General features: G+C 31.6%; 1 protein-coding gene across 2 annotated transcripts; it reads right to left on the bottom strand.

Moving 5' to 3' along the window:
- Positions 1-10,162: 10,162 nt before the first annotated feature.
- Positions 10,163-45,146, bottom strand: LOC132757879 (uncharacterized). 2 transcript variants are annotated; one of them, XM_060749371.1, is made up of 19 exons: positions 44,675-45,146; positions 34,821-34,900; positions 34,035-34,323; positions 32,750-32,790; positions 32,077-32,262; positions 30,750-30,926; positions 30,250-30,411; positions 26,105-26,275; positions 25,463-25,551; positions 23,893-23,960; positions 22,900-22,950; positions 21,890-22,053; positions 19,404-19,418; positions 15,244-15,376; positions 14,300-14,328; positions 13,571-13,736; positions 11,773-11,969; positions 11,010-11,074; positions 10,163-10,197 (listed from the first exon to the last, which is right to left on the bottom strand). In XM_060749371.1, exons 2-19 carry the CDS (start codon positions 34,873-34,875, stop codon positions 10,171-10,173), a joined length of 2,085 nt encoding a protein of 694 aa, XP_060605354.1. In that variant the 5' UTR covers positions 34,876-34,900; positions 44,675-45,146; the 3' UTR covers positions 10,163-10,170. The 2 variants fall into 2 exon arrangements, with proteins under 2 accessions (XP_060605354.1, XP_060605355.1); XM_060749372.1 differs by lacking the exon at positions 19,404-19,418 and having other exon boundaries at positions 10,164-10,197; positions 44,675-45,140.
- Positions 45,147-70,318: the final 25,172 nt, after the last annotated feature.

The following is a 70,318-nucleotide window of genomic DNA, read 5'->3' as shown; positions in this document are numbered from 1 at the left end:
TTCTTTATTCAGCCAATGAACAAAATCAATGAACAAGTTATCTTTCAAATTTTAATATAAAAAATTTTTATATAATAAACAGAAAATTCAAGTATTTTTCTATAATACAGGATTTATTTTCATACTGTGGTATGAAAATTATCATATTTCACTATTTCACTATGTGTCAAAAAGGTCAATCGCTACACTTCTCACAATGCTGCCTAGTTGTAAAACAGCACACTTCCAGATTCATACTGTTTTAAATTAAAATAATTATATGTTCCATCATTAAGTTAAATATTTAGATTTGAAGTTCAGAAAACTACAAAAAATTACTATTAAGCCATAAGAAAGAGTTATATTTATTTCCTTTTATGTATTAAAATATTTGTAACAATGGGTCAATATTACTCCTTTAATAAGTGGTTAGAATTAATATAATTTTTGAGCAATAAGCCGTAACAAGAAGGTAAATCAAGGCGAAAACATAACCAAAAAGGTTAACCAACGCCGACACGTTTAGCTTTTCATTAATGAAAAAAAGTATTTCTCGGGAGTAAATAGTAGCTGTCATTTGGTCACGGAGGCCCCTCATACCTTTTGATATAAATGCAAATATTGTGTTAAACAAGAGCTGAAAGTAATGACATATGATATACAATCATATCAAACACATATCAGTTTCCGCCGCCTAATTCCCTTAAGTATGCAAGTCATAAGTGATTGCATTTGGAAACCCGTTGAACATTTCAAAACAAGGCAATGTGAAACCCAAGTTAATTAACCATTTTTTTACGTCCCCGCGAGGAGTTTGACATTATCGGAAAATAGATAACATCCGCATGTACATTAATTATTAGAGCAACATGATTAATAAAATCAGCTCCTAACTAACGACACGCTACAAGTTAACATAAGATTTGAACTTTTATCATGTTGAAATTAACTGTACATTGTAGTCTATTTAATTTAAATGCATTGGCTGCGGTTGTATTAACAAACATATTAGCGAAACAAAGTAACCACAATTAAATGATATCATATTCGACATTCAAGTATAATCTTTCATAAGCATCAGCTTAATTGTTATGTCAGTGGTTTACTGTATGAAACTTGTTTGGTATTTGGGCCCCGGATCAGTGGGTTTGAGTGCTATATTTTCCTTGAATACTTAAGTTGTTCAGATATGTGTTGCGGAACATCAGTCATTGATAAAATAGAGAAAAAAAGAACCCCTAAAGAAAGTCCAAAACGGCAAAATTGAAAATGTTGCAGGTTCTGTTTGATAAAGCCCAAATTAGCACTGTCCCGGTAATGGCCACGGTATCGCTACTGTGTCTTAAGCTGGTGAACCGAGGTGTTCCGTGGCGTATTCTGAAAAATCAAATTGCGTTTACACATCCCCGACAGAGCCCTGTAGGAGCACATTTGTCTCGGAGCACATTTGTCTCACGAAGTGTGACCGATGTGCTCGTAAACATTCATATTTGCGACAAATTGGATATGAGACAGATGTGTCCGACACACAATAGAAAGGACACTCGAAGCACATTTGTCTCACATTTTTCCATAAAATTCTTAAAAGGTAACAATTATGCCCATCTGTTAACCGGCTACTAGCCATTGTTCTGTGTTTTCTGTATTTATTATACCGTTTTAGGTCACTTCCGGTCAGTCAAAAACTTCCTGCCTCTGCATAGGAGTCATATATTTAATTAAAGAATATCCCTGTTCTGCATGTCACAATGAAAATTTCTACCAGTGCAGCAGCAAGTCTTTCTTATCGTTATTAATTGTTATTAATTAATGCTTAAAGTTTTATAAATGTTAATGGCACTAGAAATATTCTTAGCAAAGACAAAGTAATATCTACGGTGGTATAAAGGGGACATAGAATTTTCTTATTTATTACGTGCGCACACGATAGCTTTTACGTGGCCACGCGATACTATTACGTGCGCACGCAGATAGGTATTCCGCATTTGGACCCTGACCGGGATCCTCGCATGAATAGTTCGACGCCCCGGGTATATGTCGAACCTACAGCGGTTAGGGGCAAGTGTTTTTTTTAAATCAGTCGGCCACGGAGGCTCTTAAATGATCTATGGAAGAAAATTAGAAGACCATTACAAATGTATTTATTTTCATCAGAAATATATGTATAAAACAATCGTCATTTTCCAAGAATTGCGGCTTTCAGATCAGCCATTGAAAAAGCATTTACAACATGCACGAGTTCCTAAAATAATCCGGGATAATAATTATGGAATATCGGGCCACTCAGAATCGGGCGAGACGCTTTATTCCGATGAGACATGAAGCGAGGCACGATATTGTAACACGACATCACGCAATGTCGAAGTATCCGTACCACGAGATTTCAGAAATGGATAAATTTCTACTTCTTTAGATATGGTAAGTGTGAATTTATTAATATTCAAATAATGATTTCTGAGGAAGTTAGATGCTTGTAACTTTTTGGAGCTATAAAAGTATACCAAAATAACTACAAATAAAAGCATTTCTCAGGCATAATGGACCGTTAAGTGATTTTACAGTAACAAATGTGACGCTAGAATTGTTTCTTAGAATAAACGTGACCCCTACTTTTCTCATCATTTAATATCAGTTTTATCAGTTTAATCATAAACTCTTTAAAATGAGATAGGTATTTGTTCTCTAAAACGGGTCTAGCTATGTTTTGTAGCTCTTTGAAAAATGTCAGTTTTAGGTAGACTATAAAGGGAATACATGTACTATTTAGCGGTAAATGACCTGGAATGAATTTCTTGTCTCGCGTCGACGAACGAGATGCGAATCAAGACGCGAGATTTCGGCGAGTTGCAAAACAAGTCACGATATTGTATCATTCAATATCAACCGATTACGGTGTTCCATTTGACATAAGTAACATTTTTGTCTCCCTGAACAGCTATGCACGATGGTACGATGATTCATTGAGATGGTACGATGATTAAAACACCATGACATGATGGTGAAATTACGATGATGCGATGACACGATAGAGAAAATAATATCGCGTTTTCATCATCATGCCATCGCAGTTTCATCATATCGTACCATCGTATTTTCACCATCGTAACATCGTCTTTCACCATAGTACCATCATGTTTTCATCATCGAGCCTTCGTTGTTTCGCCATCGTACAATCGTTGTTTCACAATCGTACAATCGTTGTTTCACGTCCGTGCCATTGTGTTTTCACCATTGTACCATCGCGTTTTCATCAACGTACCATCGTGTCATCGCACTATCACCATTGTACCATCGTGAATTTCATTGTACGCCTTCAGGTTAAGCCAATAAATTTCTTGAATTAGAGAAATTAGAATTAATAGTTCCACTTTAGGTTTTCATAAAGAAAGCATTGGCAAATCTATTGATGATTACACTTGACATGAGGTTAAACGGCGAACCTCGATTCTTAAAAAGAATTTCTGCCGTGGGAAAATAATTATGTGATAAATAATTCATAACAAATGACCTGAGACAAGTGTGCTTTCTTGTCCCTTAAAAACACATGAGACAAATGTGCTTTCTTGTCCCTTAAAAAACTTGATCGGAGCACATTTGTCACACAAATGTGTTTTTCTGGGTAGACATTTGAGGTCCCATTTGTCTAACGTGGGACAAATGCGACCGCATCGGTCTTACGTAAGACAAATGTGCTCCGAGACAAATGTGCTCCTACAGAGCCCAGTTGTATTCCCGGTTCAGAACCCGATTTAGCACCGGAAATATACGATAAGCGCCGATGCTAAATTGCTTATAACATTCGTCAAAAATACCTATTATGTAGAATGATTTGAACACTTGTTTGTCATGGCAAGACTCCTTTGAAAGATAAAGGGCATTATTCTGAAACCTATACTTTTAGAAGTTTAGAAGTTATGTCCTTTTTAAAGTTGTAATATTTTTAAAAGTCGATTATTCATAATGGTTAGCGTATGAGGTTGTCATGTCTTCATGAGGTTGTCTTTTTCTCTTCCTTTGTTGAACAATCTGGTTGCTATGACAACAAATAGATTTAAAATATTTCCAAAATTGCAATTTATTTAGACCAGATTATCTGGGATATTACTGACTTACTTCTTGTTTGGTTCTAAACGGTAGGTTTTGTATTGCTTGCAATACTTTGATTATTGCTAGTTTTCTCTGCAATCATGTAATTGCAACATTGAGTTAATTGATTTCTTGAAATCAAAATGAAATCAAATCTAGAAAAAAATAGCCTGTATATTTCTTTTATACATTTGGTGGCAAGGTTATCATATGAGCCGTTTACAAAAATAAATTTGCTACCTTTCTGTAAGGAATATTTGTGTCCATGATACCTTTGCCAACGGGTGTATATTGTCCTGCTCAGTGGATCTTTTATTAAACAATTAACAGCCTTCATTTTAGCCATACTAGTGAGTGGCAGGCTGGTCTGGATCCATGCTGGTCGCAAACCCATTATGTTGGTTTTGTCGTGACGCGGCTCAATTATGTTGTATTGAATTTCAGTGAAACATGTTGTGGAGGTCAGTCATGCCATATATCTTCTTCTTGTACAAACTTGGCTGCCTGACCGGCCCGAGGCTTTCTCATGTAACTAAATCCATTCATGATATAATAAAATATTATAAAATTATAAAACCGTAGTTTTTGTTTGTTTGTTTAATTTTATGTTTTCAATTAAAAAAGGTTTAAAAAATGTTTTATAATTTTACAAAAGAATCATTATTTTTCTTTAAAAAATTTTTGGAAAAAACTTAGATGATTTTTTTTTTCAACCAGCTATTTAAAGATGAATCTGTAACGACGTTGTCAACAATTTTATTAAGATATCCAAGAAGCGCGAACCTTTCAGAAATGTCTGAAATGTTTAGGATTATATTCATAATCAAATTTTTGGCTTATACAAAGTATATATATATATCGTTTAATCGGGATAAACTTGATAAATATCCAAGGTATTATTTATTAAACCATTACGGGAGTGTCAGAACTGTCGTTATAAAAAAAAGAATCGTGGTGTCAGTTTTCTGGCACACTTTGTGGTAAGATTCCTCACCGGTATTGACTTAAACTCACCGTCTGTTTACAGTATACAAGTACAAGTTAAGTCATGGTATTTGTGTATCGCAAGTCCTCCCCATTTACTTAAACTTCCACAAATGCCCAGGCAGATCAAAAGTACATTCGTCAAAATAGGTTTTTATTCTGCCCACATTCACATTTAAATCACAAATCTTTAATTCATTGCGCTTCTAGACATACCCTTTGTATAACAAACCAGGGTCTTTAAAATAAAGATTCTACTAAATCAGACTTAAGTTGAAACTATTCAGATACAAAAAATATACATGTATCATCAAAAACTCTTTGAATGAAGATTAAGGCACGATTGCAGAGCCCAAAAGTTTATATGATGAACTCTCTAAGTGGTTTGCGAGATCTCTTCGGAAGGAGTTTTTGGTTTGTGGCGGAAAGATGTCGTTTCACAATTGTATTTCAGATAAAAAGGGCAAAGAAGTCTGCTCTAATATTATTAATAATTTCATTTGTGTATAATGTTGTTGTTTTCCTTTATCCATTAATACACACAATTTATCTATTGGGGGAAGTTACGTGAGGTCACACGTGTGCTTTTTATTTGGTCAAACGAGTCTGATGTCTTTAATGACTTAACAACAAAATGTGAAAAGCTGCTGCTTAAGTTTTGGAAACAGCATCCCTGTTATCTCAAAAGAAAAATATGCATAACATAAAAACAATTAAAATTTCTTCAAAACGAACGTCTCTTGATTTTTAGGTAAGTTGATGGATATGTAGAAAATAATCATATGTTTTATGACAAAACAATTAGCTCAACCATAGCTCTTACAAGATCCAATTCAAGACAGCGCCCTTTGAGATGACGACAACGTGTTTACCCAGGATTTAATTTGAACCTGGTTCTGCGATATTAAATCTCGGAAAAACACTTTATAAATTTGAAACGTAAAATATCAGTAACGTTTTGTACTTGTATGAGAACTAAAGACCTGTATATTCATGCATTTGCTTTCGAGTGAAAAACGCACACGAAATTTCCATGCTATTTATTACCAATAAAATTGTAAAACCTGCTTAAAACATAAAAACCTCTGCCAAAATCTCTACCAGATGTGGAAAAAAACTTGGACTACTTTTCTTTTTCAATTGTTCTTTTAACTGATAGGAATTATTTTACTTAAAAATAGTCTTAATATTAAATTGGTCATTATATATTTAAATGGTATCGTTTTTAAAATATTGAATGATTGAATTTGGTGGATTTATTTTTAAAGTGTAGATGCTAAACAAATGCTTTTTGTGTAACCAAAGCCCGTTAAGTTACAAACTTGTTAATAAATATTGTGTTTGTCTTTTCTCATTTTTAAAATATTATTGCGATTTCATGGCTTTGACAGGAAAATGTTTTAGGTTCAGAGTTCAGACTTTGCAGCAGGACATTTACTTTTTGTTAGTAACTTTTTAAAGTATACAGTCAACATATACATGTATATTTAGTGTAACTTTAGTCTTAGAGTCTTTGATCCGTTTTTTTTTTCTTTCTTTTTTCTTTAACCCACTTGAATACATTTTATGCAACTGATTATATAAATTCCAATAAAAATGCATTTTGCTTTACAAATGAAATATATTTATTTCCCTTTTTTGTGCGCAATTGAATGTCTACGGAAGACAGCAATTGGACCCACATTAATTTTTTTTATATTGTATATATATTTCCTATCAGAAAGAAATATATAAAGATTTTGCCAAGACAAAAATACCCCTATATTCCAAACAAATTGCATTTTTGTTTAAAAGCTTTTAAAAGATACATAAAGGTTGTGTTATTCCGAAAAGTTAAAATATTTCCCAATAAAATGTACAAGAATTCCCAAAGAAAACATCCCTATAAGTAAAGTATAAATATATGTATGAATATCATTTCAAGCAGTCCCACTTTAATATAAAATACATTTACCAGAGTGCGAAACGCAACAGTCCTTTTCCAACACACGTAAATTATTTCTTTTGGCAAATAACGATGAATGACCGGCATTATCTTTATGTCTTTACGAGACAAAACATGTATTTATATTAATGATATCATTTACAAATAAAATATTATATATTCTTAAGAAAGAGTGGTTAAATGTCTCGAAACGTCGATCAAATAAAATGTTGGTGCAATAGACAGTTAATCATTATTTGTTTATTCCTAAGAAAGACACGATTAATGTCTCGAAACGTCGATCGTGCAATAGACAGTTAATCATTATTTGTTTATTCCTAAGAAAGACAGGATTAATGTCTCGAAACGTCGATCAAATAAAATGTTGGTGCAATAGACAGTTAATCCATATTTGTTTATTCCTAAGAAAGACTGGTTTAATGTCACGAAACGTCTGATAAATAAAATGGTGCAATAGACAGTTAATTATATTTGTTTATTCCTAAGAAAGACTGGTTTAATGTCACGAAACGTCTGATAAATAAAATGGTGCAATAGACAGTTAATTATATTTGTTTATTTTTATGAAAGAGTTGTTTAATCTCCCGAAATGTCGCTTAAATGAAGATGCAATATAAAGTAGACTACGTCACTTTCATTAAGCCGGAATTATATTTATGTTAAAATTATAAAGGGCAGTAATGTTCTAATTTGATACTGCAATCATACAAAATTACACCGTTTATCATTAAACGTTTAATAAGGGTATGCATATTTACTTAATACACGGCAAACTTTGCAGTATTGTACGACATACTGTGCAATATTTACGATGAACTGTGCAATATTGTATCACAAACTGTGAAATATTGTACGGTAAACTGTGGAATATTGTACGATAAACTGTGCAAAATTGTACGACACACTGTGCAATATCGTACGGCAAACTGTGCCATATTGTACGACAAACTGTGCCATAATGCTCGACAACGCACTCAAAGGTAATTTACTCATTTCAAAAAAAACTTTGTAATGTGAATATACATAAGCAACATATACATGATATATAAATGCATGTAATTAATGTGTAATGATAATATCTTATGTGCAGGTCTACTATATATGTGCTTATGAAGTCAAAGAGAAGTGATAAGCATATTAGATTTTTTTCTTCACTTTTTACAACGTCTTTGAAATGCCAAATACCCAAAGCATTATTGTTGATAGTTTAACATTTCTTCTTTGTGCTACAAAATTGTATGTTCTTCAACATAAATTCTGATTCTTAATAAAGAAATTATATCTGTTGATTATAAAGCAGAAAAAATATGAAGAAAATATCTTAGTAAATTAATCCAAAATGAAAAGTAATCTTCAATATCATGTATCTTTAACATTCTAAAGGACTCATTGTTCAGTTAAGTTTGAAATATTCGTCTGAAACAAATAATTCTATTTAAAGTCTAAAAAAATTGCATAGCTCTAGTTTTAAAAATTGTCATACAAATATAATATAAAATTCATACCAACTAAATTGTATTGATTTCGCAAATCCCGTGAACCATGTATTTAAAATAGGTACACAGTGTTGTGATATACTTGTTATTAATATCAAGATTGCAGTTAATAAGCTTATGCTAGAAAAAAATCAGAGATAGTTATCAAGAGTTCGCTCATAGAAAGATGGTACAAACAAATAGCTAAAATAAGCGTTACTAACGACACTGCAACTTTTACGCTTCCATGAAAGCGTCATTTAAATATCCTATTATGCATGCGTTCATTCTACTTATACACATATTTTATGTTAACTTAGATTTAGACCATACCGGAAGTTGATGACGATACCGGAAGTTGATGTAATTGGCATTATTATTCTTATTGACTGTGAGGGAGAATATAAAATGATAACAGAATCCGTGTTTAACATATTATCACAATAATAATAATAAATTAAAGCTAACATATCAGTTTGATATAATAATTTAAACGAGGTATAAAATTGTCAGTTCTCCATTTTAACAATTGCACAATAGATTTAAAAAAAAAGATTTCCTAATTGTCCACATAATATTCTCCTTGCTCTAATATCAGCAGCGGGAAAAACACAGGTACTCACACAAACAATTAAACACAAACAACTGGGAGTAGTTCTAGAAACCTATTGTTCCATCTTTGTTCTATCAGAATGTCAACAATGAAAATTTTCTCTATTCTTTCCTACGAAGATTTAATCATAGTAGAGGCTACTGAGGTCTCCGAAAGTATTTATATGGCACAGCCATAAATTTACTGTAGTCTCCTTTCAAAGTTGAAATTCAACGTTGAAATTTAATTTCCACGAAACGTTTATTCGTTTATAAATATCTTTAGCATCGGAATAGGCGTGTAGAACATTTTCCTTGCAATTATTTTATGTGTAATTTCATTTGAAGTTTTTTTCTCTCATGATAATTGCTTGGCTATTTTTTTATTATACTAACTACTTTGGGATGATATCTAAACCAACTTAATATCTAAAGTGTTTGAAGCTTTGTTATAGTTTTCTGAAGTTGCATTTGCCTTGATGTAGTTTCTAAATGTTTTCCTTCAAAAATTCCTCGAATAATCACATATTTATTCCCTACACCATAGTCCTTTCATAGTCATAGAATAAACATATGTTTACATTATTTGTTCCTGAAAAGAGATACAAGAATATATATATAAAATTTATTGGTGTTTAAAGTTTACAGTTGAATAGTCTTTTCTATACAATCATCATTTTCGTTTTTGTTTGCTGCCAAAGGCTTCACGTTGAACAGTACGAAATATCATAGTACATATTCAGGATTTTCTTGTGTCTTCAGCATTGATTCTGTGCGAAGTCCAATATATTGCATTAGAATTTATGAAAAAATACCAGCAAAGGCTTTTTGTCTTTTCGTTATGCTTTAAAAATGTGAAACCATCCATAGAATGTCAAAATTGAAAAGTTTAGGAGTTTGACGAAATAACTGACTACCAAATGAAAAGACATTTTTATCAAAGGGATTGTATAGAGTACCGGTTGGCTCAACAATTATAATGTAAATGTATAAGATTTGTATTAAGATAATTACTCAATTTTAAAGAAATAATAACAGTACAAAAATTTTTATTCTATAGAGAATTGTTAAGAAATCAATGTGACAAAGGTTTATATACTAACAATGAGGTTACAACTTTGGTCGTGGCAGCGAAAACTGAAAATAAAATTAAAAAAAGGTTCGGTGGTTGGTTCAAAATCATAGATTTGAGCAATCATGTACCTCCTTCAAAGCATTCTGATTAGCAAAGTGTTATAGTTTAACAATAAAAAATAAAACGCCAAACTTCTGGAAACTATTGTCATTATTTTAGATTTTAAAGAGAACAAACAACTTAATATTTGAGGAATTTGCAAACATGCATTTCTGGATTACAAATTATAGGTACATGATAAAATGCATTAATTTTATTTATTAAAAACAATTAGTACATGATAAAAACTGTTCATAGGAATGATGCTCCCAAAGGTACTTGGAAAAGACAACACATGTATCAATGAAGGTATATTTTAGGCTGAGTTTTATTAGACCATTGAGCTACACTGAAAGACAGGCAACTTGGCTAGGCTGACTGATTTTCTATTTTATTAAAGAGTCAAAAAGTTATTACTCAACTTGTATTTGACTGTTACAAAATGAAAGTCCGTTCATTTAATAGATTCATACTTGGAACTTAAAATTGATTAACAATGAATATAACAACAAGCATAGATATGTGCTCCTTTGTAAACAAATATGTTGTGGTGAAATTCTTTTTGTGTCCACTAATCTGATAATTAGAATTAGACAGGTCAGGGATCTATGCATAATGTTAGCGGGTGCAGTTTTTTTAAATGGTTTAAAAAGATACATTTTTTTATTACATGTACATGTATATAGATATCACTGTTTGTTGTTATTTGTTTGCTGCTGTTGTTGCTATAGTTTTTTTTTGTATATAAGTGTAACGAAATCAAAAAGATACTTACGTCGTCATCGACATGGGGATACATAAAGTCCCATGAAAAGTTTGATGTATATGGCCGTCTTTCTTCTGAAAAAAAATTTAAAGCAATTATTGTAAAGTACAAAAAAATGAAACAATGTACATTCTTCAAAATTCTTCAAAACATTTCTAGAACGTTTATTTATTGTAAATTAGTACAAAAATAATTTGAAATTTATTAGGACGTATACAATCTTAAAAAAACAAAACTAGATTAAATGTTAAGAATGGCGTATCACCTTCATGACGTACTTAAAACGTAATAGGTTTAGCTTTGTATAATGGTATATCATCAAATTGTACGTAAAGAAACATTCAGACAAATGTCTGACAAATGGTCACACGTTAAATAAAGATTATTCCATTCACATCTTTATTACAAATGAGTAGATCATGTTTAACAGCATGCCCTAAACCAAAATGCAACGGTGTAATACTAGGTTTTATATATAAAAAAACATAAATCTTAGCTTATAGTATAATTTTTAAGTAATTACACATTGTTGAGTGGTAAAACAAAATCTTATATTCTTCTTAATGAGTTTTTGCTGAAACAACATTGTTGGCGGATAAACACTGCATGGCAACTCGGTTCACAGACGATGTATTTTGACAAGGAAACACACATTCCAAATTAACAAACGCTGAACATTAGCTCGTTACCGTTATCATAATTATTAAATGGATTGTACAAAAGTTCACACATTTAAAACCAGAAATTTCCAATTTAAATGAATTGTACAAACCTTCATGTCCTATTGACACGACATAAGGGAAAGAACCGCGTCGATGAGGTTGAGGAGAATGGTCATAACTGGAATCTACCACGGACTCCGTGCCTTCCCAAAGCTCGGGAAATTGTGATCCATACACCGGGCCTCTACGACCGACAGTGTCGAATCTTATAGGTATCATGCCCGGAGCAAATCCACTCCTTGTTGCTCTAAGAAGATTAAGAATAATAAATAAGTTAAATTACTCGTTTGCATTTCCAATTGTCTGAATCTTTTCTCGTATTACAAAAAAAAGATAATCTCTGAAAAACAAATTGTTTTAATATTTTTTTACAACTATGTAACATCTAAATAAAAAACTCCGCTTATTCACTATGATTTAGGCAGTTTTAATTTCTAGAAGAATATCAACATTGAAGAAACCTTGTTGCTTCTTAGTAAATCTCCTCATAAATATTTTAATCATCGTTTTAAATCATTGCTATATATGCAGACATTATCTAAAACAATAACTAGAATGGGTTTTTTTAAACCATAATTCAATAAATATGAAATTTTCTTTTGTATTTAATTTTGTAAATTGATAATGCCTACTAAGAGCATGAATATACTATGCTTATTTGTTGTACATTAAACAAAGCGGCGTTTATAATGAATAAAACGTGTGTATTCTGTTACTTATACATGTTTCGTTTTGAAAATTATCTGCTTATGATCATTAATTGAAAAAAGAGAAATTTCATACTATATAAGTTAAGATGCAATATAACCATGCATTTAAAGATTTGAAAAATGTTTATTTTCTTTTTCAAACTTACGAGAAATGATTAATTAGGAAAAGACTTCAATTAGCATCAAGTTGCAGTCTAATCATTTTTTGTACTGATTGTAAATGCAATGTAAAATTTGCTCTTGTATATGACAAATAAAATATGTTAAAAAAGATCCAACAACTCATTTTAATGGTTTAATATCATAAACATGATGCTCAAATGAGAATATATCAATATTGTAAGTTCCAAAAAGCATTATTTGTAAAGAAATAATCGAATTTTCAATTCATGTAAATAAAGGGAGGTAATTAAAAATTTATTTTCGATAAAGTCTATGCCAATTTTTTTTCAATAAGAAATGAATGGATATATTTTAATGACTACTTATAATGCGTAGAATTATTTGCAGCACATGTTTAACATATTCTTAGATGTTTGGAAATTGTTTTACAAGAATAGTTATTACATGTGAGCCGCGTCATGACAAAACCAACATAATGTGTTTGCGACCAGCATGGATCCAGACCAGCCTGCGAATCCGCGCAGTCTAATCAGGAACCATGCTGTTCGCTTACAGACCCTATAACAAGTAAAGAAACTGAAAGTGAACAGCATGGATCCTGATCAAACTGCGTGGATGCGCAGGCTGGTCTGGATCCATGCTGGTCGCAAACCCATTATGTTGGTTTTGTCGTGACGCGGCTCATTGCCGTGTCTCTTCACGTTAGCAAATAAAAATCAAATGAGCCACGTCATGACAAAACCAACGTAATACATTTGCGACTAGCATGGATCCAGACCAGCCTGCGCATCCACGCAGTCTAATCAGGATCAATGCTGTTCTCTTACAGACCCTATAACAAGTAAAGAAACTGATAGTGAACAGCATGGATCCTGATCAGACTGCGTGGATGCGCAGGCTGGTCTGGATCCATGCTGGTTGCAAACCCATTATGTTGATTTTGTCGTGACGCGGCTCATATATAAAATTTCTCTTAAGCGTTGTACAACATACAAGTTCTTTAAACCAAACTTACGAGCTTGAACTGTCGTATTCTCGTACATAGCGACGTTTTCTCTTTCTTCTACGTTTTCTACGTCTTGCTAAAACAAGCCAGTAACAACAACATCCTAATATTGCACATAACAACACAAACATTGTTATACCGACACCAAGACCAACCTTTAGGGCAAAATCATCATCTGAAATAATAAAGGAATACACCATAAGGTAATGAATGAGAAATACGTAAAATTATTCCCGAAATGGTTTGTTATTTCTAAAATTGGACATATTCTGAAAAAGAAAATTATAAAGAACTGAACATTTCAATAGTTGAGATAATAAAGGGGAATACACCATAAGGTTATGAATGAGAAGTACGTAAAATTATTCCCAAAATGGTTATTTCTAAAATTGAACATATTCTGAAAATCTTTTTTTATAAAGAACTGAACGTTTCAATAGTTGAATTAATAAAGGGGAATACACCATAAGGTTATGAATGGGAAATACGTAAAATTATCCCCAAAATGGTTTGTAATTTCTAAAATTGAACATATTCTTCTTTTTTTTTATAAAGAACTGAACATTTTAATAGTTAATCGTTTTTGAAAATATTGATACAAAGTTCAAATTGTGCGTCCAGTATTCCATCATATGTACACAGTTTTAGCATTAACAAAATTTTTTTAATGCATTTGTCTACAACATGAAAACATTTTAAACAAGTTAACAAAACGAACGGCAAAATTTTTGAACTCACCTGTGTCACTGAGTCCGGAGGCTATAGGACTGTGTGAGAGAAAAAAAAACAACAAAGAAAATGAATAAGGTTTGACAATAACCTTACATATAATCATATAAAAACATATAATATCATATATAATATTATATATATGTGTGATGCACACATACAGTTGACACAGGTTTTAGTTATATCATTTTACTGACATTTGTGTCAGTCGTGTCGTTGTTTAACAGCATATTCAAAGAACGTTGTTAAAAAAATATATCTGTACTATGTTGTCTTACAGGAAATTGATATTGTAATAAAATTGACAATTGTCATTTCTGTTTGGTCACACGAGCACAGAAAATATGTTCTAATGTCCTATATGTATATAGCTTCTTTTAGTATAAGTGTCCCTACCCTAGAGCTTCTCTGTGCGCCGCAAATGTAGGCACAAGTCGGTGCATAGTTTAAATCACCGCTCCTTATTCAGGACTTAAGCTGGATATTATGAGATATTAAGATTTTTGTAGGTTTATAGGTGATCAGGCAAAAACGAAACAGCTTCTTTGAAGTTATGGATATATCGCAAACATCCTATTATTACAGACAGTTACATAACATGAAAACATATATTTGTGGCACCAGTGAATAATGTAGGATATACGTCATAATTGTCCAATGAGAAACGACGTTACAAATGAGCTGTATTACATCTCAAGAAATCGTATATATCCCTACACCGACTTGAACCTAAAGTGATCAGAAGGTGTCACACACAAAGAGGCTAGCTCAGCCTACATATTCAAAATTGATCTAGATATTTAAAAAATTCATAAAAGGGTTAGGCAATTGTTGAATGGAAACTGGGCAAGCCCATTAAATGGACAGGAGGTTAAAAATATTAAGACAATATAATAATTATACAATACGTATGATAAAACTTAAGGGATGGGTTAAATAAAATATATACTTACTCGCAACGAGTAGTATCGTCCTCCAAATGAACACGGCAAACAGTACCTTCCGGACAACCATTTATAGTATATTCAAATATCTGGCAGGAAGCGGCCTGTAGGCCATCAAGATGTGTTGTGTCGTTTCTAACATCTGAAATACAAAAGGTAACACTTTCTCTGAAAATATCTACAGCGATATAGGCATTTTTAGAAGCTAAGATAATTGTTTAGATTAATAAAATGACAAAACTAAATATACTTATCATAGATGATGGCACAGTAAATCTCTTTATATAATGTTATATAATATAAATATAATTGAAAAAAGAGAATGTTTCAGCATGTTGCCCCTATGTCATACGAAAAAAAATGAAAAAGTCATGCATTGACCCTTCTTTGATTTCTAAACAAATCACTAATTGATCAATACTGTAATAATTAGAAGATATATAAGAAGATGATGGTATTCTTAAAATTGCAATAAACATTACAGTGATGCTACATAAAACTGATATTTAAATTATGTTCTTATCAAAGTTGCAATACAAATTAATTAATCATTAAAATTGCAATATAAATTAGGTTATCATAAAAATGCAACACAAATTATGTTCTTATTAAAATGAAAATGCAATACAAATGATGTTCTTATCAAAAATGCAATTCAAATTATGTTCTAATTAAAAATGCAATAAAAATTATGTTATCATCAAATATGAAATAATCCTTATTACTATTACTGCAATAAATCAAATGGTATCTTTAAAATTCAAACACAGATAATGTTATCATCAAAATTGTAATACTTAAACTAGCATTACTATAAACACAAAACAAACTATGTTATCATTATGATTACAATACAGCTTATGTTATCATCAAAAGTGCAATACTTAAAATGTTAAAAAATTAATTTATTATTGCAGTACAAATAATGTTATAATTAAAACGACATCATGCTCATTGAAGTGTACAGGTCAAAGTTAAAATAACTTAAACCAACAATGACATTAGTTAAATACATTAAAGCATAATTATTGTTCAAATGTTACTGTTACAAATCCGAAATCTCTAAAATTAATTTCTATCCTATCTTGCAGGAAGCACAAAATGACATTGTGAAGTAAAATATTAAAGTGTATATCATCTCGACAAAAGCATTTTTTTTATTCCAGTTATTTGTTAATTATGTAATACAACATGACATGTAATTGTTAAATGTTACACACACGACAAAACAAAATCCTCTCCTGTTAATTATTATGCTTGATGTTAATATTGTAATTCAACATGTTATGTACGTTAAATGTTACAATAAATTATATCCACATTCACCAACAAGAAAAAACTCCTATTAACTTACTCCTTGTTAACAATATTTAAACGCATGCCATATTAGTTTTATAGCCATGACAAACAAACATTAACCTTTATGTTATTTTCTACGTTAAAAATATTATAAAACATATAATATGAATGTTAAATATTATGATCTTTAAAAACGAATAACAGTTCTGTTAGAAATATACAAACACAAAAACATATACATGTAAATATCAAATATTACGATCTATACAAACACAGATATCTGTTATTCTGTTCCATGTTATAAGTATGCAAAACAAAATATAAATGTTAAATGTTATGATATTTAGAACCAAACAACAGCTCAGTTATCCTGTTCCGTGTTAGAATATAAACAAAAACATGGCAATAATATGTTAGATGTTAACAACTTGGCAATTAAACACTGCTCCATTAAATCTATAACATGTTAATAAAAGAACAAAATATGACATCGATGTAAATATTAAACGTTATGAACAACATAAACAAAACTGGTTATACTGTTCCACGTTAGAATATAAACAAAAACATGACAATAAAATGTTAGATGTTATCATCTTTGCAAACAAACAAACATTGCCCCTTTTACTCTATAGCATGTTAATACTACAACAAAACAAAACATCGATGTAAATTGTTCAAATATCAATCTACAAACACCTATCTTGTTTTCCTGTTCCATGTTATTTATAAACTAAAACATAACAAACAAAATGTTAAACGTTATGAACAATACAAACAACTCTTGTTACACTGTTCCATGTTATTATAAATTAGACTAAACATAAAAATGTTAAATGTTATTAACAACTGTCAACACAAACAACACATGTTCTCCTGTTCCATGTTATTAACATAAAAATGTTAAATGTTATCATCAGCATATGCAAATGTTTTTATGTGGCATACCGGTAAGACAGCAATATTCTATCACGTTTCTTATTATTCCCTTATCAAACAAATAGGACAAGCAAGTGCATTATTAATAGCTACATGCACAGCATAAAACAAATTCTAACACGTCACATGACGTCATATATGGCGTCAAAAATTAAATAACGTCAGAAGAATTACTTCCTACGCTAAAAGCAGCTCAACATATTTTTATCATTTATTCTTTTTACTAGCATGTCAGAATGGAAAAAGATATAAATTTTTCATGCATTATAGTATAATAATGTACAGCTTATCGTTCAAATGCTTTGAAATTAATCACTCGGCCTTTGTGATTAAATTCCTGTTAATTTGAACTCGAACCGTGCAATATTCTACAACAATGCACTCGATTTCTAAATATCATTGTTAAGTATCTTGTTATCCTCGTTCATGTTATCATACAATAAATCTAGCACATGAATGTTGAAGTGACATTATGCCCATCCAGTGGTACAAAGTGAGTGAAAAGGTAAAGTCAAACTATGTTTACATTTTGCCATTATTCTTTTCAATTTTACAATTTACTAAGCAAGACAATTAACTAAGCATGAACGATAGATAATTGATGTGGCCCAAGGAAATTTCCATAAATACCCGAGGGAATTTACCTAAAACTTTTAATTTAAAACGAATGGGACAGCTTTTTAAACTTTTAGCCATATATATATTTTCTCCTTTCCATTTTCCATTATCAACTGTTGGTCAATCACCATTGTTGTAGTTATTCTTTCGAAATATATAGTCAATTCAAGTAAACTAGACAATTTAAAATAAGCATAATGTCACTTGATATGAAAAAAAATCATATACATTTTATCTCTTGTTATCCTTTTTTACATTAATACTAAAAAAAGCTAGACATATACATGTTAAATGGTACAAATGTTATTAGTTTCATTGTCGATTAGATAATTAGAAATGACATACAAATGTTATATATGAGCCGCGTCACGACAAAACCAACATAATGGGTTTGCGACCAGCATGGATCCAGACCAGCCTGCGCATCCGCGCAGTCTGATCAGGATCCATGCTGTTCGCTATCAGTTTCTCTACTTGTTATAGGGTTTGTAAGCGAACAGCATGGATCCTGATCAGGCTGGTCTGGATCCATGATGGTCGCAAAAGCACTATGTTGGTTTTGTCATGACGCAGCTCATATTATTTTCACTTATAAGTAGCTCTCTTGATCCTTCTCTGTGTTAATAATGCAAGGCAACTTAACAACATAAAACTTTATAAGCTTAACAAACAAACACAAAGTAGTCTCTTGTTATCCTTTTCCATGCTATTAACATTAATTTATGACATATTAATGTGTAAATGTTAAAATAAACACAACATATTAACATATAATATTAATTTGAGTCATTACAACATATTAATATTACTAAATATTAGTACATATGATTCAAGTATTCGTTTTATTGTTGGAAATATGCAGCGAGAAAATACAAAGTTAAACGCCAAATTGAAATTATTTTGAAAATACTATCGTCATCGGCGTCAAATTGGGTTCAACAGCATATTTCCCTTCAATAAAATGAGTAAATGAATGTCCTTTCCTTAACCATCAATTTGTATTAACAACATAAATTTTATTTATTATAAATAATGCGAATTCGGCAGTCTTCGTTACCTTATCGTGGATTCTTATATACATGTATATTAAACGAAAGAAGGTGATGACGTCATGCAATTCAATGACTTGATTTTAATAACATCATATGTACACGAGTGGTTACAAAAAAAAAATGAATCTGAAAAAATAACGAAACGATGCAAAATTCGCATAGTAGTTTGAATCATCAATACCATATACATAGACGTTAAGTTTGTTATTTAGGGCAACGCTACAAAACAAAACAAAACATATATTTTTTGGGATAGCTTACTGTCTGGTCTCTCAACTAGAAAAATAAAAATTCATCATTGATTATAAAAACATAAAGACATGTTTTGTATAATAAGAAATGTATTCTTAAATAACATGGCAATTCTTATTCGTGTTAACAATTTATCCACCAAATATAATGACTCATTTCTCACACGCACGCACATGCACCCACAAACATTCGTTTTTAATTTTTCTTAATCGATTTATACAAGCATAAACATTATCAATTATAATGAGGAGTTAACCCCACTATAATCAAGTAAATATAACTTGCAATGCTTGAGTTACTGATTTTCAACTCACCGAGGTCGATTAAATGAAGCCATTTAAAAGTAACAACGTGATAATATTCAATAGTGACACATATCTTAAAGTCAATTAAATGCGTACTAATTTTTAATAATATTACCAAGAGTTTTTATTTGTTTGGGTCGTCAGACCCAAACAAATAATGGTAGCGAAATTTGAGACCCTGATGCTGTTAATTGCAAATGCCGAAAGTAGTCCGCCTTTTTAAATCGGTTAGTTCCTTTTATATGTACACTAACGCCGAAAAATTCAGGGGAGATCACTGCGTAAAGATGGTCAAATGACAGGCGAATTAATTTTCAAGCTAAATAGTTTCCAAATGGTCGAAGATTTCTAATATTGTTTTATTTCTTATAGATATACATGCTTATCGTAAGCTGCATGATTATTTACATCTGTGTTAAACAACAGTTAGCGTCGAAATAATAAGGATTACAAACCATAATTTAGAATTATATGGTTTTCTTCAGGCCGTTATAAGTTCACCATGGCCGAGGGGTTTGCAGACTCGCTTAGGAAACGAGAGGTCTGGAGTTCAAATCCCAGTTAAGGCAACTAATTTTTTTTTTCAAATTGTTTAAGTCAAATAACCATTGAATTGAATATCAGTGTTGCAATTAGTCTTATAGCCAATTTACGACCATTAAAACGCTGGAAAACATTGGTGGCACTATACAAAAACAAATTGGTTTATAATCTCACAACCTTCACTTTTCTGACATTCTGAGACCCAAACAAATTCAGCGCCTTCTGTGCTTTGATTATTATATTGTAACCTTACTAAGGTGTGTCAGTTAAACCGTATACACATATATGTGTAGTGCGTTAACTGGAATACAGGTATTATTTATGCGCACTCCAGGTCTGAACTGAAATAGTGCTTGCTCATTGATTGGCTCATTATAGATCAATTCGCTTTAAGACACTTTCCATGAAGAAAGAATCACAAGTTTTTATGTCATGTAAGCAAATTTATTTCATAAAGTTGATCTGTGTTTCAAATTTAATATTTTCATATTACTCTATTTGACAAAGAAAAGACCTATAAAGAGGAAATTCATTAAATAATAAATTCATAGCCATACATTAAAACAAAAATATATAACAAGTTTAGTTTCACGGGCCATCTATCTCCTTGATAATACGTATGATTTACTTCCCTTGTTTATTATGTGAGGTTCATATCAATGTCTTACGCAGTGATCTCCCCTTAACAGTACAGACATATCTGCCACCACAAACATTTTTTACAACATTTTGTTAATAATAGTTTTAGCTTTTGAATTTATTTTTCATTATATTGTTTACTTTTGATATTTTTTTGATAAACTTTAACAAACGTAGGTACAAAAGAAAGTGAAATGTGACGAGAGTGACGATCGATTTTTAATGTAACGGTCCATTTTTTTTGAATTTCGCAAACTCCGCGCACCGGCTACGCTACGGCCAGTAACTACTGCCTTCACATAAATCTCGTGATAAAAGTCTTATCACATGATTGTGTCAAGATGGCGGATACGCGAAAAAAATGCTAAACAACTGTTTTATTTGTAATAAACGGCGACTTTATAACTTGGGCTCTGGTGTCAAGTCTGTCGATATGATTGCAAAAATTTCATTTTTCTTTTAGTGTAGAATCGAAATTATTAATTACATTAATGATTTCTCTTTCGAAAACAGTCATTGTTTTGGAAATAAACGGTTCGATATTAAAAATTATTTTCATAATATTTACGTTTCCGAAATCATTTGTTATTTTAGTTCACATCTAACACCTTATACTGTCTTGAAACATTAGCAAAACCCTGTTTTCTTTTTAAGATAAATATCAATATTGAAAAAAATCATATCGACAAAATCTTGACCTGTAAGGGGAGATCACCGTGTAGGAGTGTTACGTCATGTGACTTTCATCATTACAATCCGCTAAGGGTGGTAATCACTGTGTGGAGTTTTGGTAAGTAGAAGGTTAGATAAGATTCCATGTCTTACGGACTTCTGACTTTTATGTGGATCCAGATTGGGATGCGTCGTGTAAATATACATTTGTTTAAAACAAAACTAAAAAATCATATTTTGACTAAAATGACGGGTATACAAGATAGTTATCATCTTTGCATCGTAGAAAAGAAAACAGCTTTATTTTTCATCAATTTAATATGAAAGAATACTTACATGTGAATCCAAAAAGTTTTGTTCTGAGTACGTCCACGTTTCTGCCCAGTATTGGTAGAGTTGAAAGTCGGGTCAAATTTGTCTGTGCCGTTGAAAATTCGCCCTTAGCTTCCGTGGTATTTTCAATAAAAACTGTATAATTTACTTGGACAAATGTTGGTTCGCTGAAAACAAAATGGAATAATGACGTTATTTACTGTGACGTCACCACATTGCTTAGTTTTGTAATATATCAAGTGCTAATAATAAATCTAATGGTCCAGTTTTCAAGCATATTTAACTAATTTCATATTCAAGAATTGTACTGACAAGTTACTTTACTTTCAAGTAAACATGTGAATAGTGTGAGATTTAAAATTGTAATAGAGAGCTTGCCCTTTGCACAGAAGGTTCTTGTCATATTTTTATTTTGTACTTCCTTAAAAGTTTTAAATTGATGTTTTCCCTCTACGCCCCACCGTTTTTGAAACACATGTATTACTTCACTTGTAAGAATCCAAGAGCATATTGGAACAGGTTTATGTTCTATTCTTGTTTTAATTTGTGACCATAATTGCACAGACTTTCAAATGGAATATCAGCTGCATACATTTTCTTAATTTTCATTTGGAAGCATAAAACAATATAAACGTAAACACTCCCTCGCCTATTTCATTTTCCGCATTAAGAAAGAGTTTGAACATGAGATTAATGTATTTGTTAGGCATTTAACAACTTCTATTTGACATTAAATTATCAATTTAAGGTAGTCTTACTGTAATGTTTTCCCGCCAAAATATATCTAACATCGGCCAATATCGTAATAAATCGGTCATTTCCGGAACGTTATTTTTTCACAATAACCGGAAATTAGTATAATAGCGATAAAGGATGAGTGATTGTAAATTATTCTATGCCAATATTTTGAAAAAATATATAACCGGAAATAACTGATTCGCTACGTAATTGGTCGGTGTGAGAATGTTTTTGGCGGGTAAGCATTTCAGTATGACTATGTTTAATGTACCAACCTCAATGCCTGTCTCTTTTTACGGGCTACTTCTCCAGCACTCGTGAAAAACCTGTATCACAAGTAGATTACTTTAAATCATGATAAAACCAAAAACATAATATACACAATTGAATGGATTCAATGATTGGCACAGTTATTGGTGAGTTTAGATATATAGAAGATACATGGTATAATGTATTTTCTCTGCAGAGAAATAATATTATGTCGTCGAATAATTACAAAACGTGAATGTATGTCATATAATACATGTAATACTTTTTAAATATATCACATGCCCGATAAATATATATATTAGCCGCTTCACGACAAAACCAACATAATGGGTTTGCGACCAGCATGGATCCAGACCAGCTTGCGCATCCGCACAGTCTGATCAGGACCCATGCTGTTCGCTTACAAACCCTATTACAAGTAGAGAAACTGATAGCGATCAGCATGGATCCTGATCAGACTGCGCGGATGTCATGACGCGGCTCTTATGTTGACTAGCTCAGACATTGATACAAGATAGAAAGAAGGCCACTGACGAAGATCAGCCCCAACATCCATGCGGTCAGATCACTGGTTGCACTTCTCGCTATTCAGTTAAAAGTAAATTTGAAGTAGTATTCCCTAACAATGATAAATGGTTTCGTCCAGATTGAAAGATAGGCAAGTCCATTTAAGTTAGTTTACGCGACAAGGATTAAAATAGATGTATGTGACAAATATATGCATGCATACTCAATATATTCTTAATATTCTTAACACTTCACTTAAAACATACAGGATAGAATTGTGTGGGTTCGATCCCCGGGAGATGCTTGGGTAGTTTAGCGCGGAGGAAGGTAGTCTTGTACTGGTGTAACTCTCCAGGAACGATGGTTAGGAAACTACCAGCGTATATGACTGAAATACTGTTGGGAAAAGGCGTAAAATGAAACAAACAAATATTTGAAACATATTTCTATAATAAATATATAGTTAATATTTACAAAGACTAAAAACCTACACAATATTCAAGATGGTGACGTCAGCGAAATAGGTACCTGGCATAGACGCTGTATAGTATTCTTCAAGCTGGCAAAAGACAGAAAGATAAATATTTCTAAATTTAACACAAATTTATTGAGCATTTTAAATTCTTTTCAAAGATTTATAGTATACAACTGAAAAAAGACGCGCGGAACATGAAGTTATGCATCATAATGGGAGCAAAATATAAACAAAATAGTAATTTGACTAAATTTCATGTTTAATAACATTGAAAACAACACGTATTTTTACAGATACAGTAACAACAGGCAACAGTCGTATTCAAATTATACAACGCTGTTAATAGCCAATCTTAACTTTATAACATCCTTAACACAATAGCGAATGAGCTAATCACTATAACAATAACTCTGGTGCGGATTTATGATTCTTAGTATTTTCAATATTGTTAAAGTCATAAAATGATTTATAATTATAGGATTTACGTAAACAAAGATGGGATGGATAATTGTGAGATCTTAAAAGAATGGCAAAGAACATATCTGTGACTGAAGGACATTGGTAGGATGGCAAAGAGGAGAGTTATAATTGAAGGACATAAACAAAATGGCAAAGAGTAGATTTATTAATGTAGCATCTTTAGTTCTTTATAGATTGGCAAAGAGGAGCAGCGTTATGATTGTAGGAGCTTTATAAAAAGTCCAGCGAATATTTATATTTATAGGAATTTTACAGGACGGCAAATGACAGATCTCTTTAATTGCTGTGTCTCTTCACGTTAGCAAATAAAAATCAAATGAGCCACGTCATGACAAAACCAACGTAATACATTTGCGACCAGCATGGATCCAGACCAGCCTGCGCATCCGCGCAGTCTGATCAGGATCCATGATTTTCGCTTACAAACCCTATTACAAGTAGGGAAACTGAAAGCGAACAGCATGGATCCTGATCAGACTGCGCAGATGCGCAGGCTGGTCTGGACCCATGCTGGTCGCAAACGCATTATGTTGGTTTTGTCATGACACGGCTCAAATCAGATTCACGATAGGATTATAGGATCTTTTAAAACTGACTAAGAGCAGATGAATGATTTTAGTTTATATGCAAAATTGCGGGAGATATAGTTTCAAAACAGAAGGATAAATCAAGGGACATGAATTTGCACTTTTAAGGTGGATCAAAGGTGTATAAGTAATTGTAGTGTTTTCTGAAAACTTGTAAAGAGCGAACGCATTTAATATGTACACCACACAAATGGTTATATCAAAATTTTCTTTTCACATGGACAATTGATTGATAAATGAGCCGTGTCATGACAAAACCAACATAATGGGTTTGTGACCAGCATGGATCCAGACCAGCCTGCGCATCCGCGAAGTCTGATCAGGATCCATACTGTTCGCTATCAGTTTCTCTACTTGTAATAGGGTTTGTAAGCGAACAGCATGGATCCTGATCAGACTGCGCGGATGCGCAGGCTGGTCTTGATCCATGCTGGTCGCAAACCCATTATGTTGGTTTTGTCATGACACGGCTCAATTGTTTTAAGAACGTATATTCTAGTATAAATAAACAGTGCATACCGTTAGTTCTATATTTTGTCTAACAAAAGCTTGTTCCTCCTCTGAAAACACCTCGAATGTAACCGAGACATTGGCTCCTTCCGAAGGTGCTGAAATAGTGCCAAGAAAACCATAATTAATTTCTTTTATTTAAGAATAAAACCAATGAAGCAACGAAATCATGTTTGTATTTTTTTGTTAATGTACAGAAATTCATTAAGGTATAAAATGCAAGTTTCATTGATATCTAAAGATCCTGTATATCGTAATTAATGTTGTTACCACACTTAATTGAAATTTTATATATGTAGATTATTATGCTTCTATAACAATTTTCAAACATGGAAGAATATGTTAAATATGTACTGCAAAAATTTGTCCACATTATATGTAATAATTGAAATATATGCATTCATTTCTAATTGAAATATTTGACTTAGACTTTAAAGAAAATAAATTTCTAATTACCTCCTTTTATCAATTTAGTAATATCTTTACAAAGAATGCTATTCGGATCTTACAATATTGATAAATCTTCATTTGAGCATTATATTTATGATATAAAACAATAAAAAAGTAAGTTACATGAGTTTTAATGTTAAACGTTACTTCTAATATAGTTACTTATAAGAACATTCATTTTAAAGGTAGGAAAATCCGAACCTGATATAGGATTACAGTATGGTGGATATAACCACCCTTGCCTATCAGTGCATGTCATTTGACTGTTCGCTTCTAGCTCATAGCCAGCATCACACGTGACATCTGCTGTGCAACCCGTAACTGTACACGTGTATGAAATCTGCGCGTTTACCACAGTTGGATCACCACAATCTACAAGGTCAGAATTTGGGCAAATGAATTAAATGCATCATGGTTTATGACTTTTCAAAATTCTTAGAAAAATTTTCAATAAATTTTAAAGGATATGAATGGATGGATTGATGTCTGTCTAATATGAATATTCAACATTAAAAAAAGGAACCATGACAGTTTTCCTATTGACATCAACCCTATAAGAGAGAAATTCGTGTTTTAAGACACTATTTTTACTTGAGAAATAAGTTCATGGGCGCCGCCATTTTGGCGTTCTGTCATTCTCGCGAGACAGACGAGACCGAGATTGTGACGTGTAATACCCACTTCCGGTATAGGTGTATACGCTGGTACAACTGAAATATATCTTGATGAAGAACTTATTAATTTTATTGCGTACATTATATATTTTTTATGAAAACATCATATGGAACTGAATTGCTTTAATTAATTAATTGAAGACGCCGCGACATTAATTATTATTTCTCCGATATTCAAGCTTGCTGATGATCCCACCACATGATTTAAGCAATGACTGCTTAATTTTCAAAGATAAACCATAAATTTAATTTGGTTACTATGAGAAACTTCTTCAAATTGACGATATATCCTTTTATTTTGTACTTAATTTTCGCTAGACAAGCTGTCCAAATAGGGTACACCGTCGGTCATGTATCTTTTTTTCAGGTAAAATACCAACTAAATCCAATATATATCTACTTACCAAATTCCTTTCCCCGACAGATACGCATTTCTACTACCGTAAATTTAATCCAATAAAACAAAAAAATCATAAATCTATTTCATATTTAAAATGATTATTGGTAACTGAAAAAAATGTGTTGCTATTTTATGACGTGCTGTAATTTACTACAGTATAATTTGACAGGTGTGGAACCTAGTACCCCTTAAGGACATTCAGTTCACTGATGAAGCGTAAAAAATTGATGTCTATTTCGTCATTAGTTCTGGCTTCCAAAACTTTATAAGCCGCTTTTTAACATTTTTGTTTTTCATCAGATGCGGCATTAAAGTTTTGGATTAGACCCGTTACGAAACCTAACCAGAATAACATAAGTTGATTTATTCTTGTTTTTCACTTGCAAATACACTTGACCCGATCAATTCTTGTGCATTTTACGGTAAAACAATTATTTAAATATCGTTTTATACCAATTCAAGTAATAAAATATTAATACCGTCATTAAAATTGCCTATTTAACAGTAAAACATCGATTTTCACCGACTACAATCGGCCATGACATTCAAGTGCCACGCGAGACCTCGTATGACGTCATTCGCGGGAACAGATTTGAATAGAGTTGTGTACTATATTTAGAACATTTTGTTGACATGATTTCGATATTTTTATTCAAAATAATGTTTTTATTTATTTTCATAAATTTTTTAGTATTTAAATATGATTTTATTGAATATAACAGTCAGTAAATAACCTTTTTCAACATCTTAAAAAAAAGTAATCTATAAAAATATTGGAGGCACATGGGTTCCTAAAGGTCAATCTCGTAATCACGTGGTCAAACATTTTGGCAAGATGGCGGCCAAGTGCCGAAATTTTTACCTGTCGGAAACTATTAGGTAGTTTATGTTCCTAATAAGATTTTTATTTGTCCATCCTTGGCTTATCAACAGATTATATATCGTTTTATCAAGGTATGCTTCACTTTACTTCGTGGCATGTTCGATAAATAAATACGAGCGTGTCAGATTCCTGGCACGATTATTGGTGGACTTTCCCTACGGGGTTATCTTCAGCGTTCACGTCATGTCATATATATAAACGGGTACGCTGAAAACCTTAAGCTATTTCGTCATTAGAATATTTGACAAGGGTGATTAACCAATCAGGGCAACATTGTGCATGATCAAAAGGTCTGTCGGCACAGAGGCATACAAGGAGCAATAAAAATCGTCAGTACACAGTGTGACAGGAGCATTTGGTGCAAATTAGGAACAATTAAAATGGACAATGCGCAGTATTAGACATAAATAGTAAGAACCAGCAATTGTGTGAATAAATTATGCAAATAAGACTTTTGAGCAGCCAATAAAAATGATTTGCCTGCAGTTAATATTAGGCTACGATTACGATGCGCAGCATCATACGTTGACAGACATGTTAACAATTTACTTTTCAAAAGAGTTGCTTATATTTTTGAAATGTGTACATCAATTATAACATATGTTCACACCTTTAAATTTGAAAGTCAGAATCAAACTGCAAAAATTTAATTATATGTACTATTAAGAACACGTTTTAGTAGGGTTTTATAATGGAAGTGGCTAGCGTACGGGCCCGTACGGCTAGCCAAAAGTTTTAGCCGTACGTGACGTACGACTAGCAAGGACACGCTGTATTGGCTAGCCGTACGGCACTTTTCAAAATTTTATGGAAGTCGAAAATGCATGTTATTTTATGACTTTAAGCGAGGATTTTAACCAAGAAACATCATTAATTGTCTTTGGATGTTAACTTTTTAGAGATTAATCGCCTTGATCGCTATATATATCGATCTTTGTCAACGCAAAATGTCGAGGAAAAAAAAGCCTTTGCTTACATGTACACCAATTGAAATAGTTTACAAAATTTTGATAATAATCCTTTAAGTTTTGTTTCATTAAGTTTAATTTTCGACACCTTTTATATGAAAAAAAAAAACAACAAACACTGAAAATGATTGTTGTTAGGCTCTTGATAATTGCGACAATTACCGACGGTACTGTATAGAAGTTTGTCCATCAAGGAAAGTTTGCATGTTCCGTGAAAGGCATTCTAAAATTCTATTGTCAGTCCCTGGATAGGTTTTAATTAAGGCTGATTAATTGATTGACTGTGCTTTTATGTTCGATATTTATCTACTGTTTTGAAAATTATATAATTATTTTTGCATTTCGCCGTTTTTTTTTTTATTCAATGTTCTTTTTATTTATTTATTCCACTCCGATCATTTTTTATTCGATCCATGTGCTTAAAATTAACAAAAATGATTTAATAATTCATACAAATAAAACAACAAATGATAAGCATGAAAATCAACAATTTCATAACGTTCGACTTCCATATAATTTTGAAAAGTGCCGTACGGCAATACGTACAGTGCGTCCTGGCTAGTCGTTCGTGACTCACGTACGGCTAGAACTTTTGGCTGGCCGTACGTTTCTTTATTTTTTTTTTTTTTGATATTGTTGCGTATTTTGAACCATAAAAAATCTCCTCTACACCTCCTGTGAAAATTAAATTGTCTGGTCATTAATATTTCCTTACGATTCATCTAGATTTATCATGAATCTAAAGATGTGGGGAAATGACATCACGCGCACCTGTTTTTATACGGCCAATACACAAACATGGCCGCGCTTACTGATTTGTAGAAATCGGTGATTTGGCGATTTAAATTTTGTTATCATTCGTTTAATATTATTATTTGGCGGCAGAAAATTTGCAGACTTATTATTTATAGTATTCTTTTTCTGAAATCAAGTTTTTATTCTAACCTTGTCTTTCCCTTTAAATAATTTATTTCAATTAGTTGATTAAAATTACTAATGTTAAGCAAATTAGAGGAAAAGATAGCGAACACTTAATATAAATATTAGATTAAATATTGAAAATAAAACAAAGTGTGAAATGGAAAAACAAATCACATAAAAAATAAGCGAAATGTGACCAATGTCTTGCTAATGGCTTCCTTCTTGTAAGGTATGAAAAATATTTGAGCCGCGTCACGACAAAACCAACATAATGGGTTTGCGACAAGCATGGATCCAGACCAGCCTGCGAATCCGCGCTGTCTGATCAGGATCCATGCTGTTCGCTTACAAACCCTATTACAAATAGAGAAACTAATAGCGGACAGCATGGATCCTGATCAGACTGCGCGGATACGCAGGCTGGTCTGGATCCATGCTGGTCGCAAACGCACTATGTTGTTTTTGTCATGACACGGCTCATTTGGTTTTAAATGACCTACTGTAAATACATGTTGGAGTACTGCCCCAGGCCCCATCAGCCTCACATGTGGCCGTAGCTGACCCTTGTAAATCGTAGTTAGTGTTACATGTAAACGTTATTGTGCTGCCATATGTAGTACTTCCGGTAAATGTCGATGACGCGACACCCGGGTCACCGCAATCTGGTAAAATTAGAAACAGATCAGTTTGTTATTTTCAACATTTTTGCAATCGACACACAATGTACTATAAATATGTTACCCATAATTGAAATAATATTAATCTAAAAGCTTCTATTTCATACATGGTAGTTAAACGTCTTTATTTTTATAATATTTAATGTTTGTTTTTATCAAATAAATTTTCATCTTTGCTGTATAAATGTAAATATTACTAGATTACAAAAATGAATTATTCTCCCGAAAAATACCAGTTGATGTAACGCTTTTACCCTGCTATATTTATAAACCTTTACAACGTTTGATATATTCTTTTTCAATTGTGTCTGAAAAGTGCAAACCTCGAAGGACGCAAGTAGGAGGGTTTCCATTCCACGTGCCATCTGACTGGCATGTCAGAACCGCCGAATCTCCATTAATAACATATCCTTCATTACACGTGTACTGAACCGTGCATCCAGCAAATCTGCACGGGTAACTAACGGTTCCATCATCAGGACTGTTCAGTTCAGGGCAAACTGTGTAGATAATGTAAAAAATATTATTACACGGGAGGTGCTATAACTCTGTACAAGACCTGCACACAAAGTTTGTAAATATGTAATGATAATAAAATGATAATGTTAATATAGTGTTTATATTACAATTGGGTAAAATGGGCCGCTTGACCATGCCTCAAACCCGGACCCTCAAAATACTGTTGTACCATCCGCGTTCACAGTTTCTTCTCAATTAATTATCATGTTTATACTGTGTTATGCAAGTTTAATAAATATGTATCATAAATATGAAAAAAATGACAGCAAAACGATTAGCATACTAAAAGTGTGTTGCCCCATCGTTGCAGCACTAAGAATTCTCAAAAGTCTGGTTTCATGAAAATTCAGTTATCACACGATTATCTTATTAAACGGTAAACGTTAACAATGTAAGTGTAATAAAATGAAGACCACTAAAAAATGAACATCTTTGAAGTTTATACAACTACAAAAAACTGGGGAAAAAACGAGTGCTTCTTCGGAATAAATGGAAACAACATTGTGAAATGAAAATTTTAGACTCGGTTTGATTTAGTCTAGTCATGCGAGACAATGTCCGACATCTTCCATGCCCCCTAGCACCGACTCAACACAGCTAATTTGCACTGAAACTCTTTTTACTTTATATTTGTATATTTTCATTTTATGTATATTTCTTATTTACTATCTTTTTCATTTATTTTATTTATTATTTTTTGTTTTGTTTTGGATGAAAAAATTATATTAAGGATTCAGTTTTGGCAGAAAAATGTGTGCAAATAGTCATCATTTATATACTCAAACTGTACAAAAGGGAAAATAGATATTAAATGTTATAAATTTGTAAACGTATTGTAATAGCTGAATAAAAGATAAATTAAATAGCAAATGACCTTTGTTGTATATCAATAAATCACATGTCCGTCATGCATCAGTCTTGTGCTATATATAGTAACATTTCAAACCAATGAAACATTCAGTAACGTCATACCATGGGCAAAATACCGGGGGAAAAATTGCTGATAGCCATTGGATTTACCGATAGTAATTGTAAACAAAAAGAAAACAACAGCATATGGCCGAAAACAATTGTAATATTACATATTGTTTTGTTAACAATGATTATTTTTGGAAATCAGTCTGAACTTACCATTTTGTTTGCATTCAGGAGGATTATTTGATGGGCTCCACATCCCGTCATCTTGGCAGGTCAATACACTGGGGCCATCAAGTGTGTAACCTTCGTTACAACTGAATGTAAGAACGCAGCCCTCGATCTGATTTTCACAGTCGGTAGTCATTTGCCCATTATTTGGTTGAGTAAGCGTTGAACATTCTATTTCAAAACCATTTATAATATTAACAACCCGCAATTAATAATAATAAATAATCTAATTAATGGCTACACGTTAGTCAGCCTTGACCTGTGTAATTGTAAATAAGTTAAAATATGAACGCAAACAATTTCTTTGAAACTGTTTAGGTAATATGTATTTAAAACATTTATATTCATTGATACACATACTGGTACTTATTGTGCATTGTAAATATTGAATATATATGAGCCGTGTCACGACAAAACCAACATAATGGGTTTGCGACCAGCATGAATCCAGACCAGCCTGCGCATCCGCACACTCTGATCAGGATCCACGCTGTTCGCTATCAGTTTCTCTACTTGTAATAGAGTTTGTAAGCGAACAGCATGGATCCTGATCAGACTGCGCGGATGCGCAGGCTGGTCTGGATTCATGCTGGTCGCAAACCCATAATGTTGGTTTTGTCGTGACGCGGCTCATATGTGGATTATAATGATCACATACCTATATTTCCGGAACTCTCTTCAATCACCGGGTCCTGACGTCTGTAATTGAAATAAATATCATTAATTTTATATTTAATGTTGTTGTTATTTCATTTCTCGATATAATTACTTGTTATAATTACATCAACGGAAATATATAAACAAATAGAAACGACTGTCACGATTTGAAATGATAGGTACGGAAGCGTATCAAGGCCTCCAGTTGGTGAGATGTTTTGCGCTAAGTCGACTTATTTTTATTCGCATTGATAAGATGTTTTTGCATTTCTCAATAAAATTTACTGACAAAGATGAGAAGATTTTAGGCATTGCTACTGAATTTTTCTCGATATGCTTGAAGCTTTTGTCTCTTCGACAAAAATCCTATCGAAACTTCTTGATTTCACGACTTTGCTGAAATATTTAGTAAGACGCAAAGACGTTACTCGCATTGACAAATAGCTCACGCAATTATTAAAAACTTCTACGTATTACGTATTAATTAATCACAACGTCTTCATGGAATTTTTATGTATTACGTATTAATCATAACGTCTTAATGGAATGTTTTTGGTCAAAACGAGAAGAAACAAGTTGACATGACGTGAAACTTTTAGATAAGTGAAGGCCCTGATAAGCTTCCATAGATAGGTTTCCGACATACAAAATGACAAAGTGACAGGTTGAAAACGGTTTTCAATAAAAATATAAATAAACGTTTGTGTATGAACCTAATCATAGATTGAGCTATCATAATAATTAGCTGTTTGGGTACCCCATGTGGTCCAATGGAAATCCATTTTAATTCCTTTGAAATTTTAATTTCAATTCCAAGAATTGCGGGTGTTTTTTTATTTCATTTTTTAATTTATTATTATAAATATATTATTATTATTATTTATTATTATTATTATTATTATTATTATTATTATTATTATTATTATTATTATTATTATTATTATTATTATTATTATTATTATTATTATTATTATTTATTAATTTATTAATTAATTATTTTATTTATTTATTTATTTATTTTATTTATTTGTTTATTTATTTATTTATCGTATGATATTTATAAACACTTGAACACCTATGTTTCAAATACATCATGTGGTATGACAGAATCCAACATAACATTTTATATCTTGTAAAACAGCCACTATAGCTTACCGAACACGCAATTAAAATCTTCAAGATAAAAATGACCTTTTAAAGGTACATACTGTACTTTAGAATACTCGAGATTTCTCAAGTCAGCGAGAATTTTTAGACTATTATAATTGACTATGTTATGTACTCACTTCTGTATAAAATGGTGGAATGATGTCATCTCCACGCCAGGGAGTGCTTTATCTGGTATAATTTCAAACCGATTTGCGCCCATATAATCTCTTTGGTTATAAAATTCAGACCTTGCCATGCCCAGCATGACTGGCGTAGGTTTTATCTCATACCGCAAAGGCACGTCCATTTCTACAGATGGCTTAACATATTCGTCCGGGTCAAACAGCTCCCAGTCCTCCACTTCGTTCGCCGGTGGTGCATTAAATATGTCAAAGTTAGAGTATGCCCCAATAAAAACAAAATAATCTGAAATTGGACCGCAGAATTCTAAGACTATATTGATTTTTATATTAAACGGCAATATACTAAGGTTTCGATGATAATATGTTGCGAATTCAAAGATCATTTTGAAAGTGTTGTTTATTGGCAATGAAAGAAGTGTTAACAAAGGATATTCATATTTTATACATATTTTAACCAAGTCTTAATAACAAGCGAACAACAATTTTACCAATTTATACACCTAGTCTTAATAAAAAGGGAATGGCAATTTACAATTTTATTCGCCTAATCCTAATAACATAGAAACGATTATAATGATAAATAGCGTGTAACGAGTACTTGTTTCTTGACACGAAACAATATGATAAAACAAGTGTAAGCATTTGTATAACTTTACATGTATTTTAGAACGCGCGAAGGTGCTTTGTAAGAATATCTTGTAAAATTATGAAATAAAGTTATCCCTTTTCCGAAATTCTGTTTCTCAAATACGTTTTTATAAATATATTGTTGTATCTTACCTGAGATAAAAGTGTAAAAAAGAAAAGTTGAGAAACTGTATGTTGTAATCTTCATAGCAATCTCCTTGAGCGCCCTCTACCTGAAAGAAGTCCTTGCATTAAATGCATACCAATATAATACAGATACATTTTGAAAGAGGCATGCCTCCGGATTCATACTAGCTTTTATAATAAAAAGTTGAAATATATTTAAAAGTAAAATATTGGTAAGTGAACCAAAAATGTATTTTACACACTGCAAACAGCACGCACAATCCACGTAAATTAGCAAAAAGATATCAAAATATGCAACAAAAGTCCTGCATTAGTAACGCCGTAGAAATATGGTGATAAATACCGTTAAATCAATCATGAATCGCATATCACATGTAAATTATAAGTTGAATTTTTAATCTTCTACTTTTCTTAAAATCTTAGTATATTTTTTCCCTCAAGGTTGGTTTGCTTTAGATATTTTGGCTCATCCGGAGACATGAACCTTTAAGTTTTGGATCAATGCCGGGAATAAGGACTTTCCTTGCCCAACTGCATTGCAAGTTATGTCTGTTCTTACATGAATTTTTTCCAAATTAGACAATTTTTTTGGTTTTTTTTTGTTTTTTTGTTATCGCGCTTTTTGACATTAAAAAACAACAACTAACAAACAACTTATTTTTATCCTTACAAGATGAAGTGATATTTTCCTTTTAGAAACATACAATATGGCTAAAAATCAGCGGAAATTATCATGACATCGAGGCACTGTACATACATTCATATATCAAAATAGCTTTTGCAAAAATCCAAAAGAAAAATAGTATACATAAGTATATATTAAAATATTCAATATTAATGTAATTAAAAAACAAACAAAACGTCAATGTTTCTGCGAGTGCACGTCATTATTTTACATTATTTTTTAAGAACGCGCGCGATATTTCACATTCATATTTGTAGTATATGAATAAAAACGGTGAAATGGGTAGATAGGTTGGGAAAGGATATTTGAATCAAACATGTTACTCAAGTTATTTTGTAAAATACATTTTAAAGCCTTTTAAATAAGATATGAGCCGTGTCACGACAAAGGCAACATAATGGGTTTGCGACCGGAATGGATCCAGACCAGCCTGCGCATCCGCGCAGTCTGATCAGGATCCATGCTGTTCGCTTACAAACCCTATAACAAGTAGAGAAACTGATAGCGAACAGCATGGATCCTGATCAGACTGCGCGGATGCGCAGGCTGGTCTGGATCCATGCTGGTCGCAAACCCATTATGTTGGTTTTGCCGTGACGCGGCTCATATATTTATCGGTCGATATAATAATTAAGGCTGTTTCAATGCTATCGTGATATCTACAGACTCGTTTTATGAAGTGTTAACATAATAAAATACGTATTTAAAATTTTCATCACTAGGGTGTATCCGTACCTAGTTACGATGGCGAATAAATTTATACTTTATACAGAGTAAAACTTTAGAATTTTGTACAGTATTTAACAGTGAATAGCTAAAATTATAATATACATGGTTTTTTTGGATAAATTTTGTTTGTGAAAAATGATGCATTTAGTAAACTTAATTATCATTTTTTTAAATAAAAGTTCAAATTAAAATGTAAGTTGCAAAATTTCAAAATCAATATCAAATTTCATGAAGTAATAACGAAAATGTTTTGGAAATTTAAATTTAAAAAATAGATGTGTCTTTTATTGGAAATTTGAGAGAAAAAAGATAATAAGTCCCTTTGCTAATGTATTTATATTAAACTTCATGTTGAAAGTTTTATTTATAGGTTATTAATAATTAATTAAACATTAACTTTATGCTATAAAATGTTATAATATATTTCTATATTTTTGCATAATTTGGTGGTATGATTTTTTTAAAGAAAATAGTAAGATATTATGCATAAGATGTTATAAGTTAAAGCACATGCATATGCTAAATTAAAAAAAAACAGCATTTTATATTTCGTACAAAAATTTTGCCCCTGATTAAATTATAATTTAATATTTCTGTTCTGCATTGGAAGCAAATAAATAAATAAATAAATAAATGAATAAATAAATAAAAAAAAAAATAATAATAATAATAATTAATGATAGTGATAATAATAATAATTATAATAATAATAATAATAATAATAATAATCATCATTATAATAATATAAATTTGAATAATCATCAATTACTTCTCGAATCTTTATTTATCATGTGTCTTTACTTCTAAACAGACAGTAGACATTTCATTTTATTCCAATAGACTTTAAAGCCCATGAGGACACAAAACATGCAAAAATAACGAACAGTTTATGACATCAACATATTTACATAATATCAACAATTATCATAATATCCAATATTATCAGACGAGTTAACACAGTTTATATGATAATGTGTCATATTTCCCGCTCAATGGACTGCTATATTGAGAACATTTTATTTTCAAGATTTCCTCTGATAAAGTCGTTGATAATATTAAAAGCATATAATGATGGGCGTTGTACGATATATTTCAATACGCATGACTAGTTCTGAGTAGAATAAATTGACTAAAGAGTGATATGTCGAAATAATTAAAATATAATAGATTTTTTGGGGGTCAAATTTCAGGAAAGATTCCGATGTACTGAATAAGGCGAAACTATGAAATAATCACTGGTTTATGCAGATTATTTTATGCACATGCGATATCCATCCGCTAATTTCACGGACATTAAAGTGTTGTTTTTTTTAAATTTTGACATGAATTACGTTTTTGGGGTAATAATGTTGATAATCACAAAATGCGTATATCTGAAAAAAAACCCAAAATACTTTTATTTTTTTTATTAGATCTAAAATATATATATTTTTAGAGGCGTGCTGCTTTAACCTTTTTAAAATTCTTAAACGGACTTGCCCAGTTTCTATTTTTTTGTAATTGTCCATTAGATCTCAAGGTGGTCAGTCATCAGTATAAAGCCTGGTAGACTGTGTGGATGGCTGGCCTGGCTCTATACTGGTGGCCAAGGATTATCATTTTCGGGTCCAAAGTGCATTTGTTTAATATTGAACCATTGTTAAAATGGACCATTCAAATTCAAAGCAGGTGAAGAGGGTTTTAGCAAATAAAGGTTAACTCGTCAAATTCCTATTCATATAAAAAAGGAAATACATAACTAAATGCAATCCATATTCTGTTTTAAAGCATAGATTTATTTAATGAATTTTTTCAATAAAGTAAAGTGTTTTTAAATCGGATTTAGCACGTAACAACATGTCTTTATATTCAAACTTCTCAAGATCCATGCTGTTCGCTTACCAACCCTATTACAAGTAGAGAAACTGATAGCGAACAACATGGATTCTGATCAGACTGCGCGGATGCGCAGGCTGGTCTGGATCCATGCTGGTCGCAAACCCATTATGTTGGTTTTGTCATGACACGGCTCATATTTTGATTATTTGATTATACCTGTTTATGAACGATAGCGGTGCAAACTATCGTCAAAGGCTTGAGTGAGACAAAATCTTTCAAATTGATTCCCAGGGTAAGTCCCTCTGAATTTATTTAATTAAGTAATGTATCCAATATGTCTTCTATAAAAGCCTTTTTTGAATTCAAATATATCTATCAGTTATCTAAGATTAGACACTCGTTTTAGTAAAAGGAGAGCCAAATATGAGGTAAAACATTTTAAGTCCTTCGAGGGTCAGACAATAGCTGCAAAGAAAAAAGAAAATGATGATTCACGAAAGCGTTTGTACGCTAATCTTATTATAATTTGCAATCTTATTAAAATTTAGTTATAATTATAAAAGTGAAATGGATTCAAAAGAGAGAAAACATTAAATAACAAGGCCCTCTGAAAAATGTTTATAAATAATGCACTATAAAAGTTAACGAATATGCTGCAAACAAGTGCATGCATTCTTACAATAAAATAAATGCTTTATTTAGATATTGAATATTTTTTTACATGGATTTATTTTGTCATTGCTTATTTCCGTGGAATGTTTGACTGTTGCTTGTATACAATATGGAATATATTATTTCCATGGATTTATTTTGCTTGTGTTTAATTAACATGGAGTCGGGGATTTCTTTTTCTGTTGCTTAAATAAAACATGAAGTATCTTGTTGCCATGGATTTTTTGGCTTTTGCTTGAATAAAATATAGAATATCTTATTAAAATTGTACAATGATATCTTTTGCTGTTGCTTATTTCTTAATAAAATATAAAACATATCGTTTCCATGGATTTCTTTTGCTGTAAAGAATATTATACTGAATATTTTATTTCAAAGAATTTCTTTTGTTGTTGCTAAAATGAAAATATCAAATATCTCATTGCCATGGGTTTCTTTTGCTGTTGCTTGAATAAAATATAGAATATGTCATTTCCATGGATTTCTTTTGCTGTTAAGAATATTATATTAAATATTTTATTTCAAAGAATTTCTTTTGTTGTTGCTAAAATGAAATATCAAATATCTCATTGCCATGGGTTTCTTTTGCTGTTGCTTGAATAAAATATAGAATATATCATTTCCATGGATTTCTTTTACTGTAAAGAATATTATATTGAATATCTTATTTCCATGGATTTCTTTTGCTGTAAAGACTAGTAAATATTGAAATAGATACACTAAGAATAGACAGGAACAAATTTGTCTTAGTAAGGATACTTGTAGACTAAACTATCATAAAAAATAAGGTAGTAACGTCGTTTTCTTTTGAGTAATGTAGCTTTTAACAGGTTTTCCTGTTTGTTTGTTTGATTTTACGCCCTTTTCCAATAGTATTTCAGTCATATAGGCGGGTAGTTTCCTAACCATCGTTCCTGGAGAGTTACACCAGTACTAGACTTCCTTCCTCCTTGCTTAACTACCAAATCATCTCCCGGGGATCGAACCAGAGATGTAACTGGATTAGAAGTCATCGACTCTTACCCCTCGACCACGGAGGCGGTTAACAGGTTTTGCATTGAAGTCTATACTATTAACCTGCTGATTTGTGCAATAGATATGCCCTGCATTGTATTTTGAATAGTTTATTTAATTTTTTAATGGATTCCAGTGTCATTATACAAAAGTAAAGATACCAACAGTATACAACTTGATCAGACTTAACGGGTGTGTAAGCTGGCCTGATTCTGTATTTGTGACAAAGGCTAATCATTTTCAGTTCCAGCACGGTGAAAGATATTATGTTATAGAAACTGTTTGAAATGCATCAGGAACATGTTTTTTTATGAATGGTTCAAGTATATGTTCCGAATAAATACACGGTATATAAAAGATTCCAACATGCCTCATGAATTTGTTACGTTACAAAAACTGGAGTTAAACAGCCAATAAACAATGGTTACGGACTACAAGTATTTTCGGCTGTTCTTTTTTTTATTCCCTTAAAAAAAAACCATAAACACCGCTGAAACCGATAATATTTTTAGATATACAATGCAATGATAATTTCAATAAACATTGAGATCAAACAACAATGTCTTTTAACTCAATTTTTAACTCATATATCAATATCTAAAAGCAAAATAGTAGTAAAGACTTCTCGACAGTTTTTGTAATGAATGAATTTCAATGTTTAAAAGATGTAAATTTAGCTGTGCGGAATACGTATTATATTAACATGATTTATGTATACATTTTTTTTGACATTGTACAAATCCACAATAGTAGGTTTGTCGTGAAAGTTGGATGATAATAAATTTGAAATATATAGGGTTATTTCATTCATTATAATGAAATACTATCTTTTAAAAGAGGGTTCAAAGCAACTGAAATATTTCAATTATAATATCACGGGACAAAAAGATGGAAAAGATAGTTTCATGTCTTCATCTGAAAACCGTTACGGACCAATTTTAAAGATTGATTTATTTTACTAAATTAAAGAAAAAAAAACACAGAACGGTGGATGAGATGACAAACAATTATCTTTTTTTAATGAGAGAATAAGGTGTAATATTAAATTGTAATGATAGACAATGACAAATATATACTGTGTGCTATTCTACGCGTTAGGAAAACAATCAAAACATACACATTGGTATTATTGAAATCGTTTGCTTGTCCGTTACCAATAATGTAGGCATTTATGATTTTTTTCTCCCAACCACAGACATTAGCCTTGTAATAATGCAGTATTGCAAAGTTTTGTTTACACGTTTATAATATCCTGGTGCGCTTTTGTATGGTGACAGGTTGCGGAGAAATTTTACCGTCAGAGACATTCCCCGGCATATAAAAGTCAAGGTGCAATGCTCAAACTTGACTTTTTATAAGGTATGCTATGGTGGCCGATAGCGTCCATTTAAAAGCAGCGGGAAAAATTACCGTCAGTTTATAAAATGTTGCTATCCGCGAGATTTAATTACTTTGAAACTCTCGAGTTTTTCTGTCACACTTCTGTTGTAAAAAGTCGGGAAGTATTACGAAGGAAACCGCGACATTTTTTGTCTACATTGTAGACTAAGCCACGCAAGCGCATGCCTACGTTAGGTAGCTGATTGCGGCCATTATAATTCGTGATATTTTGTTTTGATGTAAACCTTGTAAAAAGTTGAGTCTGAGCATAAAACCTCGACTTCTTATACCGGGGAATGTCTCTGCACAAAAGGTTGCGGCTGAAAATTGCTTCTACTCGCCGAGATATTTTATGAGACCGTTGCTGAGGAACAAAATGTCGCGGCCTCGACGTTTGTAGAATTTCTACAACATTTGCAAAAAATGTCGCATTTCTTTCTGTTCCTCGACTTATTATAGAATAACGACGGATATAATGTAGAGTCAGACCATTGACGCTACCGGCCACAGGAGTCAATATGTTTCTTGCTGATTCCAACAACTGTTTTAAAATATCGAGGTTTATACGTTCCCCGCAACATTTTGTACGATTTCGACAGAAAATCCCGTGGTTTGTAAGTTGCCCGCGACAATTTTTGATATAACGATAAAATTTCTCGCGGGTTTGAAATGGCCACAACCGGTCACCATAGGTGCTAGTTATGTGCATGTCACAAGCTTTCACTGATAACTTTTGTCACATCTGAGCATTACTTGCGCTGTCAGTGTTCAGATATTCTAGATACGATATTTAAGAATGTAAATAAAAGGGTTAAATCCTGTTCTGATGAAAGACATTCATCCAAGCAATATTGTGTCTATATAATTAAAATGAATTCAATTTATAAATTATATGTTTTTAAGTGTAAATAACGTGCAGTAAATACATGTTACATGAAGAATTATCGTATTCAGTACTAGTAGAGGACGTGCCACGGCTTGCGTGGTATGTAGAAAGAACGTGAATGATTGAATAAGCAAAAGATTTCGATACTTTATTCAAAATATCAAGTACTGACAATAAATCTATCTATATCTCTAACTCACGAGACAATATATTTAGACAATGTCCATAATCGCATCTGAATTTTACACCTCATTCTCTCTTTTGAAAGGAAATGGTGATCCCTGGGCAATAATGAAGAAAAAATCGCAGATTTGGTTTGATTGCACCCGTTTCTGATATTCCTATTGTACATTGTATTTTCTTTTTTTTTGGGTAAAAATCATCAGAAGAATGATATGAACATATCAATTATCAGAAAAAAACCTCAGTGAAAAATAATAATCTCCACTCCGTATTTATCTAGATAATCAAAGATTTGAGTGCTCTCGCCGCACGCTAAATATGATACTGTATAATGTGTTAAATGCGTGTGAATTTTACGCACGTTATTGTGAATATGAAATTGGACGCCGAAAGATAGGAGTGAAACTTTTAGCACACCTTTAATTTTCTTAAACTGTTATTTTAATTAACAACATGATTGAAGCATCTCAAATTTTATACAGAACGGAGAACACATAAATTAATGTTCTAATTCAAAGAAAGAGCTTTCATCATGACTTGTGACATCATAAATGAAAGATAGGTCCGGTTTTATTATACTTTAGCTATGAAATGATATTATAATTATACGGTGTGATAGAAAATAGTCCGACGTTTTTGTCAAGATTCCGGACTTAAATTAAACGGTAATTCGTTTTCCCATAAAACATGTACATCCCAATCTCCTGCAATGAAAATATTAATCTTATAGGCATTTAATACTTATATTAACATGCTTTCTATGAAATCTAATATTCGTATGTATTTCTTTATTTTAGAATCTACACACGTGTTATATATTACATCGGCGTATAAAAGCGCGCGAAAAAACTTCAAAACAAATGAATTTTCATCCATTTCAATATAAAAAAGAAAGAATCCCACATTGATTGTCAATTCATAATGAATGTTATTAAAATCGTCCAAGAAAATGTTATGCTAGCTTTATAACATTTTCTTCAATTCGTTCAATAGAATTTTATATTGTATGGAAATCCATGTGAGATTCTTTACATATTATTTTCTATAATTTCTGCAATAAATATTACTTTTTTCTTTTATCTAATCATAGCGTACTTCGGATATTATTGTACTGGCATATTTTAACCGTCTAACGTTCAATAATGGATAAAGTTATATGTTTGGTCATGATATTTCGCCACTCCTTAAAAGGATTGAGAAATGACGAAATGTTGACCTCCACAAAAATGTCCCTAAGTACAGTATCTGATTAATCCTCACACATTAATGGTGGTACTTAGCTTTTTTACGAGACGTCGCAGGTTTTAAATATAATATTTGTAATAATTTTGTATCGCGTATTTCCTTATATATCAAAAGTTCTTTTAATATCAAACGACTCGTCAAACGGTGACTTTGCAAGCTAATACACACAAAATCTTATATCCAATTTCATTGAATTTAGAATTACATACAACTCGTCCCATTAATTAAACAAATCTTGAAACAGACTCGCTTTACTTACTTTTTTGTTAATATAAGGTAATATATAATCAAACTTTATACATTTATATGACAGTCTGATTATTCTTTATTTGAATACAATTCAAAAAACTGAAAAAAAACGCTATAAAAGTATAAATGCATGTACTTACCTTCTTACTTTCTTTTCTCTCAACCATTATTAGAGCAAATAAATACAAAATAAGTATGACGTATAAACATTGACAACTTTCAAGTCAAGAAAGTTCAATGTTTTTTATCTGATAATCATCCCATAAAAATGTCCATTACATATTTTTGCTAAATTATTAATCAGGCCCAAAACATTTATACGATGGCAACAGTTTAAAAGGTTCAATGGAGCATTTTAACTGATCAATTGAATTGATTGACCGAGAAAAGAAAACGATTTTAATACAAATCTCTTTTCATTTTTACGTAGATCTTAAAAATACATTAATACAAAATATACTCGACTATTAAATGAAAGACTATAAATGGCGGGTATTAACACTATGAATGTCAACGGCGATACTGTATTTCCTTAACTTATACCACCAATATAGAGTAAACATATGAGCCAGCGCCTTACTGATGGCTTGCAAGTTTCAGCCCTTAACCCTTAAACTGTTACACATTATTATTTACGAGGATATGAAGATGAAACACAATGCAAAATGTATAGAGCTTGGTCAGACTGTACGGATGTGCGGCTTGGCCTGGCTCTTTAATAGTGGCAACGGCAATTTCTGTTCCAGCAGAGTTAGGGCTGAATATTGGAATATTGAAACATTTTAAAATGGACCTTTCAATTTCAAAGCGGGATGGTACATTGCATAGATTGTGCGGTGTTTATGTTAAACGCTGCATGAAATATTTTATAATTTAAATTCAAGAAAAAACAAATAAATTGTCTACTCAATGGCTAACAAAAATGCCAAGTTTTAGCTGAATACGTTAACTTTTTGAAAATTGAAAGAAACAATGGAAGAAATAGAATAAAGTTTTTACCAGTAATATTTAAATCTCTTTAGATTTGATATATTCCGTTGCTCCTCGAATATATCTATATCCAATCAATGTTTGATATCAAGTCATACTTTAAAATCTTTAATCACTTATTTCTCCTTTTCTATTTAATACTTTCAAGAACTTTTTCAGATTTACATTCGTAATATCCCTCAAATCTGTCTTCAAATAAAACACACAATCTAAAAAATTGGAAGCTTCTACATATTTGGTCTTTTTTTCACATATGTAATGCACGTTTTGCTTCCAACTCGAAACTAAAGTTAGCAAGAAATGCGCCTCAAAGACCGTAACGCAAAAGTGTTGCTATCCAATTGCATGTCTATTATAGCAATACATCTAAACCAATGGTAATAAATTTTAAAACTGTGAATCTTTATGACATCTTAAATGTTCGGGTAAGGTTTATATAAAACTGGGCGTTTACGGTGGCGTGAAAGGAGTGAAATGTTTTCTCTCTTACATCAAAGGTCTGTACCATTATACCCATTTAAGTCATTAATATGAAATAATTGTGTTTGGTTTAAACTTGGTTATGGATGAAATGATTTACAACATATTTTGCATATCTAGGTTTCATTAACCATAGTTTTGAGCACTTTCTTTATAACAAAATCATTTTAAAAGATATGGTTCCTCGGTTTTCTAGAGACAGAAAAAATATCAGGCTCAAGTCATTGATCTGGTAATTGGAAAGAAGTAAACACTTTGCATAAGATTTTACAGTAGCTATTTAATGAGAATTATAATTGCGTTACATTTATTTATATATCAATGGATTTTACAAATCACAGTAGATAAAAAACACGGATGTTTTCATGTTAATGATTAGTAGATAAATGCGCAAGATTGTTTGTCGGTAATTTGTTGTGGCTAAATTTTACAATGCAGTAAGCTCTCTAAGAAAGCAAATGGTCAAACAATTTAGAAAATGGGTGTGGGAGGGTATCATTTTTAAACTTATTTTGTTTATAAATTTGAGTAGAAAAACTCATTTTGCTTGTGTGATTTGTTTAGCTGAATGCTATAATTTGTTTCATAACAATAATCAATCGGAAACATAAGAATTGTATTATAGATCATTTACAGTTTGACTTACTAGAATATCATTTTACAGTTTCGCAATACATAGGATATTTTATCTATTTTATCTATACTTTTACATGTAATAAATTTATATTTATTCATATTAGACTCATTCGGTAGATGCGCTTAATAAATAGTAAATCATGATAAGTTAAGTTTAGATTTATATCTGTTCTTAAAGCGTTAAAGGGCATTTCGAGCACCATTCACTACGTTTTTAATTGATCTAATTGCATTGTTTTCATTCTATAATTCTTAATAAAATAAAAATATTTTTTTTTTTACATCTATGCAGCATAATTAAACGACGGCTAGGTATTTTTGTAATGAATTGTTATGCAATTATATTAAAGAGACTGAACTGATGACGAGACTGAAATATTTCCCCAGAATTTGAGCACCATTCCATGTAGGTAAAGTACAATAACTTGTTTGCAAATTTTCAGACCATTCCCTCACTCCGTTTTCCAGATTAATTATTTTTATCAAGCAAATGACCCAAAAGTCAATAGTCAATGTAATTATTTATATTTTGCTGATGTTTTGTATACTAATATGAAAATCCACAAATGATATTGGATCAGTTAAATATTACCAAGTCAAATTAAAGTGACATTATGCTCCTTTTTTGTTGTTGAGCTTAAATGACTATACGAGAGGTGTTCAAATATGAATTCATAGGTTTCACTGAATTATTATTTTGTTCCCTCAAAGTATTCACCTCCAACAGAGGTTTAGCCTCCAAAATCATTTGTAAATATTATGAATACACTTTAAAATTTCAGAACTAGGTGTTTGCGCTGCACAACCTAACGACCTTAAATACAATTTAAATTAGCTTTGGAAACAAAAAAAAAACGTCATTATGGGACAAGAACATGTCAATACGGAGGATTAGGGAGCAAAACGACCTTTTCTGCTTTTTTTAAGTCTTGTACTAATAACGCCTTGTGTGATGACGCGTTGTCATACAGCAATCTGATATTGGCCAAATCTGTTGCGTTTGGTTATCAAAGTGTTTGTTTAAGTTTAGAAGAACAATTCTCTTGTAAAAGTTCGCATTTACAGGTTTGCCTTTAGGGAACAGCAACCTCAATGACGGGATCCCGAGTTTAATACTGTTTGAGCATCAACTATTTTCTGCTCATCTCTTTTCTAGCACCTATCATTCTCATTTTCAAATCATTTTTGAGAATGGTATGAGCTGCTCTTACTGAGATGCCAACGATACCATTTTCCTATTGGAGTACCTTGCATCGGCATTTATTATTTCTAACTATTAACGCTTTAGCAACAATCTTGACTGGCGTTGCTATTATGTCTACTGGCATAGGATGCATCTTCAGTCGAAAAATTTGAATTTAATAAACAACGAATTATGATTTAAATAAGATATTTCCTTATGCTAAGGAGACAATTATTCTTCACATAAGACCGTATTTAAATGGCATAATGTAATCTTCTGTTCACAAGTTGTGTAGAGCTATATCTACCCGATAACCTTCATTTCCTTGTGTTTGTTTGCAATTTTGAACAATATAACGTTTTAGATGCATTCTTATTTGAACTCTCTTCGTATATTTTAAAAGTCTAATAGTTGATACAGGAAAATGTTCAAGAAAAAATTTAAATCGGCCTAAAATATAAAATAATGCCCTAATATCTTTTATAAATTAAACGTTACAAGTAAACTCTAGTGGATATAATTATACAGAAACTTGGGTCAAATGAGTTATAAATTGTTCATGTGTAGTAATTTGTAAAATTGAAGGGACTTATGTTAAAATGTAGACTTATTTTACCTGTCCACTCACTGTATAACCTTGGATAGGCTAAATGTCACTTTAGTGTCACCCAACAAACGCTGATAAGATGTGTGCTTTCAAAAAGTAAATTTGTAACAGACCAAGCATAAAGGTAACATCTAAAAGGGAGCTCTATTGGTTTTGCTTCAGTTTTGGACTGTTTGAAATATTTGTTATGAGACCATAATTTTTAAAGTGTACCCAGCAGATATAACTGTATATTCCTGCTTATGTTTATATAATGAATTTGTCTGGCTATTTGAGATGATTACTGATGTATGACATAAAGTCATGGGATACTACAATGGTGATTGTTTCAAGAATGCACGACATCTCTTTAAGTTAAAGAAAACACTTGTACAGAACTTAAAGTAATATAAAGAGTCATTATACTATGTATATATACATTTAAAAGTTAAGAATTGTTTAATTTGGCATGGTTTTGAAAGTTAGTATGAATTGTATTGTGTGGGCTGTCACAATATGTCTTGCGTTGTGATCTTCTGAATCACTACGGTGTTTCTGGAGATTGAATTCAGTTTGAATGTATACTTATGGTTTTCGTTCCGTACATTTGAACAGGTTTATTATTTCCAACATTACATTATTTACAAATATCCAATTTATATTTTACAAAATCTCTTCATTCTACTTTGCATTGTGGTTACTAAAGCTGAATTAATTGATACATATCGTCTTTTCATAAAGACATTTATGGTTATAATATTACATAGCAATTTGTATTCAAAGAAATTCACACGACCTCAAATCTCGCAAAGTAAATAATTCGGAAAATAAAATTATAAGTGCTATTAAAATATGAACATCCCTTTTAATTGTGTATTCAAAAAGAAAGGTTTTATTAAAATGTTTGCGCATTTTACATATGACATGAATGTCAATGTTGATCTCGTAAACAGTAAAATATCATACGAAGCAAAACTGGATTTCTTAAAGCTGTCCATTAATGCTAGTGTAACAAGTATTATCATCTCGAAAATGCTTTCAGCCGGATACTCGAAAAATGTTTTTTTTTCTTTTCAGACTCATGGACTCATTCTTGAAAAAGGAGTTAATGTTTCTTCTTTAAAAATAAATATTCCATTTATTGTTTACCCCATAGGAGCCTACATCTTGTTTCAAGCTTCGTACATGAAGATGTATTTCAATTCTTTATAAAGGTAACCCGACAAAAACATAGCTTATAGCTCGCCACGTAGGCGCCCCTTATTAAGGTATTTTGTCGTCCATTTTGTTATCATGTGGTATTAAATTATCCGTTTTGATTGGCAAGTTGTATACGGGTAAATTTTGGTCGAATCATGTTATTTGTGTATGTCACCGTCCAGGATCGACGATAATAAAACATTTAGACAACAGATCAAGAAGAATACATCATGACACTTTAATAATGATTCAAAAGATCTTTCTAACATGTCTCTGTGTGTATACGTACACTTAATACATCATTATTCATCATATGTTCTTGTTAATCAATTTTATATAACTGTTTCTTTGCGTTAGAGTAAATGCCCATAGAATATATTACAATTACAAGTATGTTCTTTTTAATTTAAGATGATTGAAACTATTTATATGACATGTTGCATACGAGGGTCAAATGCATGCAGTCCGTGAATTAAAATTGAAAAATACAGGGTCTATAACAAAACAAACCAAACGGCAAATTTGAAAATTTTGAACGAGCACGTTGATGAACGGTATTGCAAAGTGTTCAACCCCTTTCAACCCCCCCCCCCCCACCTCCCAAAAAAAAATAAAATAAAATAATGTATTTGTTTTGTTTAATTATTTGTTATGCATTTCACCAAAGATATGATAAACGGAAAATAACATGTACTGGGTATTCTGATAAATTGCATTGATATAGTTAATTGTATAAGAGAACACAATTTTACATACTAGTAATCAACTTGAGCAATACAAACTCTCAGAACAGCACATTCATGAACTAAATGTATTTTCCTTGAGTTGCTATGAAACAATAATGTGTTGCAGGAATTCAATGATTTGAACAAGACATTTGACCGAAAAGTAAATAAATTGCAATAAATGGACTTTCAAAAACACATTCCCGCTGGAACATTTGGTAATATTTATAATATGAACGACAGGGGAATATTGCGTTTCACGTCCATACTTGCAGAGATATTGGTTAATAACTAGTTAATTATCCAGATAACTAGCTAGTTAGCTAGGACAGCCGATGAGATGAACCGACAACCGAGATATGGCTAAAATGAGTAACAATCGTCGTAAAAATGGCATACGGATTGAGTTGAAAGCATTTGAGCCGCGCAATGACAAAACCAACATAATGGGTTTGCGACCAGCATGAATCCAGACCAGCCTGCGCATCCGCGCAGTCTTATCAGAATCCATGCTGTTCGCTATCAGTTTCTCTACTTGTTATAGGGTTTGTAAGCGAACAGCATGGATCCTGATCAGACTGCGAGGATGCGCAGGCTGATCTGGATCAATGCTGGTCGCAAACCCATTATGTTGGTAATGTTGTGACACTGCTCATTTGCATTTCAATTTTTACGATTTTATTTTGTTATGTTGTTATAAATAAAAAACAAACAATTATTTTATCAGGCATAGCCTTAAAGACCAGCCCAGCAATAAAAAAAAATTAAAATTTAAATTGCTTTCATGTCTGCCATAAAATTTTTTAAGTTATTATGAAAGTTGTCATTTTTTCACAGTAAACGATGCAAAGTCTTTATTTATGATCAATTATTGTGGGTGTATACAAGCCATTAGTACATAGACGGCGGAGTTGCAATTTAGTAAACTGATGGCATAACAAATTAGATCACTTTGAAATTATTTTCTGTTTCTTAGCTGCAAATAAATATGGATAATTTAAGTTCACAAGAATAGTGACTGACAGGATATTAAGAATCTTCAATATTGATACGTGGGTGAAAAACTTGTAGAATTTGGCTTTAAGATTGTTGTGCCAGAAAACAAATTTAAAGTAACCTGTTCATCGTAAAGCAATTTAACCCTTGGCCTGCTAAATGTCTTAAATGCAATTTTCAAGCTTGAAAAAAATTGATAAAGCCAGCTGGTCAGTTTTCACGGACGCGCATGCTGACCTGGCTCTTTATCGATGGCAAAAGTTTAACTTGTAATACGGTAAATATGTTTGAGTACTGCACAGAACACACTTTATAGTGTCCTAATGTCATAGCAAGTAAGAATTACCTTACCCACAAATTTTGGACAAATTTGTAAAAATCAAAGTATCATTTTTCAATCGAAATCTAATTTACCATTATAAGATATGACCACCTGCATGAAGAAAAAAACAACAACAACAACAAAAAAAAAAAAAAAAAAAAAAAACGTCATTTAATATTTTTTTATTAATTGATATTTTTGTTTTGTCTATTAAAAACAAACATCCATTTCTATTGCTCTTGAAATAAAAAAAAACTTTTGAAATTTGCAGAGTGTTACTTATTCATATGTATGATTTCATTTCATCTTATCATTTCAAGAGTCATTCATTTTTAACTTCAAATACAACCAAACGTCTCTTGACGTCATCATGCTGGCGTCCATATATGATTTGAAATTTAGACATGAATATTGATTTATTCCTAAAAGAGGCATTGACCATTTCTTTATCTATTTCAAGATAGTCAAAGCTATGCTCCCGTTCAACATGAAATTTACATACTCTTACGGCAGTATCAGTTTCAACCAACAATAACATTATGCATACATCATTTTTAAAGCCCATATCTATATACGATAGACTTACTCCGGATTTTAGAATATTTTGGGCCATTCCCAGCTAATCCGGGGGGGGGGGGCACAAACTTCTACAGTTACAGCTTCTAAAATAAGCGCAACAGGTTGACTAATCAGTTGTGACCAGTAGTGCACCGTGAAGCTATAGCGATAAAAGTTGGTTTGTACCGGGGAAATTTGCTTGGAAAGCCCCACATTTTCCTAGGTCCGTATAACATCTATTAAATGCTTTTAGGTTACATAATATGCAAGATACATTAAACCAACGAAAATTTAAATATAAAAAGCTTCATGTGCATGACATGCTGCATTTAGAACTCATTTAGCGGAGCTTAATGATGTTGAATTAAAATGTCAGATATGTTTCACCATCTAAATCTGATATTTCTGTGAATCAATCTCGTTTTTTGCATTCGGGCGTGGACATTTAATGAATGATTTTATTTAAATAATGTAAATTGTCTGCTGTTTGAGCCGTTTCAAACGAACGCTTATTAAATCTGTAAATCTGCAAATTCATACATCTCATGAAGTGTTTAATCATGGTTCATGAGTATGTTCAATATTAAAGTTTTTGCAGCTATTTCAAGTATTATATTAAGTATCAAATTAACAAACAGAAAAATTAAAAATCCTCATCTCTTTTATTCCGATCCATGCATGAAAGTGCTTGTATACAACCCATTAAGATGTGATTAAGATATATTGTGCATCGTTCATTCTCATGAAAGATGCATTAATTTTCTTAATGTGATATATGGTTTAATTGATGGAAAATTTACTTCTCTTCCAATCTTGAATTAAAACAATCGTCACTGGATTCACTTTTCCTGTTTTATGATAAGTAATTGTTTGCAAAAATGTTCAATATCTTCAATATTTATTCTAAACTTACAGATATTTGTTGTAATAGATTTACTCTGCTTTGAATTTGTAACGGACTAAGTGATTTCAATATCATAATATTAAATTGGGCTGCCAATAATAAAGGGTTTGATTAGACTGAAAGGGTTTGCACGCTGGCACGACATTTTACTTGAGACAAAGCCAAATCACTAAAACAGCTGAATGAGTAGAATCCTGGTAAGATAACTAAGGTAAGCAATAAAATAAGGTTCCATGTCTGTAGTCTGGGGTAGCCATGACCAAATGAATCCCTACGATTTCAAACTGCTATTCTTATAAACCCTATTGCATAATGGATTTGAACTGCTTTCAAATTGTATTTAAAAAGTTCCGACATCAAAAAACAAACATAAAACTGCTAACAGTATAGAGCCTGGTCAGACTGCATAGATATGGGATTAGTTTAGACTTCTTTTCTATGGATAATTATTATAGACAAACTTTAAATCTTTAAGATTCCTGTTTATACTATTTGTTATATGGACAAATAGTTAACTAACATATATGTAAAATAACTTAATAATAATATAAAGTAACTTATATTAATGACTATAAAGGATTTTCTGTTTAGTAAAGTCATACAAACTCATGAAAAAGTATTGTTTTACATACATTGTAGTTGACCAGAATATACCTAATTTTGACTATTAAAATTAAACAATTTCACAGCGTAAATTCATATACGTGATTATAGCTTTAGAAACGACTATTAATTTTGATCTAATTCTTGTAATCAGGTGTAAAATTGGGCGTTTGATATTATACCGCATGAGAGATCATTAATTGAATGAAATTTCTGTCAAGGTTCTATGTAAATTGGACGTGTGAAATACGAGATATTTAACATTTATATATCACCTAAATTCAAAAATGCGTTAAATATATCTATAAAAATGACATCATAAATTTTAAACTGAATTGAAAGCTTTACTACAAATGACTGTTAATGAATAACACACGACAATTAAGACTGGTACATCATAAAAAGAGGAATAGAATATATTGATCTTTGTACAATTTTAAAATCTTTGAATTAAGTACAAATCTCATACATGATTGATTCATGAAAATTATCTAACACATTATAAAAGTATAAATGCACTTTATTGTAATGACAAAAATATGTTCTTGTGGGTTCAATATGTATAAGCAGTACAGACAAACAAAATATTGAAATTACAAAAAATAACCCTTACCACAATAATTTTTTTCAATCTAAAAAATAAACCATTGATCGTGTTCGGGAAGGGTCGGAACAAATATATATATCAACAGGTTCAGCTATTCTCAAACGTTAAGTAGCCGGCTGGCTGCAACAGATTCTACCATTGCGGCCATTGAAGACTAATATCCTTGCCTTATGATCATTGTCTGCATTACAAGCTACTCTGTCGGGTTATATTTTAAAATATTTCCTAAAAAATGGTTCATTGTTTTGTGCAGATTAAAAGATTGACATAAGTCTGGAAACAAAGTGATCCCTCGGCCCATTTAAGCCCATTTAAGATATGTTTGCTCGGGAAGGGTTATATAGTCATTGACCATATCAACACAGAAAAAATCGGTTTATCCATCCTATCAATTATAAGTAATATAAGTCGGATTTGGAGACATAATTAAAAAATAATAAAAAAAACATGTTTCAAAACACTTATGTAAAAAAAAATGTCAACGAATTTAGTGAAATACATCTGAAGGGTTGGGAGGTGGGGTGGGTGTTAGACAGCATTAATACCACCAGCTTTGCATATGCCGTACATTACGTAAACAAGGATGCAAATATTTAAACAGTTTCATTATTTTTCAATTCAGTACGTCTAAAAGTAGTTTACATTTCTGTTTATTAAGATTTACTATTAATTTGCGTACATATATAGTGTTTCACCCTTTTAACCTAATTGGACCGAAAGCACATAACAATTGTCACAAGAATAGAGTCAGGCCAGTATGCAAGTCCAGGCTCTATGCTGTTAGAAGCTACATTTTATTATATTTTGATATTGAAATCTCTTAAACTTTGGAAGGACTGTTCTAAGTTCCATACAAGTCAACTTTATTACACGAATTTTAACCTTTTAAGATGTAAGACATGTTAATGAAACTGTCGACATAAATAAAACATTACTTACCGGTAAAACAATATACGGGTATGGTCGTGCAATTATACATCTATTTTGAATTTTCACGCAACGATGAAAATAGATTAAAATATATATCTTGGGTGTGCCTGTCTTGTTTATTCGAGAGATACCAAATGATATGTAAACAGATTGACACGATAAATATATGAATTGGTTAACATCAGTTAAATTATTCATGCGGGTATCAAAAAAAACATGGAGCTAAATGAATTTTAAGCTTTGATATATGACACACACCACAAAACGACCATTGTTAAAGACTGAATAAGTCTCATTGTCAAATATCAATACAGAGGGCATGCATTATAAAATGATGTGTTTGAAATGATAAGTTTGAATGAATAAATAAGGAAGACAAGAACTGTGGGAATATATTTTTGAGAGTAATTTATCTTTATATTATTATACAAGACGATCTCTAGCCGTTAAATATGATTAAGTTTGATTGCCACTAAAATCTAAAGGCTGACTTGAAAAGCGGAGATCCCTTGCAAGCAATAACAACAATAACAATATATAAGAATTGCAGACACGTTGTGATTGAGTCTGTGCAAGAAAGATAATGTTAAAAATCAACATGTCAAGCCCCCTCAGCACCGGCTTGAGTGGTATTCAGGTTTCAACACTTAAGTGTTACAAATCATTAAGGACTACAAATATTGCGGGCAATATACGACATGTAATTTCAGCAAGTCATTTAAATATGTCTATGAACAGACGAATACGTGAAATTTATTTATTTAAATATATGTTTAAATAATCGAAATTTATGAATATTAATAAAGCGTTATTAGAAATAAAAGTTTGTCTATCATAAAATGCAAAAAAAAAAATATATATATAAGTTACGTCACTTCCATTGTTTTGTTTGATATATTTGTATGTGAAATAAATGCTGCTGAAGAAGGCCGCAAGGCCGAAAGCTACGGCAAATTTAAATAGCGTTTTTGCATATATATATATATATATATATATATATATATATATATATATATATATATATATATATATATATATATATATATATATATATATATATATATATATATATATATATTCTTAATTGAAATCAAAGGGTTGCTGGTTCAGTCCTGTGAGAATTGATCTTAGACTTTGAGTCTTTTGTTCATTTTTTTTTCTCAATACTGATTCAGAAATCATGATGGATTAGTGTGATCAGTCACCAATGCCGCCTGATTTTCTAACAAAACAGGCCTTCATAACTTACAGTGAAGATAAAAACTAATGACGTAATTATACAAATGTTCATATAAGGTAAAATAATCCACAAGTAGACGCAATCCCTTATTAATAATATTGAATAACAATCAAATGGTAAATTATTGGGAAGGTTGTCATTTAGAATAAGGATATAAACATTTATATGAAAAATAATAAACCATGTTTGGGGAGTCTATAAAAACAAGTAAATATTAAATCATTGTTGATATTGTCAATACTTATTTTCATTATTATTATTATTGTTATTATTATTATTATTATTATTATTATTATTATTATTATTATTATTATTATTATTATTATTATTATTTATTTATTTATTTATTCATTTATTTATTTATCGTATGATATTTATAAACACTTGAACACCTATGTTTCAAATACAACATATGGTATGGCAGAATCCAACATAACATTTTATATCTCGTACGACAGCCACTATAGCTAACTTAACATTCAATTGAAATGTTAAAGATAAAATGACCTTTTAAAGGTTCATACCGTACTTTAGAATACTCATCGTCATCATCATCATCATCATCATCATCATCATTATTATTTTCATTGTTTTTTATTATTTTTATTATTATTATGTTTTTTCAAGTAAATTTGCAATGTCATAATTTTGTTATTTAGTTTCCTGACGGTTAATATGAGAGAATATGGCAGCGCCTTATTTCTGACTATATGCCGCGTATAACTCAGAAAACAGCCTACATAACTAATAATGTACACCTTCATTTAAATCGTTATTACATTGCTTTAATCCCAATCTCATTCTCTATGTGATACCGAGAAAATGCTTTAAAATAGACGCACTATTATTTATAATTTTCTGTTTTTCTGATGATAAATTGAGATGTAATTGAATGAAGACGTATACTGTGAGATGAACATGTAAGATATTAAATGTATCATATCTGATAAAAGGTTTTGCACATTTTGTAGTTTAATAGGTTTTTTTTGCGTTTTATGATAGACAGACTTTATGAGCCGTTTTCTTTATGTATTTATATGACATTCATTTGTGTCTAATACGTACCGGTTAAATGGGCTCTACTGAGGTTTGTTTTACATGACTAGACTAAAAATAATCCTCCGAGATGAATGTTTCATTTCATGGCGATCTAGATCTGTCAGTACCTTGTGTGCAAAATGTTAGACCGTTTTTTCCAGAATAATTATATAAATTGTGAAAAAAACATGACTCAAATTGAAAAGCGTTGGCTTTTCACACAAATTGGACTAAGAATAGTTGTAAGTTATTTCTGAGTATCTCGTATATCGATGCCTCTGTTGATCTATGTGTGAAATTTAATTTTTATGTTCTTAGGCTTTCTACGTCAGTGGAGTTCCTTTAAGATTTTTATTTGTTTTAAAGTCAAAAATGTCTGCAAAATATATTATTATCAAATAACTTATATTGCCATGTTCATGAACTTTGAATGGGGTTTTTCAAATAGACAAAATGTTGGGGTTTAAGATTAAGTTCATACAGAATTTATTTTAGTTTGATTGAGTAGGAAGCTAAAAGCTTATAGACACACTTTTGAGTCCGTTCTTAGATCCTAGTACTGAGTAATAAGTGTAAAGTTTCTTGCTCAAGGAAACAACAATTTGACGGGGATTGAAGCCATGCAGCTGGCGAACATTAGATTACAAGTCCGACGCGTTAACCACTCGGTCATGTCGCCACTTAAAGGTTTTGCATAACCTGATATCAATAACGGCTTTATTATGTACAATGTTTTGACATTTTAGTCAAAAGCACAGTTGATTTTTTTAATATGTAGACAGGCAGCACGTATCAAATTCAATTCAAATGTATCTTTTAACGCGAATTACATGTTTTAATTGGAAAGCATTATGTGAAACTAACACTGAGAAAATGTAATATAATATGAGAACGAATGTGGTTGTATTATTAACATCATCTATGTAAATGTCTTATCACGGGAGTAATACATTTCATTGTCGGTCCCATTAAATGTAATTAAAATTGTTATTGGAAATAATAAGATAATTAATAATCTAGAAACGTCTGCTAAATATGCTCATGTTAAAGCGAATGTTTACGGTCTACATTTTCTAAATAATATTTACAAATGTTTTCTTGAATAAAGTATATCTTATATGATAATCTGAAAACTGAAATTTATAAATTTTGTATATTCAGAGGTTTGTAATATCTTCTAAATGAACAGAAAAGGTTTAGATTTATGTGTTTTCAGGTACGATAAAATTATCATCATTATTGATTAGCAAAACCCTTGCTTGCCTGTAAATATCTTTTAAATGATTTGAAATACAAAATTTGACAATTAAAATATAATTAAACGTGAAAATATTAGTAAAGAATGCATGTTTAATAAACATAGCATTTATAGATATATCAGAAATGTAGACATTTGAAAAAAATACAAAGTGTTGCTAAATATCGTCATATATTTTTTACTTTGCATTTATACATAGTTTTGTTGGCCATGTTCTCATTGGACAATTCACAGTCATAGATGTTTATGGTCGCCTCAAAAATCATATACATATATCATGTTGTTGTTGTTGTTTTTGTCTATTGACACCACTATTTTTTTATAAGGAATATTTTGTTGAATCACCCGTACGATATGTTGCCTGCTTTTTAACTTTGGCTTTAAACGTCTTGTCTGTGATATGTAGGCTTCATAACCTCTGATCCCCTTTAAATATTTCATTTTGTTTATTTCCGCCCATTGTTTTCTTGTTTAGGGCACGCGCTTTCTATTACTTGGGGACCATACGCCGCTTTTCATGGAATGGCACGGAAGTGTCACATTGAAGGTTCCATTATAAACGCCGTATGAACACATCTGCGAATGTTTTGCGGATGTTTCTAAATTAAAGATTTTGTCATTTCATGTTTAAATGTTGAATTCTGCTTAAGCCAGTGCTAGGGGGCGTGGACGGTACTTTGCAATTGACAGTACCGTCTATGAACAGGCTCAATCAAACCGAGCCTGCAACATTTTCAATTTTGCCGTTTTGAACTTTCTTAATGGATTCTTATTTTCTCTATTTGATTATTCTTGAAAAAAGGGAGTGAGGTATTGATCTAAAAATTTGCAGGGAAGTAATTTTTCCAGACCTACATCAAATGACATACAAATATCGGAAATATATTTTCAGTACCGTCATGTAGAAAACCCTCATTGGAGTCCCTTTTAGACGCTTTATTGTACAAAGTATGGAGTCAGGGCTATACATGTTGGAAGGGCATATCCTAAGTCAAGGCTTGCAACCTTGGTTCAAACACTGTTACCTTTATATCGACATCCCCAAATAAATCGTCTATACGATCATGTCTTGAACAAACATCTCTAAAACCTAAACATCCTACTTCAGCTGTTTCCCCTTTCTTTTCCACTGTACATAGTGATTTTGTCATTATGACTTTTGAAGCATAGTGTTCGCATACGTTTTTTCTAGAACTAAACTCTCTAAAACTCTAAAAAAACTTTAAATTACCCCTCCGCTGTTTTCCCCCGTTTCTTTTTTTTTCCCCCACTGGTGTGATATACATTTGAAGCATAGCGTTCGCATATTACCATCTCTAGAACTTATATCTCTAAAAACCTATAATTACCGCTGTTTTCCCCCGTTTTTACTCCACTGGTGTGAATGTCCTAAGGTAATGACTTTTGATTCATAGCGTTCACACCGACCTATGTGACTATAACTATTATTATAAAACATTTCATACTTGAGCTGTATGAAAAATTAGTTAACATACACAGAACATAAAAAATGTGTGATTTGTTTATGATTATTATAAGGTATTAAGCCATAAAAGTCGTTGTAACCTATCAAGACTTTTTTTGAGGACATAAAAACGCCATTAGAGCTGATTAAGCCCGTTCAATGATTATATTGCTCGGATCACATTTAGATGGGATATAAAATGAAACGAGAGGACAATTATATTTTATTGCCAACTTCGTTTAAATTTACCTGACTGCATTAAGAGACATTTTTTAAACGTATCATAGATTTTTTTGTGATTTCATTTCGGATAAAAAGTATTTTATTTATAGTTACAAATTTTACACAATTTTGATAAATTCTACTCATAAATACGGTATATCTACTTAAGAACTAGCTGATTACAATCTGCAAACATATTTTAATTTTGGTGCAAGCCTTACAAATATGTAGTACAATTTATTTAAGAATATAAATAATCGTCCTCAAGTTGATATCTGCATGTGATAAAGTAAGTTATGCCAAATTTTGATTAATAGTTTGATAAAAATGCACATTCAGAAACGCATACTTCAGTTATTTATTACAGCTAAAACATAAAGTGGCAGAAAGACACAAATCAAACATGACTTGGATATGACCCTATCAAAGTTTGTGAATATTGCAAGAGAAATGAAAGCTATCTATTTAAAGAAAGATTCACTAATAATAAAAAATAAAAAGAAATTATTCACATTTTTTAAAATTGTGAATGTGAAAATTGTAAATCTTAAACGAAACTAATAGGGAATAAACATATGTGAACCCAATAAGCTAGAAGTCTTTTTAGCGTAGAAAAACTATGATTCATTGTTCTACCGGAAAAACATACCTTGCCTAAAAGTGACATTATGCTCATTGTGTCCTGTCTAGTTGAGTTGAATTAGTAATATATTTCAAAAAAATTTCTATTAAAATGGTACTGACTAATTATTAAGAATGGAAAATGTTGAATTCTACAAAATTATAGAAAATCGTCTAACTTTTTTTGTAAGAATTGAGCCTTACCGGACACATTCTGAACGATATTTAATTTATATGACATAACCGTTCGTCACTTAATGTTTTTCAGAATAAAATATGAAACTTAACACACTTATTTCAAAATGTCACGAGATTTTTAGCTGTTCACTGTCTATACATTTACAGATGACAAAATGTCACTTTAAATAATGCAATTACCTACTAAGATCTTCCATGTCCCGGTAAAAACTAGAAAAGGATGACCTTGACCTAAATAGGGGTATTGTAATTTATATGGTCATGCCCACGAAAATAGCAGACACATATAACCAAACATGTTTTATTGACATCACATTTTATACGCCAGGGGCGCTATTGTAAATATGCAACAACAAAAATGGTTTATAAACCTATTTGTTGACTTATTTAAAATATATCTCTTAACCCATTACTTCATATACACGCCTTTTAACGCCTTTTTCACCCCCCCCTTTTTTTGTTGTCTCAAATGGTGAAAAATGCCTTATTTAGACCCCCAACACTTGTTTTTGTTTGAGAAATGTTGTTAAAAAAAGTGACCACTTTTTCGGCGCGGCCCCCCAACCAAAAGATACATCAGGGGGTTGCCAGAGGGGGATGTGCCCCCTTCTGTTTAGGGGGGTTTGAAGGGGGCGGAGTCCCCCTCATCGCCAAGAAAATTTTGGACTTGTGAGAGGCTATAAATGACCTCGGATTGATCATAAGGTAACGTGTAACCAACGCTGAAAAGCATTTGACTCTATCTCAATCCATTGAGAAGTTGCAGCACTTTGAAATCAATTATGATGGAAAAAATCAACGCAAAATAGTGATTTTTGGCAATTTTGAGATGTCCCCTCTTTGACATGGTAACAGAAAATTTAAGCCTGAGCATGTTGTTGCAAGAGCAATGGTCCAGTCAACATTTGTGCCAAGTTTGAATAGTGTTGAAGCAGTTTTTATAGTATTATAGCAATTTGAACTTGTAAAGGGAGACTTTTCAATGAAAACAGCCATTTTTCACAAAATGCTCATGAAGTAATGGGTTAAAATATATTATGGAACTATTTTCTCACCACAGAACTGATTATTGTTTAGTGTTATAAATGAATTATTTCTCACCAACCTCAGAGTTGCTGGTGACAAAAGGGAACGATAATATGCTACACATATAGTTAAATGCACCTAAAGCCTAAAGAAATGCTTGATACCTGAAGAAAGTAGCGATAAAAGTGAAATAATATTTTATAAATGGAGCGAAATGTAAATTTAGTATTATTTTGACTTCATTATAAAATACTAATTCACTATCACTGTACTTATTACCCAAACGAAACAGATGAAATACGTACACCGAAATTAAAAAGCTTTTGAGAAATAAAAGTAAAAGCATTTCTGTGGCATAATAGACATTAAATGTCGAAATTAAATCTTGAAATTGTTTTGCTTTTATATCAATTTGACAATACATATTTACTGTAGATATAATTTTGTGACCGTCAGAAACATTAAATTCATTTTACGCAAGTGGCATATCCACCCTGGATGAACAAGTTTTGTCACGTGACCACAAATGCAAACGCCGATTTAACATTTCAGCAATTACGGACCCGATTTCAGGTAATTATTTGAAGATATCTTTTTTTCTACTGCATCCACAAAATTATGACCAAGACCTTAGGACCCGGCGTTAATTGAGCTTTTATTTTATGTATGTAGTAATTGCGAGACTAAGGTGTTTTTTAGAACACTTCGACACAAATTTTCTTTTTGCAAGGCAAACGCCGATAGGTTTTACCTTTTCTAATCTTTTTTGTTCACTGGAAACCCATGTTGAGGGAAAATAATAGAAGATATGTCTTTTTACAAGTAATTTTCGTACCTAACTTATTCAAAATTTCATTAGCAAGGTTATATTCGATAAATACCCATGTTTTCCACTTATTGTCGATTTTGCAAACGTCGGTTGATTATGTAAAATGGCCAAACATCGGTTAAGACAATTTATGATATGGTGTCGTCAAAAGAATATTGATTCCCTCACAGCATCCTTAAATACTTGCGCTGAGTTTTAATCAGATCTGTACAATAAAGGTTTACAGTAGGTTACCGCTCTATTTTATCTGCAGTTTAACCTCCAGTTTTACCTCCTATGGTTAACATCCGTTTGTTATCAGATTATTAAAAGTATTCAATTTAAGAACTCCTGTAACAAAGTTGTTGCCTGAATGGGATTTGCCTAAAGTTCTTAGTTCGCTACAAATATTTACTTTTGAACCTTTAAGAAAATCAATTTAATTTTTAACATATAAAGTTGTTTTTCTTACAGCTATCACGACATTCAGGGGAGCCAGCGACCTTCAAGCGTTAACATTAGGAGGAGCTATTTCTGTGAAGGCAGATGGGGAAACTTTTATCAGACAAATTTGGCTAAACAGAATAGACCTGGTCATTCATCAGCAAATATTTTTGTACCAGCTTTTAAGACCATCCAAGACGAGCACTTGCTATCTATCTTAAAAGAACTAAATCCTTCAGACATAAAGATTAAACAAGTTTATTTCTGACAATAAATGTACCTCATTCTAAAGCTTCTTCACAAACTTTGGCTTCATATATTCTTAAAACTATTCAAGAGGCTTATGAAGATAAACATAAAAGTGAAACAGCACATTCTACAAGAGCTTTAGGTCCCAATTCTCAACGCTGCAGATTGGTCAAAAGAAAACACTTTCGTTAAATTTTATTTGAAACAATTAACTCCAAGTGATCTCACTGTGTAGTTCAACGTCGCTGTATAGTTCAACCTAAGAAGATTGAATTTTTTTCTAAATTTTTTAATCAAAGTTTATTCCCGACGGATTTTGTGTGGAATTGATTTTTGAGAAGATTATACGGTTTTATGTATACATGTATATATGGGATACGAGAAGTTTTATAAAAGTTTGTTATTCAAGAAGAAGAATGTTTTAAAATAAAAAAGGAGAAAAGAGAGAAGTCTTTTGTTCAGAGAATTGTAATATTTGCAACTTGACTTAAATAACCACCGGTTTAAAAGAATCTTACACCGACTGCCGGTACAGACCGGAATATATGTCGAGTTTCCGCTAAATAGTTACCCGAGACCTAGATGTTCCCGTCTGAACCAACAGCCGGTGTTTGATTCTTTTTCTTGCATATTACATATCAAATATTTTCGGAACAGAAATTATGAAAACTGATATATATATATATATATATATCGCACTTTTTTCTTATAGTAGCGTATGAACATACAACTTCATTCATAAAGGAAAAAAGACGTCATCCTAAGAACGCGATTCATTCATTAAAGGCGCGTGTCAATGACGTCATTTAAAGCACGCGACTTGTCTTACATAGGGATGTAAGACAGAGTTTTCCAGCACCGATGTAAACGGTAGATAATCATGTATGAGATGCAAGAAAATCCTGTCTGAGATGCAAGAAACATATATATCTAATATGTTCAACCGGCGTTTGCATATTTTACATGTGCAAATTAGACAATACAGGGAATAACATGGGTTTATGTCAAATATAACTTTGCTAATGGAATTATAAATGAGTTAGGGACGGGAATGGCATTTAAAACGACATATCCTCTATTATTTTACCTCAACGTCTATTTCCAGTGAAAAAAAATGATTGGAAAAAGTAAAACCTATCGGCGTTTGCTTTGCGAAAAGAACATTTGTGTCGAAGTGTTCTGAAAAACTTCTAAAGTCTAGTAATGACTACTCACATAATATAAAAGCTTAATTTACGCCGGGCCCTAAGGTCTATGTCTTATTTTTGTGCTCGCAGTGGAAAAAAAAGATATCTGCAAGTATTTGCTGAAATGTTAAATCGGCGTTTGCATTTGTGGTCACGTGACAAAACTTGTTCATCCAGGGTGATATCAGTTAAAAAAGCAGTGGTTTTATGTACGTCATTTTTACAGTAAAAACAGCTACTAAAACGGGTGCAGCTGACTGTGTCAATGTATATAGGTAAACCAGGTTTAGTTTGATTTTATTGAAAGTGCAAAAATTATTGTATCATAATGTCACAAGTTTTATATACTGGTAATTTGTTGATCATGAAAAATTAATATCCAATGTGAAATAAAATCGTTTTACTACCAGGTTACGTCTTTTTGGGGCGTCGCAGTACAATAATATACTTTTATAAACGTAAATATCCCCTTATTTGTACATAATTTCAAACGAGTTACAAAAAATCTTTTCTGTTATATTCAAGTGTAAAGGACTTTGACAGCAACATCTTTTGTCAAGAGTGCATGAAATTCTTAAAAAAACTGCTTATTAACTGTCCTAAATAGTTATGATAGCCTAATTTCCTCAACTAAAAAGATATAAATATGCTTTGATGCCGGCGAAGCTTAAAGAGTTTAATGTGTGTGTGTGTGTTGTTGTTGTTGTTGTTTCTTTTCTTTTTAATTAAGCTACAAAATGTTCGCCGACAATAAATATGATGTGTGAAGCTAATAAATTCTTTATTCAACTTAAGTTTCGGTTGCACAATCAAGAAAGACAAACCAAAGAAGTAAAAACACTTAAATTTTAATTACTTTTCTGAACTTTCAGATCGTTCAAGTAAGACTGTTTCATAGTTTGATTTTCTCACCTGTAAATATGTGAGTTTTGCGGGCAAAATGAGTTTTTATTGAGCACTCCAGCACTTTTAAGTGTTGAGAATTGAGTACCGCTCGCCGGTACAAGGGGCGTAAGGGATGTTGCAATTTTTCATTATCCCTCATGTACAGTCTCAATCAAACCGAGTCTGCAATTTTCGTGTAATTTTGCTATTTTTAATGCTTTCAAGGGATCACCTTTTTCCAGATATTTTATTAACATAATTCTGCCCTGTGCCAATATCAATTGCTTCTGTCAAAGAATGTAAGCCTCTTTTAAATTCGTCACACACCCCTTATTTTTTTTTTAAAAAAAATAGAGGAAATGTAAGCAATTCATTGAGTCCAGCATTGCAAATTTTTAAAATAATGCAGATTCGGTTTTAATTATCTTGTCTTGTTCATAGGCGTAAGTGGTAAATGCAGGCTACCGTCGAACCCCCGTAGCACCGGCTTGAGCAAATTTCAACATTTAGATATGAAATTAAAAATTAAAAAATATCTGCAAATGTTTTAATATGAATCACATGCATCTCGTCAACGATTGAACTTCACGTTGGTACCAAGTCTCGGAATGAACGGGTCTTATGAAGCAATATCTCACAAATACGGGGATAGTGAATCAATTAAAAGGCTACATTTATTAATGGCAACAGTGGCAAATAGAGAGCATGGTCTTTATAAAACAACTAAATTTTTCAATTTGTCTAATCTTTACTGTTTCTACGAAATAAAAAATTAATGTATTTTTTTGGGAGATAACTTACCGTAAGAACATTGGAAGCATCTTAAATGTTCGAGTCTATACTTCTAAACTTCCCTAGTTACGGTAAAATGATTAAGCAGGGTGAGCCAAGCTTCCATTGTTTATACTAAATGGATTCTTGGATGAAATTATCTATAGTCACAAACAGAACAAGACTGAAAACTTAACAGTAAGCTGTCGCACCATTTCTAGCAAAGGCGCATGTCAGTTACAATATTTTTTTAACATTTATTTTATGTCTAATCTATAATTTTTTCATAAATTTTAAAGGCTTGGGTTGCTTTTTTTGCCTCATGCTTTAAGAATTTATTACCACGCCTGTTGAACATATTGTCGTAAACTGTATCACATGATTTTATGTTAAAAATTTAAGTTTAATGTATGCAGTAAGTAAATTTTCTTTTCGAATTTTCAACTTCGGTTGTATTGTTGAGGTATTCAGTTTTGTAAATCATTTGCCGATGAAACTCTCACCCATCTATGTTAAAATCTACCACTTAAGTTTTTTATCTATAAAAATATGGAAATAATTCCCTAGTAATTTTTATGGGTGTAATAAAAGATGGCAAAGATATTTTTTACTATTTTGATACTGCAGTGGTCTAATTAAATATGTTTAAAATGGATGAAAAGAATTGCTTTCAACAAGTTTGGGATAGATGATAAAGATAAAGAATAATAAGTTGTCTAATGAATTAATTAACATTTGAATTAACATTAAGAAGGGATATTTACCAGATAACGGAAAATGTTTTTGTAACTAGATTTTTTCACTTACCTTTTCATGGCAAACTTTCTAAACCTTACTTTGTAATGGACTTTAAATTAATTAAAAAGATCGACTTTTTACGCAAACACTTATTTATGCAGTTTTAGTTAAATAGCATGTCGTTAAATTTTCATTCAGAGATGTGTTTTTATTTTCTGTTAAACATTTTTCATTCATTTTTCCCAATCGTTTAAACAGCATGTGTTCAGTACTTTGCCTGCACGACGATGTGTTACGGCCATACAAAAATATAACAAAAATATATATAGATATATATTTTATTTTATTTGAGTCTCATCCATATTTAACAATTTTAAAAGACATATAAAATTACAATTACAATATGGTCATTCTAAAAAGAATTATCTGAGACTATATGTTTACATATATTTACATATACTAACATATACAGTAAAGTTCCACCAAAAAAAGACCACACAAAATGATGGCCCCAACAGCGGAAAGGTCCCATCAGCGAGCCACTTCAGCTCTATAACTTAAACTCTTATTCTTTATATTGCCGAGATTTGCATGATTTTGAAACATTCAAGGTGGTCTTATTAGTGGAACTCCACTGCATATACAATTAATGAACACTATACACGCATATACACCAATCAGTAATCAGCATTTGTGGAACACCGAAGTGTTAACCTTATGTTAACACTTCGTTGCTCCACCCACACCATGACTGCACATAAACCAGACATCAATATTTTCCATATAGTTAGGCAGTTAAAAAAAAAAATTAATAGTACACAGTTGCTAATCCAGACATAAAATTTATCTTAAATTTATCTAAAATTTATCTAAAAACAAGCTGTCAAATAAAACACTTAAAATTCTGTCATAAGTAATGATCAGCCCTCTAAAACCAAACTTTACTTAGTAAGAATAGAAATGAGAACTAGATTAGCAACCATGTCTTATCATGTGATAAAAAACCCTTAACTATTATTAAGAAAATCCTACCCATGTGTAAAATTAATTTATTTCGACAATTTACTACCATATATCTGGAGACACCGCAAGTCTGAAGATATATACAAGTATTGTCAAAACAAATATTATCTTACATTTTATATACAATACTTATTTTAAAAAAATTAAAATCATCTACTGAATCTCAAGTGTTGTGATACATATATCTATTTCGAATGTTAAGAATTTGATAACAGGATTTTGCCGCATACTTAACAATATTTGGATTGGAGAGTATAAAGTATAACTTTTCATCATCACTTAAATTTTCAAACCCACTATCTATTTCCATAGCTTTTACAAACAGGTCGTTCCTAATGTCAGAATAAACATTGCAGTACAACAACACATGTTTTTCATTTTTTTATAGATACATGTGTAAATGGAACGGAGAAGGAATAAAATTTGTACTCACTCATTCACTTCTTAAGACAAGCTATTGCTACTTTCATAGCAAACGGCATTGGTATATTCAAATGCATTATTCTAATTGTTAACATGCATTCGTCGGTGTATTTGGGTAAATCACGATCAAGGAATGATTTCTAAAGTAGCAAACTGCACAAAATTAATTTTATGTTCCAAATAGTGTAGATAGTTGATCTTTTTCTTAGGTAAGTGTTGCCAATATACATGTTGAGCTCTGTGGCTTTTAATTTACCACAACTTAGCAATATGAAATTGGGTAACAATTTTAAGATTCCTGTTTCTAAATATGGCAGCCAAATTATTGCCATGTCTATTAAGTAGATTACCATTTGTATTGTATGTGCATGTTTGTCTATTCATCAATTAACTGTTGTTGGAAAAAGGAATTCAATTATGACTGGATTGACGTACAAGAAGTTTGGGTGTGTACTTGTAATTTAGAGATAATTATGTTATGGTACATTAAGCAATATCATCAAATGGTTTTAAATTATATGCTTGTTAAATTACGCTTCTAAACATATAACTCATAAATATGGAATTTTATAGACGCATATTCACGCCCCACTGCTATATTTCGTGCGTTGAACTTATTTCTTACATAAAAATGATTATCAAGGTAAAGACAATTTGCTTTGTGAAATATTACCATAATAAATACATTTTTATTCTGCAATCAAGTCACAGAGAACTAGGGATTTATGGCAATTATTCACTGAATTATACCGATACAAAAAGACACCTATTATTTTGCAAGGCATACACGAAGCTACTTAGTGTACTTTTTTGTATAATAATGTTTTATCAATAATGAGATAAAAAAAAATATAAACGAATCCATTAAACGTCAGAAAACATAGGGCGTCCGAGACCCAGTTGATAAAAACCATTTGTCCCTTATCGCTTGGGTTTGAATCCCTCCAGGGACTTGCATTCTTACATGTAAGAAACTATCCTGCTAGCTTACGGAACATCAGTGGTTTTTCTAAGGTGCTTGTTCGTGCCTGAGATAATGCACGAAAGAGCAAATGAGGTCTTCCGCAACCTGTAAATCTGGAAAGTCGCCATTTTACTGTGTTAGTGCGACGTAAACCCAACCATTTTTTAGAAAAAAATCAAATGTGTTTGTTGATATAATCACATTAGTTATTGTTTAGTCATCTTTGTAGATAGGAGTCTTTGTGTTCATCAAATACAACAGCTTTTGATAATATGGACCCTCCCAGGTCGATTACATCGTTATGCGACTCATGTTATACATTCTCAAACTTTCAGATATCCTGGTGCTATTCGAGGTTATGATTTTTTACCCATATGCATCCTTCCATGAGCATTGCATAGGTCTGCAACTGTTTTTCATCATAATTTCAAAAAGAAAACCAACCTTTTTTATTCTAATTGCACCGTTCTGCCACGGTTTCTTAGGTTCTCGCAGACTTTCAGGAATCATTGTGCCATTTGAGTGCGGAATGACATTTTTAAGTTCTAGGGACCCATCAAAGTCCATTGCATAGGTCTGCATACCACAGACTTCCAGGAATCTGTTGCTAATCATGGAAATGTTGTTATCGACACTTTTGGGCCACCCAAGGGTCATTGTGCAGTTTTGTTAAACTCAAAATTGGTGCTTTTTGAGAAATTATATTTTAGCGTTCTAGGGGACTTGACATATAGACTGTTTTTAGCATTTTTGCAGACATCGATGTACCCGGCCGATGCCAGTTCAGAATATGTTTTTTATAAGTTACTGGAACCTACAAGGTTAAATGCTTCATATGCAACTGTTTCCAGAACCTTCGCAGACTTCCAGGACTCCTTGTGCCATTAGATATTTTAATTCAGAGGATCTATACATGCATGTGAATCGCTTAAATATGCGGTTATTTATTTAATATAGCATATACCCAGGAATCACAGTGTTAAACCATTTAAAGTTGTATTTTTTTATTTCTACGTACACTCATATATAGATATTTGCCTTTTTTAAGAGAACGAATAACGAACGAACTCGGCTCGACGCTAGCACGATATTCGCCCTTTTAAAGGAGAACGAAAAAAAGATCTCAGAGCTAGCTCATGTTCGGCGCAAGCACGATATTTGCCCTTTACAGCCCCAGAGCTAGCTCTGAGTTTGATGACGCCCTTTTTTAAATCTAGAACTTGGTTACTGTTCATTGAGAAACGATTTCTTACTAGGCCGAAATTCAAAGCTAACAAGGAATTGAATTTTGATGTACGATGTTAGATTTCAAAGCTTACTTATTGGAGCTCATTTAAGTTTAATTATCGGTGAGGTATGACAT

The sequence above is a fragment of the Ruditapes philippinarum genome, unplaced genomic scaffold (assembly GCF_026571515.1).
Source record: "Ruditapes philippinarum isolate M1 unplaced genomic scaffold, ASM2657151v2 ctg1771_1_1_1_1, whole genome shotgun sequence".
Classification (NCBI taxonomy): Eukaryota; Metazoa; Mollusca; class Bivalvia; order Venerida; family Veneridae; genus Ruditapes; species Ruditapes philippinarum.
This window is presented reverse-complemented; position numbering and strand designations above follow the sequence as displayed.

Bases quoted from the DNA above. Each gene is read 5' to 3' on its own strand.
- LOC132757879 (XM_060749371.1), bottom strand. From the start codon at position 34,875: ATGAAGATTACAACATACAGTTTCTCAACTTTTCTTTTTTACACTTTT. The intron at 25,552-26,104 runs GTTCGGATTTTC...GCACTATTTCAG, and splicing joins ATACTGTAATCCTATATCAG to CACCTTCGGAAGGAGCCAAT. The intron at 11,970-13,570 runs GTAAGTTTGGTT...TAATCTTCTTAG, and splicing joins GAATACGACAGTTCAAGCTC to AGCAACAAGGAGTGGATTTG.